The sequence below is a fragment of the Panthera uncia genome, chromosome D2 (assembly GCF_023721935.1).
Source record: "Panthera uncia isolate 11264 chromosome D2, Puncia_PCG_1.0, whole genome shotgun sequence".
NCBI classification, from domain to species: Eukaryota; Metazoa; Chordata; class Mammalia; order Carnivora; family Felidae; genus Panthera; species Panthera uncia.
In genome coordinates, this window is record NC_064818.1 from 67,103,097 (window position 1) to 67,164,044 (window position 60,948).

At 45.2% G+C, this 60,948-nt stretch overlaps 1 protein-coding gene across 1 annotated transcript; it reads left to right on the top strand.

Annotated features, from left to right (window-relative positions):
- Window positions 1–43,120: 43,120 nt before the first annotated feature.
- On the top strand, window positions 43,121–60,503 carry TECTB (tectorin beta). Its single transcript, XM_049645756.1, has 10 exons — window positions 43,121–43,422; window positions 44,128–44,318; window positions 45,741–45,883; window positions 45,989–46,061; window positions 51,874–51,977; window positions 52,098–52,181; window positions 56,338–56,500; window positions 58,010–58,082; window positions 59,274–59,306; window positions 60,454–60,503. The coding sequence occupies exons 1-10, from the start codon at window positions 43,347–43,349 to the stop codon at window positions 60,501–60,503; spliced, it is 990 nt and encodes a 329-aa protein (XP_049501713.1). The 5' UTR covers window positions 43,121–43,346.
- The last annotated feature ends 445 nt before the right edge of the window (window positions 60,504–60,948 follow it).

The window sequence follows — 60,948 nt, forward strand, 5'->3', positions numbered from 1 at the left end:
TTTATTTGAGAGAGAGAGAGAGAGAAAGCACAAGTTGGGGAAGAGGGGCAGAGGGAGGAAGAGGGAGAGAATCTCAAGCAGGCTCCATGCTTAGTAGCATGGAGCCCGACATAGGTCTTGATCCCACAACCCAGGATCATGACCTGAGCCAAAACCAAGAGTCAGACACTCAGCCAACTGAGCCATGCAGGCACCCTAAGAGAGTTCTTAGATTCATTGCCTTTTTGTCTCTCACAAGCGGCCACTTATTCCCATTCTCCCTCAATGATTTTTCCAGCATTCCCAAAATCATATGTGTGTGTTGCATATAACATGTGCATCTAGATCTATATTCATACATATCTGGGAGAATACAGATCTATGCACATATTCATGCATGTGTTTCCTTGCTTTTAGCTACATGTGTTCTGTTGCCTTGAGAGAAGGGCACAAGTAGATTTAGTTTTAATTTCCTCAAGGCTATGTAAAAGTCTGTCCTTACATAGGTGGTTGATGGCTGTCTTCCTATTTATGTCGGCCCTTGAGTAGAGAAACTGGCTCCTGTGACCAGGAAGCTTTTCCTACTTCAGGCATCTTCTGAGTACCTAGTTCCGGGATGGGTGTTTCATCTCTGAGAAGATCTGTACAAACTTCCATTAATAAGCTACCCATTGATGCCTACCATTGATGTCTGTGTCGTAGCCAAACAAAAACCCTGTTTGATTCGGGCTTGATCTAGCTGCACCGCACAAGGGCAGAGCACACACACACACACACACACACACACACACTTGCCAATGGAGTTGGGGAGACTGTCCAGTATATATCACAAAAGCGTCTTAGCACCAGGCAGGTAACGTAAACAAGAAGAAATAGGTTAGCTGTAATTAATAGGGAGTAGTGGGGGCTGAGGTCAAATGCAGGGTACACATGCCATCTAAGGACATCTACCACCTTCAGCCAAATATTACATGGGGAAATGTAGGCCATGCTGTCAGATTTCTTTATTTTCAAGAGAGGCTGGAAATAGAGATTTTAATGTGGAATCTCCAAAATTTAAAAAAATTCGGCAACTGTTCAGGCCAAAAAATCCCCACAGATCTTCAAGATAAAGTCAGTCTATGCACGGGTAGTTTTTTGCTCCATAATGTAGACAAAATACCCATTCACATACATGTACGTACTAACTCTCTTTCACAGTGGCCAAAGCTTCTAAATAGACTGTAAGAGCTGATCCTCCAAGGGGCTTGTGGGTTTCTCTCTCTTGCTTCCCTACTCAAGAGTCAAGAGTCAGTAATGTGTGGTCACAGAGGACCCCTTTATCAGAAGGCTCCAGGTACTTAAGAAGCAGACAGATCTCTAGGCACCACCCAGGGAACCCGAGGGATGGAAACCAAGAAGCGCCCATTGTTTGCGTCTTGCTGTGAACAACAGCAGGTTTCTAGTCATTAGGAGTCCCACACAAACCCACACGCCTTTCTGTAGATTTGTTTTTGTTTTTTTTAATGACTCATCGGTGTCTACAAGGCCCCTCAATATCAAAAGCTGGTTTATGGCTAGGGACCCACATAATCACAGTGCCTGGCACAGAGCCTAGTCCTTGCTCGGTACTCAATGAATGCTGAATGGGTGGAGGCAACACGTGGGTGTGGGCAAGGCTGTGTTGACACAGAATGCCCAGCATACACGCCTATCCTAATGCCTAATGAGAATATCCCAAGCTTCCCCCCCAAGGATGCCTCTTTGAACCACCACTACACTTGGTTCCTCACGATCTCAGACTGCTCCGTCACTCTCCTTTCACTACCGGCTTCGTCGTTATTTAATGCACATTCCTTGTCCGGGTGTGCGGATTGGTCTTCCCGGCTAGATCCTGAGGTCCCTGGTGATGGCAAAGATGTTCCTCGGATTCCTGTAGCTTCCAGGCCTGCCATAGAACCTGGCAAGGGTGTGCAGGCAAACAATGCATGCCGTGGCACTGTAGAGGTGTACTGAGCAGCTTCCCCTCCTGGAGAACCTACTGCAGGAGCCTACTTGATGAACATCATCCAGATACTGCCTCTTTGCATCCATGACATATTTCAGCCAAGACCGCATTTCCCCAGGCTGCTGCTGGTCAATGGCTGGGCACGATAGCGGGCCAGAGCCAATCCTTTTCTGCCCATGCAACATCACTCCATCAGCCCAGCAGTGACGTTTTCAGAGCTGCACCGCTGTCCTCTGTGGCTCCTCCTTCCTTCTTTCTCTCCCTTCCCAGCTCAGACCTGCATCACGGTCCAAGGCCCACCTACTTCTGCTTCCTCCCTCTCCATCCTCCGAAAGCATTTCCCCCAATAAAGCTCTTGCACACCTACTCATTTCGGCACCTGCTTCTTGGAGAACCCAAACTGTTGAACAATCAAAGTGCCTAAACCCCACCCATAGCCATGTCCCTTTCTTGCACATGAAAAAATAATAATCCATTGACCTCATTTGAACACATGGTGTGAAATTCTTACCTTAGAACCAACTGAATAAATTCTGCTCTGAACTACGATGTTCTCTTCTATGCAGAAGCCATGAGTTGCAGTGGAATGAATCAGGGCCCCTGGAGATCTATATAACTGTAGATGGCTTTGTGACCTTAAGCACGGGCCTTTCTTTTGGGGTGCCTCATTTGCTTAAGAAGGCTAATAAGATCTTCCTTAAGTTGAAGTACATTTCTAGGCCCCAGATGGAGATGTTCCTGCCCAGGACGCCACATCAACATGTCAAATCTTTGATAACTTTCATCTCCCTGTAATTGCTCTGCTCCGCCGAAAAAACAGTATATCCGATTGGCTAATCCTCAGGTGTAAAGTTAACTCTGGGCTCTACACTTCCTTTCTCTTTCCTTCTTCATTTTATATTTGTCTCTTCCCTATACCTTATTCTTTACCGTAGAAAAGCTTCCTGACTTCCATCCACTGTGCAGTTCTCTGGACCCTTGGTCCAGAGACTGCCTGCTTCATGAGGTATTAAATAAATTTCACCTGTAATCAACACAATTATCTCTCTCAGTCATTACTAACTCTTACCTTCCAGGATGTATATATTTGAAAAACATGTCATAAGTGCCATAAAACAAAATTAGCAAACTTGTTCTGTAAAGAACTAAATAGTAAATATTTAGGCTTTGTGGGTCTTACGATGCCTGTCACAGCTACTCAACTGCCATGTCGACAAAAGCTGCCACAGAGAATATGTAAAAGCAGTGTGACTGTGTTTCAACAAAACCTTATTTTTTTAATGGTTTTATTTATTTTTGTGAGAGAGAGAGAGACAGAGCGTGAGCCAGAGAGACGCAGAGAGAGAGGGAGTCACAGAATCTGAAGCAGGCTCTGGACTCCGCTGAGCAGTCAGCACAGAGCCTGTTGTGGGGCTTGACCCCACAAACCGCAGGATCATGACTTGAGCCAAAGTCAGACGGCCCAATTGACTGAGCCACCCAGGTGCCCCTCAACAAAACTTTATTTAAATAAAAACGTGTAGTAGACTGCAGTGGGTCCAAGGGCTGTAACCTTGCCGACCCTTGCCCTCATCACAGAATCTTATGGCTGGAAAAGGCAATAAACATTGTGAGGTTCAGGGCACCAACAACCTTCCTCCTACATTCATGGCAGAGCTGACCAATCAGGAAGCATCTTCTTGCAAAGCTTGCAAGTGACCTCAGAACCCTTAACACAGGGCTGTAGATGAACCTCAATTGGCAGGTACAGTGATGTCCTTCATTTTCCCCTGATCTTGTTTAGTCCCCACAAGTCCTAAATGAGAAAACTGAGGCCAGTGATTCAAAAACAATAAACATAAAAGTATTTTAGGGGAGCCTGGGTGGCTCAGCTAGTTAAGCATCTGACTCTTGATTTCGGCTCAGGTCATGATCTAATGGTTTGTGAGCTGGAGCTTTGTGTCAGGCTCTGGGCTGACGGTGCAGAGCATGCTTGGGATCCTCTCTCCCTCTGCCTCTCTCTCTCTCTCAAATAAATAGATTTATAAAAAAGTATTTTAAAATGTGTGACGCACTTCTTCAACGCAAAATGCACTGATATGGGGCTAAAAATTAGCCATTTAAAACGAAGTGCAAATAATAATAAATTAAATCATTGCATACAAAATGGTCATGATCTTCTGCAGCAGGAACAATTGGGTTGGAAATTTCTATTGCCCAATTCCTACCTCATGGAAAGTAGGGATTCACCATTTTAGTTTGTACAGATAAATGTTTGCTGTTTTCTCCCACTGGCAGAAAACGTGCTGGGCTCCCCGGCCCTGGGCTGCAGCCAGGAGACAGGTCTGCGTCTTGCCCCAGCAACACCACACAGGTGCTGGAACACAGTTGCAAGCTGTCTTAGATTCCCTCCAAGAAAGTGTCTGTTCAAAGCAGCGTCCACATGGGCACCTCCAGGTGCTCCTCTGGCTGGTGTCTCCTTGAAGCGGTTTTGTCATGGTGTTCTGGGAGGGCAACCTTGACATTTCTTCTCTCTGCTCGACTCGTTGATCAGAAAGATCAAAGCCTTTCGTAAAATACGCAACTGTTCAGGATTCGTGATATTGTGAGTTTCTTTTTAATAAGAAATGTATGTTTTGGTCTTCGTTCCCATTCCTGGCACAGAGTTCCTAAAACCCTTGAAATTTCTGAAGGGGAAAGGCGGTGAAGGATAAAGATGCCTTTTAGTTTTCCTAGCAAGCCCCTTTCAACCACACTGCAGTTCATGTTAAAATGAGGTGGTTTTTGGAAAGTCCCCAAGGATGGGGGGCTGGTGGCCAAGGGGAACCTCCATTAGTTGGTTGGAACTTTAGCTCCACCTCCCGACCTCACAGGGAGAGAGGAAGGGCTGGAGATTTGAGTTCAATCACCAATGGCCCATTGGCCATTAATCACTCACGCTTATGCAATGAAGCTTGCATGGAAACCCAGAAGGACTGGGTTGGGAGTGCTTCCAGACTGGTGAGCTCACCGAGGGTTCTGGTACAGTGGTACACTCAGAGAGGGCGTGGAAGCTCCTTGCCCGTTCCCACACACCTTGCCCTCCCCACCTCTTCCACCTGGCTGTTCTCGAGTTGTATCTTTTATAACAAGTCAATAAGTAGACTGTTTTCCTGAGTTCTGTGAGCCACCCTAGAAAACTAGTTGAACGAGAGGAGTGGGTCGTGAGAACCTCTCATTTATAGAAATACAGATGTAACTTGGATTTAAGATTGGCATCTCAAGTAGAAGGAAGGTAGTCTTGTGGGACAGAGCCCATAAACTACAGGATCTGACACCAATTCCAGATAATGTCAGAATCGAGTTTAACTGTAGGACACCAGGCTGGTATCACTGAATTTCTTACTGTGTGGGTCTGGTGTTGTAGTGAGTGCTGAGAGTAGAGACACACAGAAGAGTGACTTTGCCTTTACAGGACTGTCAGTTTACCTCCCCACGCCTAAGAAGCCAAGTTCCCTCATACACATTACATAGGTGAACTCCACCATTGAGAGCAACTGCCCTTTTAGAGTCTGATGATAGACCCGGACCTTCTCCACAGGAAAGGCACATGCCCCATGGTCACCCCAAGTTTCCCAGTCTTCAGAATCACCTCCTTATTTATATCCAAACGATAGTCCCAGACTATCGATAGCATAATCATTGCACAGAATACAAATGGTCCTCTGTATCATTAAGCAGAACGCGTAACATCTCAGTTTGGAGCACAGTCCTTAGGACGACTTTGCCTGATTAGGGCCTCTCTGGGGATCCCGTGTGGATGCCAACCTCACAGCTGCCGGACAGAGAAATGCCCCAGGGATCCCTCCCAGAACAGGTGGATCTGTTCCCTCCTTGAACAGATCTCAGCTTTCAATCTAGAACACAGAATGCTCTACAATCTCCACAGGGCAGCACTTTCCAGGTTCCTGATATGCACAGGCACAAATCTGTCTACAACTTTATAATCTCAGAGGAGAGCCCAGCGTTGGATAAGCTATAGTAACCCACCTGGGGGACACTGGCTTCTGGAGGGCAAGTCGGGGCCTGAGGTTCAAAGCTTCAGGACACTCAGCCACTTGACCCAGTGTCACTGCCATACCTTTCCACACCATAATTTCACCCTCCCAGCTCTGCCACCAGCCAGCCTAATTTCACTACCAGGACGTCTATGTGGGGAAGTGAAGGAAAAAGAACGTTCTAGGGAGCAATGGCTTGAGGGTGGGAGGATTCTGGGTAGGATGCCCGGGCACTGTGATCTCTCATAGAACAGGACACGCTTCTCTTTTCCTAAATGAAGCCTTCTCTGACCTCTACGTAAATAATGGCCACTCCCTCCCCACCGAGAAGAATGTCTGGCCCAAGGAATACTCTGCTCAATACGTTTAATATATAATGAAAGAAATCACAAGTGGTCATGTTTTTGGAGGCTGGCTGAGGCTCCACCCCTCCTGGAAACCTCCGCTGAGCACTCTGAGGATCGCACCATTTTTCATGTGGACACTCGTTCATTTGTTTTCAACAGATTCGTATTGAGCACCTACAATGTACCAGATCATATAGCAGGCCCTGGATTTGCAGGAGAGACTAAGGAAAGCCCCTGCCTTCAAACAGGTCACAATATAGTTTAGTACATACAAAGCATCCAGTTTGGGTTTCCAGTTGCTTCTGATAGCTTTTTCTCCCCAAAGAGCAAGAGGATGCTGGAGAAGGGGGAGGGCTGACACTGCCTGAGCACTGGCACATTCCCAGTCTTGTGATATGTGCTTTTCTGCAACCAGGTGGTCTGGCCCTGGAAGAGGGACCTCAATAAGGAGATGATGGGAGAGGAACAGAGAAAAGATGTGCAGAGCACAGGAGTCAGAGTCCAGAGGTTGAAGGGCTGTGGACAGATGTTCCCCATTGGAAATATAAAAGGAGGCTCAGAAAGGATGGAGGGAAAGATCACCAGGCCTGGTGAAAAGAAGCCAGCTTGCATCCGGAACCCATGTGACCTTGGGCACACCACCTTCTTGTCTTGGCATTTCCACATCAGTAAAGGCAAATGGTGGCCCAAACAATCTCCAAATCTCTTTATGTGCAAACATCTATGATCCTTGCTAACCTACACGTTTTCCTCCTTTACTTCCTGTGGACCTTCTTCTAATACCTCCTTATAAGAAATGACTTAGGGGCGCCTGGGTGGCTCAGTCCGTTGAGCGTCCGACTTTGGCTCAGGTCATGATCTCATGGTTTGTGAGTTCGAACCCCACGTCGGGCTCTGTGCTGACAGCTCAGAGCCTGGAGCCTGCTTTGGATTCTGTGTCTCCCTCTCTTTCTGCTCCTCCCCCGCTCATGTTCTCTCTCTCTCTCTCTCTCTCTCTCTCTCTCTCTCTCTTTCAAAAAAATAAAAACATTAAAAAAAATGAAAAAAAAAAAGAAATGACTTAATGGTGCTTCCATAAATGTGATCTTTGTATAAGGGAGGGCCCATTGAACCTGAACTTTTAATTCTTTTTTTTTAAGTTTATTATTTACTTAGAGAGCGAAAGTTCATGCACACAAGTCGGGGAGGGGTGGAGAGAGAGGGAGAGAATACCAAGTAGGCTCCACACGGTCAGCACAGAGCCCCATGAGGGGCTCGAACTCGTAAATCATGAGATCATAACCTGAGCTGAAGTCGGACGCTTAACCAACTGAGCCACCCAAGTGCCCCAGAACTTTTAATTCTTGAGGAAAATTAGTTTGGGGAATGAAGGAGAACAAAAGAGCTCAGTGGTTTCTCCATTCTCCTCTTTCCAAGCGCTCTCCTTCATGTTTCACCTCCTCCTCTGGCACCACTCAATCCTGGAGCTCAGCCACTGGCTGTGCGGGTTCTTCTCTTGCGCAGGTGACTCACCTGACTGGCTGTGCGGCCAGAGCCCAATGGGCTCCTGCAGTCACCAAGAGGCCTTGGCCTCTGGCCCTCCGGCCTCCCACTGGGAAGAGACCAACAAGACTGTCCTCCCAAGTGACATTTTCCTCATTGTGCTGGCCCCCCGGGCTCAAGAAGATGGGTTGAGACAGGTAAATGAAGGTAAAGGAAGATGCGAGCCGAAGACCCTCATTAAGGTTCTCATCCTGCTGTTGCAAATGCAGAAGCAGAGATCAAGGTTCCTGTCCCCACCCTAGCCACTGACCAATCACATACTGAGAACTGCATGATGAGTACCTGGTGCCTTTTGGAACCACAAACAGTCTGGGTCAATTTGTTTCAAAAGCTCATTTGGCAACCATACTGCTCTCTTCTGTCTGCCTGGTCATGAGGCTCCTGCTGACCCACCACCCGTTGAGACAGGCAAGAAAACCTGCCCCTCAATTACAAGGGTCTGGGTACACTGAGCATAGTGCAACTAATTAACCACATTCCGTTTGCAATCATGAGATGATATGAGCAGAACCATAGCCTCCTCACTAATCATTTTCAGGTCTTTTGAAATACAACCTCTTTTTCAAAAGGATCATCTTTTTTTTTTTTTAATTTTTTTTTCAACGTTTTTATTTATTTTTGGGACAGAGAGAGACAGAGCATGAACGGGGGAGGGGCAGAGAGAGAGGGAGACACAGAATCGGAAACAGCCTCCAGGCTCCGAGCCATCAGCCCAGAGCCTGACGCGGGGCTCGAACTCACAGACTGCGAGATCGTGACCTGGCTGAAGTCGGACGCTTAACCGACTGCGCCACCCAGGCGCCCCTCAAAAGGATAATCTTATCACTGGGCTAAGTTGCTGATAATAATTATTAAATGATGGAAGATGGGCAGCTGAAAATATTCCATAAACAATAGTATGACAGTATCATCTTGATTATTCTGCTTAAAGTCTTAAAAAACAAACATCATTTTGTGTTTCTGGGTCCCGTAAAGATGTCTAAATCAATAGTCTCAGAAATCCTTACATATTCTGTAATCAAGAAACCAGAGAGTTAAAATCGGACAATCAAACCACTAATATTTGTTGAGTATCTACCACTCACAAAACACTGTGACACACAGAAACATAAAGCTCAGCCTTTGACTTGGGGATGCAAGGCGGTCACTGAAGAGGGTTTAGGAATGGAAAAATTAGAAAGCTACATAAAAATAATTGAGTAGCCAGGCATTAGGAACTCACACTGAAACGACCATCTGAAATAAGTACTTGGCTGGATTATTATCAATACGGCCTGACCAAGTTCTGATGTGAGAGTTGGTAATTTTACATGGAGCATAAAAAGATAAACGACAGACAGGAATAATGCTGGGTTTTATATGAGTCTCCAATCAGTTGGAAGGGCATTCAGCTACAAGTGACAGGAAACTCACAAATGGTGATTTAAACCAGCCTGGGGCATGTTTTTCCTCAATAAGAATTCCAAAGGTAGACAGCTCAGAGCTGGAGAAGTTGTCATGAAAATCATCAATAGATTCTACTATTTCCTGCCATACTGTCTTTTGTGGACTGTGCCCTCATGTACTCAAAATGGCTGCTGCACCCCAGGTATCATATTCACATTCCATGAAGAAAAAAAGAGGGAAATATAAATGGCAAAAGTCTTCTCTTTTTAAATTTATTTGGGAAGAGAAGCCTTCCTCAGGTATCTTCCTTCATCTCATTGACCAGAACAAATCATAGGGCCATCCCTAGCTGCAAGGGAACCCGGGCATTTTTTACTTTCCAGGCTCTACAGTAGAGAAAGGCAAGGGAGAAGGCGATTTAAATAGATTTCATTGAGCCTACAGTATGAACTGTACTTGATTAAAAAATTTTTTTAATGTTTATTTATTTTTGAGACAGAGACAGAGACAGAATGCAAGCAGGGGAGGAGCAGAGAGAGGGAGACCCAGAATCCGAAGCAGTCTCAAGGCTCTGAGCTGTCAGCACGGAGCCCGATGCGGGGCTCAAACTCATAAAGGAACCGTGAGATCATGACCTGAGCTGAAGCCGGATGCTTAACCAACTGAACCACCCAGGCAGTCCTGTACTTGATTTTAAATAGCCATATTATAAGAGACTATTTCCCTGGACTCACTGACTATACAACATGCCCTATTTTTACCTTTTTAAGAATAGGTTTTTAAATTTAATTGTGTTTTTAAGAATAAGTTTTCAAAGAATAATTAGATACATATTTTATAGTGATTACCTCCGAGAATGATGAAATTCAATTTTTTAACAATTTATTTCCTGTGCTATTTTTTAAATTTAATTTTATTTGTTAGTTTTCTCTAACAAAAGCATATTATCTTGTAATCAAGAAATTTTTTTTTCTTAAAGAACATTCATGATTGCTTATGATATATTGTCAAGTGAAAAAGCAGTGTATGACATGTTCCCGCTTTTCATAAATACATACAAGAGAAACCAATATATATGAGAGAAACAAACAGCTGGAGAGTTGCCTCTGAGTGCTGGAACTATAGATTGTTTTCATTTTTTTCCTTTTTCCTTTTGGTATTTTCTGAATGGGTCCCAGTAAGGAATATTCAGAAAACACAGCAACACTCCAGTCTTGAGTGTACCCTGAACAATAGGCTTTGAGGATGAAAATTTGAGCAAAAAAAAAAAAAAAAAAAAAAGAAAGAAAGAAAGAAAAAGAGAGAGAGAGAGAACAAAACATTCTCCTGAGGAACAGGCCTTATTTGTTAAGACCAAAAAGGATACAGGAAAATGCCTCCCTGGGTCCCTATTTCCTTTCTCCTAAAGCACTTTCTGCTAAGAAACATTAAACCCCCTTAACATTCTTCAGGGGATTCTCAAGTCCAAGTCTCAGAGACCCACAGAGGGCTATTTGTTCCTTCCTGGTGAGTCAGCTGGGAAATGTGGCTCATTGTTTTCTAGCCAATATGGCCACGGGAAGGGCCCTTTCATGGCCTCTTTTCTTCCCAGGAGGCTGGAAAAGCTGAGGAGCAGAAAGATGGCCGATGGCTCCTTTGACTCTCAGGTGGCCCAGTCTCTGTACAACCCAGTAGCCATTTTCTTTCCCTTGTGTTTTTTTTTTTTTTTCTTTCTACTAAACACTCAGCTTTCTCCCAGAAAGCAAAAGCATCTGTAAGTCTCCTGAGTTTGCAGAGCAAGAGGCCATACTCCCAAAGAACTGGGAAATTAATAATCTGGTGAAAGGTTTCTCCTACCAGACCAACCTCAAAGACAGACAGTCCATTCCTTAGGCATTCATTCATTCATTCACTCACTCACTCACTCAGTCACGCATCCATCTATCCATCCATTCAGCAAGAGTGCCTGGCTTGAGGATATAGTGAGAACCAGACAGATTAAATATGGCCTTTAGGGGTATGTTTATTATACTGGGGGCACATGGGGTGGGGTAGACAAAAAATAAGAAAAAAGGAAACACACAATAAATACTTTCAGAAAGTGAGCACAGGTTCTAAAGAATATGAAGCAGAGGAAGGTTCTAGAGAGTCACAGAGGAGCAGGGTGGGTAGTGAGGAAAGGGTCTTTTGGGAGATGACGTTTGAATTGAACGTAGGAGGAGACTTGAGTGACAGGAAGGAGGGAGCCATGAGCAGCTCCAGCACGGTAGAGGCAGGCACCTGCAAAGGAGGGAAGCTGTAGAAGCATGGGCTCTCAGGGGCTATAGAGAGGGGGACAAGTGGCCATCATCAGGGTGTGACCCGCCAGAGTGAAGGGTTGCAAACAGCCATCCAGCCATCCGCAACTATGTTCCAGTCCTGCTGGATGAGAACATAGACGATTTGATGAAAAGCTTCTTCTTTTCTAGGAGCTTCCAGTCTAGGCCTAGAACCAGAAACAACAACTAACACCATTGCGGAAGAAATCAGGGCTAAGTTGCGTGGTGCTGATTCTACACAAAGGCATTTGGAGAAGGCAAGATCACTGTGAGCAGAAGCAGTCAGAGGCTTTCCCTGGGGAGGAGCGAGCCAGACCTAGGTGGGGGGAAGGATGGCACCAGCACGGCTAAGCTTTCACGGCACACGCTCACTCCTCCCGCTGCAAACACCTCGAACCACTTTCTGTCCCACAAACCTTGGTCTCAAAAACCTTCTCAAACTAGCATTCCAGGCAGATGCCTCCAGAGAATCAGACTTAGCAAGGAAGAGAAATCTCAGCCCGAGCCAGAGAGTGTGGGTCAGGGAAATCGACAGGAGAAAATGCCTCCCAAAAAAGAGAGGCCCAAAGATCAAGTAGGAGTTACCTAAGAGAAGCTGGACCAAGATGGTGGGTCGAGCCACAAGAACAGCAGGTGCAAAGGGCTGGAGGTGGACAGTATGGGGCAAGTGGCTCCATGTGGCCAGAGTTATAAAGGGCAAACAAGATTATCACAGAGGGCAGTGGGAGCCACGGGGGGAGCTCGGGTTTAGGGGAAGCCGCGCAGAGGTTTTGAGAGGCTTCAACCAAGGAGGAGTGTGATACTTGTCCAGCTCTAAGCATCACGCTAGCTGCTCTGCAAACCAGGGGAGACAAGGCTAGGGAGGCTGTTACAGGAACCCGGGGGACGGCACTAGGGTGGTACCCAGGGGAATGCAGACAGGTGGGTGGCTCGGAGACAATTTAGGACATGAAATTGCTCGAAACTGGTGATCCGCTGGGGGGCAGGGAAGGGAGCCAAGGATAGAGTGCAGCTTCCTCATGGGAGTTCCCAGACCCCCCCCCACTCCCCTCCCCTCCACCGACCAGGGAGAGATGAGAATTGACAAGGTCAACTGAGCTGTGCATCCTGACCTAAAGCACCCACAGGAAGCGATCGGCGCCCAAAGCTTTGTCAAAAGACGTCTACATCTTCCCTGAGAACTCGATACCCCCAGACACGCAGCTGTTCGTCACTTCTGCATTAGGTCTCAGACAAGTGGTACACAAAGGCTTTTCCATCCAGGGCCTCTCATCTGTAATGGCACTGAGCAGTAGCCCAACCTTTGAAAACCACTTCCTACTCTAATTTGCTGGTGTCACTTCTTTGCAGAAGACAATCCAAAGGCTCAGAGAGGTTGGGAATGTGATTCAAGGCCACACAGCAGGTTGGCGATGAATAGAGTTAGAACCAGACTGTCCCAATGTGTTAGACCCCTCGCTGCTCAGGCTCTGAACAAATCCTAAGTTAGGTAGGTCACTGCCCACCTTAGCATAGGGAAGCACCCTCTGAACACTGTGTCAGCACCTCTGGTCAAGCCCCTTCCCCCTTATAGGCAAACCTCAGGGTGAGGCCTAGAGGCGGCACCTCTGAATCTCAGTTCTCACCTGAGCACCTACTGTGTGTAGATGCCACCATCGGCACTGTGCACGGGTTCCCTATGTGCACTTCTGTTGAGGCCTCTGATAAGCACTTTTTGCAGAACAGGAAAAAAAAGATTTTTAAAGTTTGCCTTCCCTTGAGCTCTCTTGAATCCCTCTTGGCTGGCCTCTTCGTGCAGGACATGCAAATTCAAATTCAAAGGAGCTGAACTGCTGTGCAAAAGTTAGAGACATCTGGAGATCTGGGGGTGGGAGGAGGGAGGGGCAGGGGATGTAGGAGTCTCAGAGACTGGAAGCACCCAAGATTGGAAACCCCGAGGAGTTGGGGCGGGAAGGCAGTGAATAAGGTGAGCTGGACAATACAGGCCCTCCTCATCCCTCACATCTTCATTCATTCATTCACTCATTCATTCATCCAACAGTTACTTATGAAACACCTTCTAAAGTGTTCTGGGTGCTGGATGTTATGCTAGGTGAAAAATGTCGGGCACAGAAAGACAAATACCATATGATTTTACTCATAGGTGGAATTTAAGAAACAAAACAAGTGAACAAAGGAAAAAAAAAGAAACAAACAAAGAGGCTCTTAAATCCAGAGACCACACGGATGGTTACCAGAGGGGAGGGGAGTGGAGGGATGTGTGAAATAAAGGGGATTAAGGGCACATTTATCACAATGAGCACTGAGAAATGTAAAGAATTGTTGTATCATGTTGTACACGTGAAACTAATATAACACTGTATATTAATGACACTTGAATAAGAAATGTAACTAATTTTTAAAAATAAAGTGCCCTGGGGGCTGGGACTATAATAGCAAAGTCAACAGACAAAGTCTGTCCACATGCAGTCAGCACAGGGGTAGGGGAGACGGTTGGTGAGAAAGGACATCAGATGTCAGGGTGAGATATGCACTAGGGAGAACGCCCAAGCCTGGGAAGGAGACACACGGACTGGGTGGTAGGTGAGAGAGGCTCAGCGGTGGTACTGGGGAGGCCAGGGAAGGCTGCAGGGAGGAGGTGAGTTTTCATCAAAGACTAAGGGAAATGAGGGAGCTAGGGCAAGAGCAGTGATCCGGGCAGTCCCCACGTCTGAGACCCCACACCACCTCCAGGGCGGCCTTCCCACCACAGGGTTCCACCCAGGTCTCTCCTGAAACAAAACCCAAACCAACCAACCAGCCCGCAAAACAAGTCTCCCCATTCCTCCTCAATTCAGTAAGAGTTTTTGTGCTGGATCTGTCCACCCGAGTGGTTCTAAACTCCATTTAAAGATACATTGATGGACTCCCGCCACGTGAGTAGTTTTCTCTTTCCAGAGTCTGTAGACTGACAAATAGCTATTGTAACTTCAGTAACACTTTTTTTTTTTTTTCAACATTTTTTATTTATTTTTGGGACAGAGAGAGACAGAGCATGAACGGGGGAGGGGCAGAGAGAGAGGGAGACACAGAATCGGAAACAGGCTCCAGGCTCTGAGCCGTCAGCCCAGAGCCTGACGCGGGGCTCGAACTCACGGACCGCGAGATCGTGACCTGGCTGAAGTCGGACGCTTAACCGACTGCGCCACCCAGGCGCCCCAACACTTTTTTTTTTTTAATTTTTAGTGCTTATTTATTTTTGAGAGAGAGCGCGCATGAGATGGGAGGGGCAGAGGGAGAGAGAGAGAGGGAGACACGGAATCCAAAGCAGGCTCCAGGCTCTGAGCTGTCAGCCCAGAGCCCGACGCGGGGCTCGAACCCATGAGATCATCACCTGAGTGGGAGCTGGGCGCTAACCGACTGAGACCCCCAGGCATCCCTAGTTTGGTAACACTTTCAAATGAATGGCATGTCTTCTTCATCAGTTCCCCGTGTGCTTCAAAAATACCACCTACTGGGAGCTGCCACGTGATTTTCTACACGTAGATTCATTGACTTGCAGGGACTTCACAGGCCCCAGGGCTGGTCGCCCACAGAAACCACCGATGAAGGTCAAAATGAAAACTTCATTGAGCAGCAAACTGAAGCCAAAGGAAGACTAGAAGGATTTCCCAAAGCCACACCATGAGAGGTGAGGCAGAGACCTGAGCCCTCAGCTTCTAATGACCCGTGTATCACTCTTTACCGAAGAATACTCAAGACTCTCCTATCGGCGGCACCTGCGTGGCTCAGGCGGTCGAGCGTCTGACTCTTGGTTTCAGCTCAGGTCACAATCCCAGGGTTGTGGGACCGAGCCTCGTGTTGCGCTTCGCGCTGAGCCTGGAGACTACTTAAGATTCTCTCTCTCATGGTGCTTGGGGGGCTTGACCGGTGAAGCGGTCCACTCGTGATTTCAGTTCAGGTCACGATTTCACAGTTCATGAGTTAGAGCCCCATGTCGGGTTCTGCGCTGACAGTGCTGAGCCTGCTTGAGATTCTCCCTCCCTCCCTCTCTTATCTGCCTCTCCATCGCTCTTGTTCTCTCTCTCTCAAAATAAATAAATAAAAACTTCAAAAAAAAAAAAAAGATTCTCTCCCCCGCTGCCTCTGCCCTCCTCCCCCAAGTTAAATTAAAACAAAACAAAACAAAACAAAACCAAACCTAGGGGCTCCTGGGTGGCTCGGTCGGTAAAGCATCTGACTTCACCTCGGGTCATGATCTCACGGTTTGTGAGTTCAAGCCCCGCATTGGGCTCTCTGCTGACAGCTCAGAGCCTGGAGCCTGCTTTGGATTCTGTGTCTGCCTCTCTCTCTGCTCCTCCCCTGCTCGTTCTCTGTCTGTCTCTGTGTCTCGATAATAAATAAATGTTAAAAAAATAAATTAAAAAAAAAACCTCATAAAAAAAGCAAGATTTAAAAAAAAAGGCTCTCCTATCAGGCCACGCCCACCTCTGCGTATTTGTGGGGTATCACCTCCCCATAAGCACCAACATGCCTGATAAAATCGATCACTCACACCATAATTCCCCTGGGAGAGAGACTAATGGCCTCCAAAGCTGTCTGTGTCTTAATCTCCAGAACTTGTGAGTATGGTACTTTACATGGCAAAGGGAACTGCAGATATGATGAAGTTAATCATATGGTTAGGGAATTATTCAGGTCGGCCCGATGTAATCCTATAACGTTGGTAAAAGGGTGATAGGCGATAGGAGAGTCAGACGGGGAGATGCGAGGATGGGAGCAGAGGTCAGAGTGAGGCAGGGCTGGGAGCAGGGATGCAGGCAGCCTCCAGAATCTGCAAAAGAGCAGAGGCAAGAGCCTCCAGAATGAACGCGGCCCTGCTGACGCCCCCTTGAGGCCGGATTTTGGAGTCCTGATCCAGGTTCTTGGCCACTAAGGTAGTGGTAACCGTCACAGAAGCAGGGCGCAGGTAATATACCCTTGCACATCTGTGATAGTTTGAGCCAAATTTTACACTGCGTATGTGCGCATTTACAGGTGAAGGGAAAAGAAAACACACCAAAATATTAATAGTGATTAGCTCTGAGCGTGGGATTATTGGTGCTTATATTTTTATCCTTCTGTGTTTACAACATTTCTACGATAAACATATGCTGCTTTTATGATCAGAACAATAAAAAGACTTCAAAAGCCTTACCCATTCTTGAAAACCCATCTCCAGATTAGCAAAGACTTTCACTCTCCCAGAGCAGAGTGAGAGTGATTTCCCCTAGTGATTTGCTCCTCCCTGGTGCTTATCTTACGCTGCCTTTTATTGGCAGTTATTTATTTACTTTTCTTATCATTCCATCTTTGCGGAGAGTGCTTCAGAAGTGAGCTGTATTTATCTCGAGTGTTGCGAGCACACACAACGCACACTTGTGACATACAATTGCGTTGGCTATGTTGTGCTAATACCTTCCAAACACACCAAGGGTGAGACCGCCTCTCCCACCTCAGCCGTAACTGTTCGGGTCCAACCCTACGACCCAGCAATACTCTGGCCACTGGTACCGCTTTGCTTCCAGGGGACCAAATGAAGTCAAGCCAGCACCCAAAAAGGCTCGGAAGGATTTTTCTCAATAGCTCCTGGTTAAGGAAATTCTATCCAACCTGCTGACTCTCACCTTCTGGACTGATTTTTCCAACCGTCTTTGGGGCTCAGAGAAATTAAGAAACTGGCCTGAGGAAACCCAGGCAGTAACTGTGGAGCCAGGGTTCCCAGCCAGGCCCCCCTCCCACCCCCGCCACCCCGCTCCCAGAAACACTGGATGTGGGCCCTTGGGGTGAGATTGAACAGCCAGCATTGTCCGAGTACTCACCCTGCCTGGACTCCTGCTCTCAGTCTCCCTCACAGGAACCAAGGGCAGGAATTCGGCCCCAGCTTCCCCTCCTCTTACCTGAGCACCACCTGAACCCACCAGGTTCCCTGCCTGATGCGAATGCCCATGATCATCAGCTGTCCCACTCACTGGACCTTGAAATTGCTCTATTCTGGTATTACTGTCTGTACTTCCTAGTGGACAAAAGACACCTTGAAGGCAGAGCCTGTGTGGAATATGTCTTTGTGTCCCCCGTGGCATCTGGCATAAAGCCTTTGTGGGTTTTTTTTTAAGTTTATTTGTTTATTTTTAGAAAGAGAGACAGAGAGAAGACAAATGGGGGAGGGGCCGAGAGCTAGAGGTTCCCAAGCACGCTCCGAGCCGATAGCGTGGGGCTTAAGCCCGTGAACCGTGAGATCATGACCTGAGCCAAAATCAAGAGTCGGATACCAGGGGCACCTGGGTGGCTCAGTCAGTTAAGGGCCTGACTTCGGCTCAGGTCATGATCTCACAGTTCGTGGGTTCGAGCCCTGCGTTGGGCTCTGTATTGACAGCTCAGAGCCTGGGGCCTGCTTTGGATTCTGTGTCTCCCTTTCTCTCTACTCCTGCCCCGCTCATGCTCTGTCTCTCTCTCAAAAAATAAACACTGAAAAAAAAAAAAACAGTTGGACACTTAACTGACTGAGCCACCCAGGTGCCCCTGGTATAAAACCTTTCTTATTAAAGCTTGAGGAGAAATGAATTTCCTGTAGGTGCCATGAAAATGGTAAAGAGAAGCAAACTTTACTTCATTACCAGAAAATGCTTGTCGATCCTTCAATGATTGGGCTGTGAAGTTCAAGGTTAAGTACTAAGCAACTAGGTTACGAGTGACTTGGGAACAGAAACTGATTCAAGGTTGAACCCTTAGATCAAAAGCTCTTCACTTGAAGCCCATGACCTCAATGGACAGACTTGAGTAGGTCCAATAACACCCCAAAAATGTATGTAAATATTTGTCTGCCACAAGGATCCATACCTTTCATCAAATTCCCAGAGCGGGTGAAGACCTATTTCCTAAGTCTCACTCACACATCCAAGGAGTGTGGAACGAGCACTTCCTCAACAACCATTTGCTATACGGATTAACAAATTAAGGAAAAGAAATAAACAGGAAGCAGACTTTTAAGCGTGGGTCTATTTATTTCGCTGGTCTTAGTGAAAGCCTTTGGAGTCCTCCCACGTGGTCAAATTCTTCTTCTCAGTTAGAGGATCCCTTAAGTCAACACTCACAGGCCAAATCTTAAAAAGTGGCAATGTGACACAAGTTTTGGACTGGAAACTGGGAGACCTGCATTCTGATTCAAGTGGTTACTAATCAGTCAGAGTGGCCTTGCGCAAGTCCCTGAAGGCAAGGTGGTTTGTGACTGTTCTTAAACGTATTCTGCCACAGCCAAATGACAGATGATTGTCCCATAGGGAAACAAGGAGTACTTTTTAAAAATTTTTTTAATGTTTATTTATTTTTGAGGGAGAGGGACAGAGCACGAGTGGGGGAAGGGCAGAGAGAGAGAGGGAGCCACAGAATCTGAAACAGGCTCCAGGCTCTGAGCTGTCAGCACAGAACCCACCATGGGGCTCAAACTGGCCAACGGCGAGTTTGACCTAGGCCGAAGTCGGACACTTAACCAACCGAGCCACCCAGGTGCCCCAAAGTACTTGTTAATGTATTCAAAAGTAAAATGAGACAATAATTCATAAACACTATGCATATATTAACAGCATATTCCAGAACATTCTTTATAACACCACACACCCCCATCTTTCCATGCCCCTGTACTCCTCACCCACTTATAGCCTCCCTTTCATTTCCACCCAAGAAAGCATATAAGCAGGCGAACCACAGCAATTCCTCCTAATTTAATCTAAAAGTTCATTGTTTCCAGACACGAGCGCTTTGACGAGTGTATGTTACAAACTCCTCTGACATGTCTCCGGGCAGATCATAAGCATATTGAGCTCAAGGACTACAGCGGAGGTGGAGAGACCCCCTGCTTTACCATCACATCAATTGGAAAGTAGATCTTAACTCTGCTAACGGGCTGTGTGACTTTGGGAAGTTTAATGACTTCTCTGAGCCTCTACTGCTCCAACTGAAAAAATAGAGATGATACCCCTTATTCACAGGGTTGTGGGGATTAACAAGGTGGAAAGGGCTTTGTAGCCCTGTCCTCAGTTTATGATAATTTTAATGCCTGTCTCATCCTGATTCCCCTCCTGGACCCCAGGTTCATAGTCATCAGGAGGAGAGGATCAGATTAGACCTATGTTGGTTCCCCTCACCTCCTACCTTCAGCTCAGCTACCAGGTACCTTGGGAGGAAATTCTTATTAAGAAGAAGAAAAAACACAGAAACCTTGTTAGTAAAATAATGCCTCAAAGATTTGCAACGTAAGTATCAGCTAATATTATCAAGAGAAACCTGTTTGCTGTTGCTTCTCTGAAGGACAGGAAATATCAGCCTTCATTCGTCCCTCTAGCAGCCGCAAAGGGAAAACTGTAGGGAGTGGCGAGTCCAGGCCTTCCATACTCTGCAGAATTAGGTGGAATTGGGTGCTTCTCAGATTCAGGGACTGGCGGGGCGCCTGGGTGGCTCAGCTGGTTGGGCATCTGACTTCAGCTCACGTCATGATCTCATGGTTTGTGAGTTCGAGCCCCGGGTCGGACTCTGGTCACAGCCCAGAGCCTGGACCATGCTTTGGATTCTGTGTCTCCCTCTCTCTGCCCCTTCCCCGCGCACGCGTGTGCTCTCTCTCTCAAAAATAAATAAACATTAAAAAACATTCAAGGGGCGCCTGGGTGGCTCAGTCAGGTAAGCGTCCAACTTCAGCTCAGGTCATGATCTCACAGTTTGTGGGTTCTAGTCCCGCGTCGGGCTCTGTACTGACAGCTCAGAGCCTGGAGCCTGTTTCAGATTCTGTGTCTCCCTCTCTCTCTGCCCCTCCCCCGTTCATGCTCTGTCTCTGTCTCAAGAATAAATAAACATTAAAAAAAATTTTTTTTTAAAAACATTCAAATTCAGAGACTGGTACCCTTGTGGGAATGAAGCAGGGGCTAAAGACACAGACACAGAGTGAGCCAGCCCATCTTCCTAAGACACCAGGCTTCTTCCAATTTTTTTTTTAAGTTAATTTTTATTTTTCATGCTAAGTTTTTCAAGCGGCAATATAAAGCCTCATTTTTGCTTTCATTAAAACAAACAGAAATATTATGGTGTCACAAGGCTTCTATGAATTCTGAAGATGGGAGGAGGGGGTACAATCTAGTCCCATCCTTTACCATGAGGGAGAAGTTTCAGAAACTTGGAACAGGATGATCTCCCTAAAATCTCATGTGGCTGTATATTTGCATCAGCTCCAGACCTGCCTCAGACTGTCACAGCTTAGCAAAAACAAACAAATAAATTAAAATGTAAAGAGAAAATTCAAGTTCACCTCGAAAAGAATTACCTTCCAAGGCAAGCAAGCCAGGGATAGCCCATGAACTAACAGCTCCCTGCTGTCAGCCTGCAGGGCTGCATGATCCTGGGAGAATGTTCCCAACTTACACCAAGACCAAGAACGGAAGGCACTCCCGGACATGCCCTGGGCTGGGGCAAGTGCTCCTGTGATAGATGTTAAAGGCAGGGAGGGAATGGACCAGACATTCTTCCTGTGTGTGAAAGGAAATCCGGAAACTGTAAACGTTCCCATAAAAGAAAGCTCACAAGTCAACCGAGCATCAAGAAGGACAAAATTCTTGTCATTTCTGAGCACTGTTTGCATTTTGAAAGCAATTCATTTTATCATATAAAATTGAGGAAGTGCTGGCAAGTGCCATCCAGAAGTAAAAGTTACATATAATCCCTGTCTTCGTCAGGTGGGGCTGCTCTAACGGAATATCAGATCCTGGGTTGGTTGTAAATGACAGAAATTTATTTCTAACGGTTCCAGACGTTGGGAAGCCCAATGTCAAGGTGTCAGCAGATTTGATGTCAGGTGATGGGCCACCTCCTGGTTCACGGGGGTCACCTTTTTGCTGCATCATCAACGATGGAAGGGGAGAGAGCTCTCTGGGCATCAACCCCATTCACGAGGGCTCTGTCCTCATGACGCAATCTTCTCCCAAAGGCCCCACCAGTGGGGGGGGGGGTAGGATTTCAACATATGAATTTTGAGGGAACACAAACATTCGTTTCATAAAATCTGCCTTCCCCGAGATAGTAAGTGAATAACTGTTAGCACTTTTGTATAGCTTTTCATAGATGCATGTTCTTTGCATTTGCAATTGTCCTATAAGCAATGTTTTGTAGCCTTTTCTATCACTAAACATTAAATTATCAGCATTTCCCCCATGTGATTATTCTGCAAAATTATGGTTTCTATAAGTTTCATTATATTTCATTGAATATAATATACATATTCAATACACATACAGACCTTCCTCCACTTACGTTAGGGTCACATCTTGATAAACCCATTGCGACTTGAAAATAGAAGTCGAAGTGTATTTAACGTGCCTGACCTACTGAGCCTCACAGCTCAGCCCAACCCATTCTAAATGTGCTCAGAATGCTTACATTAGCCTACAGTTGGGCAAAATGATCTAACGCAAAGTCTATTTTTTTGGAAAGTGTTAAATGTCTCGTGTCGCTTATTGAAGAGCGTGCTGAAAGTGAAGGACAGAATGGCTGTAAGTGTGTGGGTTGTTTGCCTTGTTTGCCCTCACGGTCGCGTGGCTGACGGGACTGTAGCTGCCACCATTTGCCAGCATCACAAGAATCATACTGCATATCACTCGTGCAGGAAAAGATCACAATTCAAAATCTGAAGTACCATTTGTAATAAATACATGTTACTTTTACACCACTGTAAAGTCAAAAAATCGTTAAGTCAAATCGCCATAGTTGGGGAACGATCTGTGTAGTCAGACAATATATTTGTATATATATGTGTATATATATATTTTTTCAATTGCACAGTTATGTATACATTTAAATATACGTATCTATGTATATATGATTAACTAAACAGTGTTATTAATTTATTTCTAATTTTTCACTATTATAAACAATAGGAGCAAAATAGCTCATTTTTATTGTGTTAAATGCTTTATATTGACTGTTAAGTTTCACAACAATGCCATGAGGTGGGTATTATCAGTCCCATTTTATAGATGAGGAAATAGAGGCAGAGAGAAAGAAGTAGATTGTCCCAAGTCACAGGGCTAGTAAGAGACACAGCCAGAATTTAGACCCAGGCAGCCTCTTAACCACTCTGAAATCTGACTGGGTCTCAGTTTCCTTCTCAGTAAAAGGAGACTGTTGTGGCCACTGGTCTATAAGGTCCCTTCCAACTACACATTGGATTTAATCCATTCCATCCCCTAGGAGAGATATAACAGTGGGGAAAGCAGAGGTTTTGAAGCCAGGTTAGTCTGAGTGCATAATCCGAGCTCTACTGTCCACCAGCCTAAACTCCTCAGCCTTAGGGCCCTCATCTGAGAGGGTGATGGGAGTCCTACTTCATTGGATTGCCCTGAAAAATTAATCAGATGATACCTGCTAAGTGCTTCAATGTTTCACAATGAAAAGTTTAGTTCCACTACTAAAAGACAAGCAGTTTTACAGTTACCACCATTGAGGTCTTGACAAAGGATGGCGACTTCTATTATTCTAGAAGGTAGAAATGAATTCAGGCAACATTCCAGGAATGGAATTATATTCACATCACACCAGGAACCTCACCTGAACTTTACCACGTACCAGCTGGGACTTGGCAAAGGATGTCTCTGGGAAACTTCAGGCCGGATTTGATAGTCAGCCCCTCCCCTGCAGACCAGACATGGACGGAAGTGAGTTCTCTGCCCTCCCGGAGCCCAGGCTGGCCAGTCATGGACCCACACAGGGAAACCTGGCCCCTGTGGCTAAGATCCAGGATGAAGTCCTTGCAGAGGGTCCCAGAGAGGCAAGGAGCCCCTGGCCGGGGATATGAGGTTAGGGACAAGGAGGCATCAATCACAACCTATGGCTTCCCAAAGGTCTCCAGAACAACCCAGCCATAGTCTCTATTTCCAGAAAAAGGAGCTTTTATTTGGTTTTACTTCTAACTGGTAAGAGAAATAAAGAGATTTACCATCCCAGGGAGGGCACCAGCCAGGGGTTTATCCAGAAAGTGTCTTAGGATGGTATCATCCATAAGAAATGATGAGGCAAAGGGGCGCCTGGGTAGCTCAGTCTGTTAAGAGTCAGAATCTTAATTTCGGCTCAGGTTCTGCCCTTGCTGTTTGTGAGTTCGAGCCCCACGTCTAGCTCCTCGCTGACAGTGTGGAGCCTCCCTGGGATTCTCTCTGTGCCCTTCCTCTGCTCACTTCTGTGATCTCTCTCTCTCTCTCAAAATAAATAAGTAGAGGGGCGCCTGGGTGGCGCAGTCGGTTAAGCGTCCGACTTCAGCCAGGTCACGATCTCACGGTCCGTGAGTTCGAGCCCCGCGTCAGGCTCTGGGCTGATGGCTCAGAGCCTGGAGCCTGTTTCCGATTCTGTGTCTCCCTCTCTCTCTGTCCCTCCCCCGTTCATGCTCTGTCTCTCTCTGTCCCAAAAATAAATAAACGTTGAAAAAAAAAAAATAAAAAAATAAATAAGTAGACTTAAAAAAAAAAAGAAATGATAAGACATCACTCTCAACATACACGAAACAACACACCCGTTGCTGAACCAACTTACCAACACCTTGTTTTTCTCAATCACTCCGAACCTTCCTGAAAAGGTAGGAGCAGCAGTATTATAGGAGGTTGTAAAACCACTCTGGTTCATGGCCCCAACTTCTCCACCTCGCCCACCTCTCTACTGCTTTCACAAATCTGATAAAAATCCCTTTTTCTTGCTTCCAGTTTCTCATGTTTTCTTCCAACAGAAAAGGCCGTTTCAGAGGTTGGAAAATGGCCAGTTTTACCAAGAACCTCCCCTGCCCTCCCACCCACCTCTGAAAAGAGCTTTTCTGTTTGAAGCCAATGAAGACCCTTCTCCATTTTGGCCCCGAGAAAGAGGGGAGAGGGGTCGGCTGAGGAGAGCCGAGAGAACAAACCACACCTGTCAACGTCTCCCTGGGGACCCTTCCTCTCTACCGCAGCCTTTGGAGAGGAAAACAAAACTTTTTGGAAGGCAGTAGAAAGCAACAAAAAGCTCCTTGGAACAGCGCTTTGTTACAAGATTCCTCTAATAATATTAGGACGGGAACCAGATAATAGCAGAATGGAATGTTCCATATGTTCTCACACATCCTCCCCATTGGCAGGAGAGGAAACAAAATGCCCAAAGTATTATTGTTACCACACTTCCTGCCCTCAGTCTACCAAACCTGAACAGGATGGATAGGTTAGGCTTCTAGAGAACCTGATTGTTTTTCATGCAAAACACTTCTGTTGTTTTGTGTGTTTTCTATTTGTTTGTTTCAGCTTACTGTTTGTTAGAGCACAGACTCCTGGATAGATAAACTTTTAAAAACAAACCACAGTACCCACCCTATTTGTAATCAACTGTTGACTCTGTGAAGTATCTTTTCAGAACCTTCCTGCCAAACCCCTTGTTCTTCAAACAACATACCTGCATCTGGGGGAGACATGACTTGCTCGGGGTCAGACAAGGCCACGATGACCAGGAAAGGGAGATGGCTCCTCAGCAACTGTTGACCAGACCAGGGCTGTGACAATGACCTCGGCCAAGCACAAGCATCCCCCACTCCCTCCGCCACCTTCAGAGAGAGTGTTTTTAAAGAATTTGTTATTTTAGATTTCCAAAAGAGCATTAAAAATTCAGAACTACATTGGATTCTTGATTTTTTTTTTTTTTGCCATACACTGTTTATATTTTGAATTGCAAGTAGGAGAGGGGGGACACATGAGTATTTGGGGCTTAGGGACTCTGCACTCCCCACTGTAGCTTTGCTCTGTGTCACCTCCCCAAGCCCCCCTGCTCGTATCTCAAACATCTACCTCCCTTTCCCCAAAAGTCACATTCGCAACCCACTCGGGCAGCATGATGACTTCCTGTGACATTTTTCCCTTTCAAGAGGCTGCATGTGATTCTCTCATTGACCTTTAGCTGTTGGAAGTTGGAGGACAGCAAGAGAAGAGGAAGGTACATGGATTTCCCCTAGTTGCCCCGAGTGGGAGGGGATTAGAATTAATTCCACACAGAGAAATGAAAGCTAGACCAGGCTCACTGGCTTCCCTTCTCCCATTGCACAGATGAGGGAACTAAAACCCAAGGGAAGGACTCAAATGCCCTGGCGGCAGTCCAGACCCAATCCAGGACTCTGCAGTCCTGCATCAGTGCTGTGCCCACCTCAAACCCCAGGCAGCTGAATAGAACACCTGCTCCATGGACTCTAACGTCTTTTGAAGGGTAAGTAAGCTTTGAAAATAAATAACTGGAGTTAGGGTTAAGCAATAGCTCTCAGGTAGAAATTTTAGACTCCAACAAAGACAGACAGAGAGAGAGAGAGAGAGAGAGAGGGAAATTTAGAGGCAAGGCTAGTGGAGCCCTGTCAATCATATTGTGAGCATGTTGGGTAGAGGCCAGAGGGGCTCTTCTGAAGTAAGCATCTTTGCCCATATTCCTTACCCCATCCCCTCTGAACCTACCTAACTTGGAAGAGAAAGTTCCTTGACACGGTATTGATACATAAAACCCTCTCCTCCAATGGTGCTGGTAAGAATAACAAGCCCAGCCCCTTAACCTCCTCCAGTTCCCCCTCCATGCCCCCTCCCCTGGTGCTGTGTGAGGATTTCCTGTAAACAACACCATCCGTGAGGGGATGACCCAGGAGAATGGCTAACAAAATGTGTCCTGCGGCCTTTTGAAGGTTGTCACACCCATTAGCTGGTTATCTTCTGCCAGGTTCCCAATTCCCGTGCCGGCCCCACCCCCAGCTCCAGGATTGGTCTTCCCCTTTCAACACACAGGCCCAGAAGGATCCAAAAAGGATTCTCTTTAGTTCCTTTCAGCACAGCTAAAACCAAGTAACATTGTCGCTTACAAAGAAAACAATAAAAACCTTTGGAATACCATGGAGAAGCAACAAAGAAAGAACTCCCCAAAATACAGAGTAACTATCACCACGTTGTATACCAAAATGTCATGGTCTCCATGGAGGTCATGAAATGCTTTGCTGACAACCGAATACATTCACTCAAGGATGCAAACGTGCATCAGGTATTTTGTTACTTCCAATTCGATGTTCATAGCAGACATCACTAAGTCAAGCACAGCATTTTATCCAAATGTCGATGTGCTGATCTGAGAATCTATTTCAGCACAGCATTCTAGACAGCCACAACCAATCAGTCTGAGTTGGCACAGGAGATAAAGCCCATATGCCATGCCTGCTCTTGCCAAAATAGATGGGAGAACGAGAGAGAGCCTTGTCCAGTTTCTTCCCTCCTAATTCCATTTTTCTTTGGACCAAGAGGTTTTTGTCTTGATTTCTTTTTCCCCAGGAGATGGTCTCACAGTCACTTTCAACTAATTCCCAGTGCATCCCTCATTGAAGCAAACTTAGCCATGTTGCAACAGACCATGGAATGTAGGAATCTCCACTAGTTCTGTCTCCAGGCTGAGCAAATCTTGTCTTCCCTGATTGGCTTAAATGCAGTGCTGGTCCCACTGAGTGAGTCAGGCTAGCCCCTTTGTCATCTTTATTGTTACATGAATTTTGAGATGGACTCATACTGACATCTCCCTTCTCCCCCAACTTCTCTCAGTGTCTGACTTCCACAGTTAGAACAGCATTCCTTGTGTTCCAGAGGCCTGCGAGCCTTTAGAGGAAGCCCCACTATGGAGTGGTTGAGTGCAGTCTTGGGAGCCACTCAGGCTGACACTTGAGCCATGAGACATTGGGTGAATCACTTCACCTCTCTTGAGATCAATTTGTACATGTGTTAAATGGATGAGCTGGAGATCTGTTTGTCTTCCCAACCTCATTTCCAGCCTGTTCTCTGCCCCAGGTGTGTGACCTCTATGAACCACTTCAATGAGCTCCTTTGTCCTCTGCCTTCCCCTTGGGTTCGTCATTGGAGAGACAAGCACGAGATCGGAGGGAGGAGAATAAGTTTGGGGTATGTAATCCTCCCTGCATCCCTCCCCAGTGCCATGTCAGCTGGGTGTTTCTCTTCCCTGCCAGGGTAACCCATCCTCATAGCCCTCTTTGTCCCCAAGTTCCCTTGTCTGCCCTTTCTTTCACTTCTGCAGTCCTAGCAGTTACCAATCTCAGGGTCCCGCACTATTCCCTGAAGTTTTCCTATATCCTGCCCACCCCTGGGAAAAAACTCCCTTTATTAATCCTTCTCTAAACTATTCATATTGCTTCGGGGCTCCTGACTGACACAATTGGGCATAAAAGACTTAGGGCTTTGGTGAAGAATAAAATAATGTAACCGAATTCCAATTTCACACATCCTATTCATGTTCAACATTTGCAGTCAGATGCTGTGTTAGTTTCCTGGGGGCTGCCTTAACAAAGGATCACAAACTAGGTGGCATAAAACAACAGAATTTTATTTTCTTATAGTTCTGAAGGTAGAAGGGGTCAACAAGGTCATATTCCCTCTGAAACCTGTAGAGAAGAATCCTTTCCTGCCTCTTTGAACCTCTGATGGTCCCTGGCAATCCTTAGGGCTCCTTGGCTTGTAGATGCAGCATTTCAATCTCTGCCTCTGTCATCATCACACAGCCATCTTCTCCCTGGTGTGTGTTGTCTTCTGTTGAAAGGATCCCAGGCATACTGGTTTAAGTGTACTTGCGGCTCTAGTAGGACCTTGTCTTAACTAATTACATCTTATTTCCAAATAAGGTCACATTCTGAGGTACTGGTAGTTAGCACATCAATCTACCTTTTGGGGGGACACAATTCAACTCATTAAAGATGTCTAACAAGGTCATCAAATCTAACAGGCTCAAAATCAAGCTCTGAATTTCCCCCCACAGTCTATTTTTCTCATGGTCTTGCCTACATCAGTCGATGGAAACTCCATTCTTCTAATTGCAGAGTAAAAGCCTGGGCAATTAGGACCCCTGAGTCCTCCCTCTCTTCCACATCTCCCATCTCACCCCTCACTGCCTGTCCCTGTAAGTGCTGCAGAGACCATCCAGGATGGGGAAATTTAGGCTTTCCCCGCAAGATCACAACCCAGATATCCTCTCCCACTCTGCAGTGTGATGTTCTAGGCGGTGCCTTCATTTGTCTTAGTAGTGCTTTGGAAGACTCCATGTATGTGTTTTCATGATTTATTATTGTAAAATTATTGTTGTTTTACTTAAGGCAGGAGTTAAAAACACAAATGCCTGCAGAGTCCAGATGGAATATGAATTTGAGAAGCAGAAGCAGGTGGAAACATGCATACAAACTGTCTGTGAATGGTAGGGACCATGACAACAGGGGGGCATGTGACCTGTCAACCGCATGTGAGAGTCAGTCTGTAAGCACAACTACCACTGTGCCGAAATGTGGGCACAGTATGGTCAGAGCGTGTTATTCTTCAGATTGAGTTGAGATAAAGGTGGTTGTTAAAGGTTATGTGAAATCTCCCAATTTTAAATGTTGGCTCAAATTCATAAAGTTCTCTGAGGGCCAAACAAGTCATGTAGTCTGCTGGTTGAATCAATCTATAGCCTGCCTATTCCTTTTTTTTTAAATTAATTTTTTTGGGGGGAGGAGCAGAGAAAGAGAGACAGGGAGACAGAATCTGAAGCAGGCTCCATGCTGTCAGCTCAAAGTCCGACGTGTGGCTCGAACCCACAAACCATGAGATCATGACCTGAGCCAAAATCAAGAGTCGGATGCTCAACCGACTGAGCCACCCAGGTGCCCCATGGCCTGCCTATTCCTAACCTCTGACCTAAGGAAAGGCACTTTTGTAAATAGTTATGTGTTAGGTGAGTATGGGAAGTAACCTGAAGAGAAAATAAGGAAGGAGGTGAGGAGCCATTGCCAGCAGAGGAGGGGTTAATCAGTGGAACACAATGAAGAGACCACACTGAATCTACTAAATGGGATGGAGAAAAAGGAATAAAACCTAGAAGGGCAAGTTAAGGGAGATCATTGAGGGGTCCCTCCAAGTATTGATACCCAGGGATTTGATTTTATCCTGGAAATCATAAGGAGCCATTAAACACATCTGAGCAAAAGAGTGACTGACACTTGGTTGCAGAAAGATTTTACAAAATCCGGGCATCCCTAGGATGTCTTCTGAAGTGTGGCACTATCTCCCTCCCTTTGATGAAACTAGCAGGCTGCCATCAAAGGAGGAGTAGCAGAGGGCTGAAACCTGTGCCCAAATCAGCTTCACAACTCACTGGTTTGGCTTTGTTCTTTTCTCCTAAAGCCACTTTCTTGTCCTTCTCTCACTTGCAATGTGTAAGCCACCTCTAACGGGCCACCTCAAAGTTACTCAATATGGGTTCCAAAAGGCCTGGGACAATGAGGCTGGCTCCAGGGGGGATGGCACTATCAGCTCCCTTGAAATCACAAGTGTAGAAAAACAAGGATTGCCTGCTAGGATAATGGCTTTAGTGTGTTCACAAAAGGAGGCCCTGGCATGAAGTCATAGGCTTGAGTTATGCAGAGGAGAGAATTCTGATTCTACTCAGGATAAGCTCAAGTGCAGCGGGGAGAGGTCGACATTTGCATCTTTCTAGTGGCCATTTGATAGGAAACCTCTACTGGGCCCCATGAGAGATTCTGGGAGGGGGCAGCTTACGGTCACATTGCTTTATCCCCACCTCAATCCCTTTCACCAGCTGGAAAATAGAAGACTTTTGCTGTGGGTCTGCCCTCCCTGGATGGCAATGAGGCTAAGTGAGGTGATTCTCCAAGGTTGCAAGTCTCCAAATTCCATCTGGGAGAAGGTCAAGAAAGATGGATGAGAAACAGAATCTTGACTTGCCCTTCTTCAGCGGTGCAGGGATCAGGACACCCTTGGTAGCCACAGTTGAATATTCGAGGTTTAAACTATTCACAAGTGACCCTGAAAGTCCAAGACATGGAGTCATTTGTTCTTTCTGGTCAAGTGGATTTGAGTTTCGAGCAGTCAAAGGTTGGGTTCTGGGATCCAGTTCCATAGTCAGTAATGGAGCCCAGTCAACAGGCTACAGTAGAATGCAGTTAGTGTCACAGATGCACGAGTTCATGGTAAGTAGTGGAAACTTATCCTGAACAGAGAGTCAACTGCTGGTGAAATGGGTGAGAGAAATTTTATTGAGGAAATTATACTCTATACCAGTGTTAGCAAATATGGGGATTCAAGAGGGTCCCAAGATCTATCCCTAGGGATCATAAAGGTTCTACTACGCTGCAATCAGAAATGGAGGTGGGCAGGATACCAAAATGTCATAAATCATAGGCTCTCAATGATGTCTGAAAAATGTACAGCTAAAACAACAGGAACAACAACAATAAAAGAAAGGGAACAATTCACAGTCTCCACAGGGGTTGCCTCAAGGAGATGGGATTATGCATTTTTCTCTGTGTCTTTAATATTTTCTAAACTTCCTAGACCATCTGCAATGAGCAAATATAACTTCTTTAGTAAAAAAAACCTAAAAATAAAAAGGGGAGTGAGGGCAGGAAAAGTGAAAGGAAAAGGTTGGTAAGCTCCCGAGGAAGTGTCTCAGCCTCACCGCCCACAGCTGTGCAAAAGCCACAGCTCAGAGCCACCACTCAAGACCCGTTCTCCACCTGCACAGCAAAGCAGTCTAATCGGCAGCCTTTTCTCCAGCTAAAAACACCATCAGCCACCAGACCAGCTTCACTATTATAAACGGTGGTCTCTACAAAAAGCCTATGATTTCACTCATATGTGGAATTTAAGAAACAAAATAGAGGAGCATATGGGAAGAGAGAGGAAAAGAGAAGAGAGGGAAGCAAACCATGAAAGACTCTTAAAGATAGAGAACGGAGGGTTGATGGAGGGAGATGGGTGGGAGATGGGCTAGACGGGAGATGGGTGTTAAGGAGGACCCTTGTGATGAGCATTGGGTGTTGTATACAAGTGATGAATCACTGGATTCTACTCTGGAAACCAATACTGCATTGTATATTAACTAAAATTTAACTTAAAAAGTAATAAAAATTAAAATAATAATAATAAATTTTAAAAAAAGAAGAAATAGTGGTCTCTAGTAGGACCGTGCATGTATGTGTGATCTTAGAGTATTGACAATGCACTCATGGGGCACCTGGGTGGCGCATTAAGTTAAGCGTCCCACTTCAACTCAGGTCATGATCTCGTGGTCAGTGAGTTCGAGCCCCGCATCGGTCTCTGTGCTGACAGCCCAGAGCCTGAAACCTGCTTCATATCCTGTGTCTTCCTCTGTCTCTGTCCCTCGCCCGCTGGCGCTCTGTCTCTCTCTGTTGCTCAAAAATGGATAAACATTTAAAAAATATTAAAAAAAAAGAAAAAGAAAAAAAGAAAATGCACTCACAACCTCCACCTACCTGTCTGCAGACTTTGCTTAGTAGCAAGAAATTGTATCATTGCAATTACATACTTTGATATACAACGTCTAGTTTCTAAAACATTTTTTGATGCCTCTCCTCTGATCTTCATCATAACCTCGTAAGGAGCTTGATGCAAATGAATGGCCAGAGAAGTGGAGCCATTTGACCAAAAGCAGGACCAGAATGGGGGGTGCGGTGGGGGTGGGATCGAAGTGCCCTCCAAACCCAAGCCCTCTGTTCTCCAAGGGAAGACTGTGTTGGGCTGTGCCTATCTCGGAGTGTGCATAGAGCCACAAATGGACTTTGTATCAGATTGAGCCATCTTTCACGTCCCTCTGGGAAGGATTGATTTCCATAGCTTTTTAATCCATCTGTAAGAGAGCAGAGTTAGTTTCCAACCAGAAACTAAAGCAGTGTAAATGGTCTGAAGTAATCAGTAAGGGTCACAGGGCACAAAGGGCAGGGCACAAAGCCACAGAACTATCCGGCAATTGCAATACTTGAAAAAAAAAAATTGCAGGCCGGACTATGCAGCTGTCCAAGTTGCTCAGATTCAACATATTGGGCTACTCTGTGTTGTTTTGTTTTGCTTTGTTTTAAAAAAGTAAAGGAAAAAAAAATCACCGCACTAGATTCTCTCATAAAGGATCTTACAGCTGCATGTACATTCTGGCTGGTCCCAGAATGTCGCTACAGGTTCCCTCCACTATCTGAATGTAGAGTGTTCTTACGAAACCTTTAATAAGCTGAAAGAGTAAAAGCAAAGAAGCAATGACTATTAATTTACATGGGAAATTTTTTGAGCATCGCCAGGCCCAACAAATAACCTCTCTTAGGCTTTTTTGATACCTTAGGATACATCTTGCTAACGGATGCACAAAATAAATGGGGATAAAACACAGGTGCTCACAGACACAGTTCACAGCTCTGGAAGCTTCATGTGGAGATGCTGAGAGTCATTCTGGGGAAGGAGGTTGGTGGACCGCTCTTGCTGCCCGAGGTACATGCTGCCTCTCTGTAACAGCTCGCTGGGAAACAAACGCTGACTGCTATTTTTGCTTTTTTCCTTTTTTTGTACAAGCAAAAATCCTCCTTGGATTTCTTTCAGTTAGTGAAGACAGGTACTAATGTAGATCTCTCGTAAAAGTGAAGTGGCAGAATGCAAAACTTTTGAAAAGTGGAGGATACCCGTATCATTGTTCGGGCCAACCTGTTGGCTCACTGGGTCACTGTCAAATAACACCGTCTGATTGTGAATTGTTAAATATAACAAATATTCAGTGACCACAAAATCACTAAATCAATGGACTCTGTAAAGACAGACGATGAAGATAAAAGCAGATGGGAACAAAACCAAAAAGACACCTCACCTGTGTCCCAATCCTGCAGGTGGAAGATGGTAGGGGGTTGACCTAAATTTCTCCTACAAGCTCTAGCCCTGCATGTTTTTGTGCTGTGACCTGATTTCTCAGCACAGGGGCAGATACAGGTAGATAAATGGTTCCATAGGATATGATTTAAAAGAAGAGTTAGTGTCAGAAAGGCAGCGCTGGGGGCCAGAAGCACCTTGACCTTGAAGCTCCCAGACCCTTGAAGGCCACTTGCTGGCAATTGAAAAGGTGGGACCCCCCCAGCTCCTGAAACATGTGAGTTCTTGAGTCTATCCGGGAGCCCTAAGGGCTCAGATGAAAGATGTCTTTTACATGAAGGGAACTGAACCCCATAGAAGGACCCAGAAAAAACTGCCCTCCAGGGACTTTGAGAAATGGTGTTCAGGTGATAGAAATAGCTACTAGTTACGAGCACTTACTGGGTGCCAAGTACTTTATCTGTCTTAGCTCAGTCTCCACAGCAACCCTTGGAGGCAGGTATTGGCATTACCACCTTTTTCCAAATGAGAAAGTGGGAGAAAGAGAGGTTAAGTAATTTACTCATCATACACATAGCTCCTCAATGTAAGTGGACATCACACTTTAAGGGCCACCCACTTACAACTGCCCTCTGAAAGAAAGAGAATCCAAATTTTTCTTACACCTGATTGCTGTACTTCAACCAGCATGAGCTTGACTTGGATCTCAGCTGATTAGACCAGGAGTTGGTCCTTCTATAGGCTGGTCAGTAATCATCGAGATAGCTGGCCTGGCAAAAAAGCTCTGCAATAAGGTACCAGCTGACCAATAAGATCCTCTCTTGGGGCTGAGCACTAATCTACAGAGGGGTTCAACATGCAGTGGACTGTCTGCCCCGGGCCTGGGAAGGGGGTGCAGCAGCATTGCGCCAGGATTTATTGTTCTGGCCAGATAACCACCAAAAGCCCTGCCAGTTCTGAGAGCCACCGACATATCCAGTTCTGGACCCTAATTTCTTCTGTCCCTCCAGCCCCCACCAAGGAGGGAGTCCACCACCCTGTGCTCTGAGACCTGAGGCTTGTCTGCGTTGGGTCACAAGGCCTGGCTACTCTGAAATGTGTAAAGTCTTTGTACTGAACCCTGTTCCCATTATCACTGCAGGGTCTGCTCTTCAGATTTCAGCAGTGGAGGACACAAAAGAGAGAACGAGCCCCTTTCTGTTTGTTTGTTTGTTTGTTTGTTTGTTTGATGTTTTTTTTCCCCACATAGTCAGCTGCCGTCAAAGTAACCATCACACTGTCTGCAATTCTGCTGGGCCGGGGCCCAGGAGATGACCGATAGTGGGCACTTCTAATGGAGCTGGGGTTGACAGGCACAGCCTTGCCATGTTGCCAAAGGAAGCAGAAGGGGAAGCACCGGGCGATGAAGAAGGGACAGAGAATCTCAACAGTGCGAAAAGCATCACTTGGACAGTAGTGCAGTTGTAACAGTAAAGAGGGTTTGGGAACCTCCGTTTTCCTATAATCCATATCAACCATTTCAATCCTCACTATGAGCAATTGGGGTTTTTCAGTCTTATGTAAGTTACCCTTAATCACTGAGGCATCCCATCTTTTCAACTGGAATGTTACTTTAAATCCCTTCCTTATAGAAAATCTGCTACTGCCGTTGTGCCAAAATAAACAAGTTTTTCCAGATGAATCACTGGATTAATTAAACAGAGCCCCTGCACAGTCTCAGGAGCATTCCGTGACTCTTGCCGTGCCCACAGTCAGTGTAGAGGCTGATATTCACTGAGCATGTGCATGGGTGTGGATTTAAGAGCTGTGTGCCATATCCAATGGCAGTTTCTTCTCTCTCTGTGCCAAAAACAGGGGTCTATGTGGTTAAACCTAAAGATTTTCAGGGAGTAAGATACCGAACCCTTCCTAGAATGAGATCAGGAAAGAAGTCGTTCTTTACCAACCCAGAATTAATGCTTCTGAAACAGGCTTACCCACAGAATGTTAGGACATTCTGTGACCCAGGGTATGCTCTCAGATTTTTTCCAGATAATTCTCTAATCTGGGGCCTTGAGCCCTGGTCAGGGCCTTTGCTTTTCATTCACTAGGGAATTAACATATGTTTACTGAGCATTTATTAAAGATTTTCAGGCTGTGAATCGATAAGGTTGGAGCTGTCCTTTAAGAAGATTGATCTGGCAATAATTTGCCTGGTCGACTGACATTAAGGAACACAGCCTAAGGCTATCATAGCAGTTAAGTTAGGATGTTTGAGGACTGAATAGAAACAGTGACAGGGGAAATAGAAGATGATGGAATAGTGCAAGAAATCAGGTTAATAAGCAAATACAGTGTGGTAGCTTTAGAGCCAGATAATCATGGATTACATTCAAGCACCAGTCCTTACTCCAGCAAGTGACTTGATCTTCCCATTTCAGTTTTCTTATCTGTAAAATGGGAGTAATAAAACGAATTCTTGGGGCGCCCGGGTGGCTCAGTCAGTTGAGTGTCCGACTTCGGCTCAGGTCATGATCTCACAGTTCATGAGTTTGAGCCCCGCATCAGGTTCTGTGCTGACAGCTCAGAGCCTGGAGCCTGCTTCCGATTCTGTGTCTCCCTCTCTCTCTGCTCCTCCCCTGTTCACACGCTGTCTCTCTCTCTCAAAAATAAAGATTTAAAAGAAATTTTAAAAATAAATAAAACTAATTCTTGATAGACAATAGATAGATAGCCACATAATCTTCCCAAAGTTAGCTATCTATATTTGACTACTATCTACTCACCAAAACTCATTTTTAATCTCTGGGCATGCCACGGAAGCTAAATGTTGCCACATGATTCAGTTTTAGCCAATGGATTATGAGTAGAAATGATGTGTGCCTCTTCCAGGCTTGGCTTTTTCCCATTCCCCATTGGAGGCCCTCCATACTTTTCTCTATTTGTTGCTCAATACAGAGATCTCTGAGGATTTGGAGGAGAGCAGAGCAAGCAGTGAGAATCGAGAAGCTCATTTCCACAGGTAACCACAGGAAGACTGTCTTTCAACTGAGCAAACCCATTTGAAACTTCACACGAGTGAGAAATGATCTTCTATTTTTATTTTATTCTTGTACAGGACTTGACAATATCATCCTTCAGTAAACAATCATTATGACATCTCGGTATTATAGGCAATACAGAGACCTACAAGTTCTCAATTTACGAAGACAAAACATACACGTAGCAGCACATACTAGATGCCATATACACGAGGCAGACAACAGAAGTTCAAAAAGTTCAAAGTCCTCAGAGGTAGGGGGATCTGAGATATCTTCACATAACAGGTTGCTTTGAGCTTGTCTTTGAAGAATGAATACTGGATTGTCTGTATCATGGAGATTCCACTCATTCACTTACATTTAAAAACATCAACAAAAAATCCCCCATCATCCAGTATCCGTTCCCATGGCCCTTCAGGTTGTACCAATATTTCTTTACTGCTCATGTCTTCTGTCAATGATGTCCAATGTGGTCTGGTCCTAGTTTCCACCCTGACCTTCACCCATCTGCAACCTTCTGAAATCACCTAACACCTACTTTCCATCCCCCAAAAGCCCGGCTCAAGAAAGGAAGGACCTCCAGCTTCAGAATTGCTGGTACCCTTTCCCATGGATCCATCACAGCCCTGGGCTTATGGCTCTAAAAGAATGGTTGGTAAATGAGAGGTAATTATGCACACATACTGCTCCAGCATTTTGCTTTGCTCCTTGCAGCTACTGATCAATTAATCCATTTTAATGACGATTTCCCTCTGGCCATACAGGCAAAAAAGTCTTCATTACAGAAACAAACAAACAAACAAACAAACAAACAAAACAAACCCTGATGGATCCAATGAAAGGACTTTGTACTTTAACCATTACCTTGTAAAGAAAGTATGCAACAAAAAATTACTCCTCTAAATTCCTTCAATCAAACAACGAATTACAGATGCTATGATGACAGTTCTGCCATGCTTTACAATTTGCTTTAATCAAAACTATCGCCCTTTAGCCTTTAAAATCAGTTCCACCTTCCGAAATTTTCAACTTTTCCAAAATGTTTAACACAGGCATTGTAATTCTCCAGGTTCAGAAAAGCACAATGTTTGCGTTAAGATGCAAAGCAGACTTAAAAGTGTCACAGGTCATTCTGCCAGTTTATTAAACAAACGAGACCCCCATGTGCAGGGTCAGAAAAGCAGAAGAATAGAACTACTCAGAATTTGGCACAGGAGATGATTCAGCACTCTGTGGAACATACATTTTGCAGGGAGAATGCTAACAGAGCTGCAAGATTTGGAAAACACTCCTTCCCCAACCCCAGGATGCAATTTGGTTCTCAGAGCAAAGGGGAACCCCTGGCAGGTATGTGCCCTGCAGTTACACAGAAACCCTTTTGGTGCAATATGGAAATGGGCTTCTCCTCAGAAACACACTTACACAAGGGTGCCTGCCTGAAGGGGCTGCAGTAATGAGAACGAGTGAGAGAATTCGTCACGGCACATCAGAGATGAACATCTGTAGGGCTTCAGAAGGAGTCTAACTACGGCTCTTTTGGCTAACTGGCCAAAATGTCACCAACTGACTTCACAAGGAAATACAGAATAATACTCTCCTGTGTTTGAGGGCAGTTTGAAAGTTCTTTGACTTCTTCCAAAGAACAACTTCGGCAAATATTTTCTAAATCAGAGCCTCCTTAAATGCCATACCCTTTGCCTAGAATACTCTTCCTCTACATACATACTCCCACATACATGTGTGTATACACATGAACAAATCCCCAGCTCATTCTCATCCTTCAGGCTCCATCTTAAATCTCTTCAAAGAGATTTCCTTGACCAGGTTGTCTAAATTAGATGCTTCTTCTCTTTCCTGTTATTCTTTATCTTTATAACCCATATGTGTCCTTCCTCAATATCCTTATATTTACCCCAAGTAGAGGATCCACAGATCTTCCTCAACTTAGGATGGGGCTGCCCAGCTTTACGAGGAGTGTTGTACCATGTATTGCTAGCCCAGGAAAAGATCCAAATTCAAATTTGAAGTATGGTGTCTCCTGAACACATCACTTTCACACCATTGTAAAGTCAAAAAATCTTAAGTTGAATCATCATTAAGTCGAGGACCATCTGTCTACATATTCATATACGTTATTTGATTACTACCTGGTACATAAGAGACACTCATTATGTGTCTGGTGAATGAATGAATGAATGAATGAGAGAATAAAAGGATGATACCTTAGGAAGTTTTAACAAATTATTCACCTTGAATGTTTTAGACCAGCAATAAGATCCCTAATCTTGAACGGAAAAGGAGCTATTTTTCATTCTCTAGTCTTACAATTAGAGGTGAGGAGGGTGGTGGGGAGACAGGCAAAGGAGGGGCTGATGGGTTCTACTCTCCTGAGAAAATGGTAAGGTTTTATCCCCTGCTTAGAGATTAGCCAGTTAAGACTGGAGGTTCTCCTGGAAAGACCAGTTTATCTGCCTGGGTCAGTCTGGTTCCCAGAAAATGGTGGCTGCTGGATCTGGGGAGGGATGGGGGAGGTAGAGCTTCTTGTTCTGAATTTCTGATGCCCTATCAGCACAGGCTCTTTTCTCACTTCTCAGTTCTCCTTTATGAAGTGTATTTTCTCTGAGGGGAACACCACTTTCTCTGGAGAACTATTAATTCACAAGGAGTAAGCCATTGAAGCCTGTATGGGAACGCCCACTCATTTGCAAATTGGCAAAAGAGTCTCCCACAAAGTAGAAGAAGGCTTGATTCAGGGCTTAAAGGAAACAATGGAGTCCATTTAACAAAGCCAACACTTAACGAACTCAAAACAGTGTGCTTTAAAAAATAAGTTAATAAAGAAGCCTTTTAAACTTTAATGCATGTTTATTAGCTTTATTTCTAAAGTACCATCTGTTACTGTAAGTGCTTCCTGGTTTGTTTTTCATCATGATTCATCACCTATATGATTTCTGAGCTGTGAATGAAAATGTTGATTGGACCTTTGCAAATGGCAACCCTTTGGTGTCTGGGTCAGCTTTCACAGATCATGCAAGACCTTCAAATAGAACAGACAACTCCTACTGCCTGGCAATTCGCAAAAGAAAAGCACAGGAAAGATGAGCTCACCTTTCAGATGAGTCTGCCATAAAATCCCCTTTACTGGATTCTTTCAGGATCCTGGGATTGTTCAAATCTTCCCATCAGTTTCATTTCTGTGTTTTATGGAGAAATAGCAATTTAAGTCTCAGTGGGAGACATTGCCCCGGGGTCCATCCCCCAGTGGCCTCCCTCTGACTCCATCATCATCTCTGGAAGGGAGAAGGGTGTTGGAAAGCAGAGAAGGGATGGGGTGGAGGAGTGAAACAGTGGGTAATTACCAGGAAAAAATAGGAGCCTCCTACCTTTTATCAGAGCAAGCATCAAATACTGTTCAGCCCAAGTACATTTTGTCCTGTTCTGTTTCTTATGCAAATTCAACATCTAGTGAGCTGCCTGCCACAAAAGTTGACTCCGCTTCCCCAACTTCATTCAACTTGCCCTTGAAAGGAGTATCATATACCTGATTGTTAGCTGGGCCCCCACCTCTAAGAAATTGTAGGCAAGATCTTATCATTATCAGGCTTTTCTAGAAATCAAAAGCACCTGCTCTTTGATAAGGTGGGCTTCTAAAGAGAGAAATATTCCCATTAGAAAATGCCCAGAGTTCATACGGGAACACTAGTGATAGGTCTTCCTAGCCTGAGGATACCAATCTCAGATGAACAAATTCAATGTCAGTAAACCTTTACTGACCATTTACTGCGTGCCAAGACTTGTGCTAAGCAATTTACATGTATCATTTCATTAGGTCCTTGCAACGGCCGTAGGAGACAGGAAGCCTGATTTTACAGATTTGGAAACTGAAGGCTTAGAAAGGTCAAGTTACTTGTGTAAAATCATACAACTGGAAATGTGCCCGAATCAGAATCTCTCAATCACAACCTGTGCTTAGTTACATATGACACCATTCAGCATTGATGACCATAATGTATACCCATAATGTATACCAGTGATGACCCACTCCTAATGGGCTTCCCTCTTTGGATTTCCCAAGCAGAACAAAGCATAAAACAAGTTCTCCCTGATGCCCTGCCCCTTATAGAGGAAAATAAACCAGGTCTCTGTAAAATGATTTATATCTCATTTAATACTCTAAAACTATGTCATAGATATTATTCATATCCTTTTAGGACAGGAGGAGATTAAGGTTCGTGGAAGCTAAGTAACTTCCCCAAGAACCCACAGCTAGTAAATGGTATTGATGGACTTCTGATCTCAGGCCAACAGCAGAGTCTGTCTGCCCAACCTATCCTATTCTGCCTCACAGCATCTTATAGGCATTTATCAGACATTCCCACTGGGAGACAAGAAAGGTTTTGATTTCCACTACAACACTTTCCTTGAGTGAACGCTGCCCTTCCAGGTCAGAGACAAGATGATCCTGTTGACCTACCTGGGCCATAGTTGGCTGAAAGGAAGGATGTATTTGAAGATGTGTGAGAAGAACCTTTTTGAAATAGAAACGAATATCCCAGCATACCTGGAAGAGCAATACTGAGTTATCAGTGATGAGCAATCATTATGTTGAATCAGAGGGGCCATGCTCCATGGGCTAGGCTGCTTTGGGCCTCTGTGACTCGGCTTACTTGGTAATTCCTCTGCCAAGCATCTTGATTTTCCCCTTTTCCCTCCTCTCCATCCTACATCTCATATCCCATCACTCTGCGCATCCCTCACCTCCCACCCAGTTGACTTGCCTGTGTCTTCCCAGGGCATGGTATACTGTTGGGGCTCAAATGTCTAAGGAAAAGGACGGAGGAAGAAGCACAGAGTTAGTGCTAAACCCTACAAAAGAGAAACTCAGAGAATTCACACATATTTGTCAAAGTCACGTGCCCTTTTTTGTGCTCAGGAAGTAATGCCTGTAATGAACTGTGGAGATCGCTATAAACATGCTGGTCTCTCCGGGCCACATGAAACTTGATCCAAGTGTATAGATTAAAAATTATGTTCCATCCCCCCTTCCCTCTTCAGCCCACTCAGTCTTTATCCATAAAATACATGCATGTCTGCTATACAATGTAGATATGTCTCCTGTTAAATGAATCTAGGATACAACACATCGTGGTACTTTTCCTTTGAGGAGAAAACAAAACAACTCCGGGACATAGACATTCGCACGAAATTGTTCGTTGTCTTTTCATGGAATCTACCATTTATCCACCACTTTACAGTTTAAAAAAACCTTCGTTTCATTGCTCTTCCTCCCTGTGATGTAAGCCCAGGCCTATGGCTTCCATTTAGAGAGAGGGAAACTGAGTCACAGACATTTTTAATGACTTGCCACATGGCTACCTCCGTGGTTCTTAGACATCGTTGTTGTAAGACATAACACAACTTAACAACAGGTTTTTAAGAAGTGAGGAAACTTTACCATGTTATGTATACACATTGCTTGTAAAACACATCCCAGTGTTGCTGCAACATTCAATTACATACACTTGGAGGAAGGGATGTGTATCTTAAAACTAAGGAAATGTGGTAAGTAGCAAATAACGAGTTAGCCCAGCATTCTGATTCCGAGTCAGTGTGTTTTGGTGACTTAGATTCTCAGCTACATTATAAAGCCCTGCCAGGCAGGGCATTTTTCTGCACTTTTTACATCTGTCTCTTGAAGGGCTTTATGTAGGGGTTTCCACACAATATACCCTCACTTGATCAATAAAAAGAGTCTGTTTCCTCTAAAAACATAGATTAAAACAAACACTGATTTTTCATTCTTAAATTTCTGGGTGCCCAAAAATCTCAGGTAACATATTCAGCAACTTCCCAGGAGTAGCATTTTATCTGTTGTTTTCAGTGGGATCTTGCTTGGTGATAAAGGATTGAGCCGTAAGATTGCCTTTCTAATATTGCTCTGGGAGACTAACAGAACTTTAAAAGCCTGCAGATGTAAAATAAAAAGCTATATTTCAGGATGAAGTTCTAGAGAAATGCCAGAATGATATTCTGGTTCAGCGTTTATTAAAAAATATTAGAGGGGAGGGACGCCTGGGTGTCTCAGTTGAGCGTCCGACTCGATTTCAGCTCAGGTCATGATCTCACAGTTCATGAGATTGAGCCCCGCCTCGGGCTCTGCACTGACAGCATGGAGCCTGATTGGGATTTTCTCTCTCCTCTCTCTTCCACTCTCTCAAAATAAATAAGTAAATATTAAAAAAATATTAGAGGGGGAAAAAAACCATTAACATGTTTGTGGTAACACAAACAACGTATTTTTGTTTGAGTAGCGGGTCTAACACAGCTGAACTTGGGTCCTCTTTAATGTTGAGACAGCCTACATATAAAAACAAGAATGTAAGAAAGCAAGATGTAAAGAAAGAAAATTGTCACCTCGAACTGTACAGAAATCAGTTTGCCTCCAACCACAGTTATTTTTTGTATGAGGGGGAAAAATTCAACTTTTTATTCCAATCCTGGTTGAAGCAGTTTAAAAAAAAAAAAAGTTTTCACAACTCTGTGAAGTAAAGTAAATTAGATTCAAGCAGCTGTAACTGAGCTTCCTATCGGATTATTGTGCAAGGTTCCCTTTTATTTCCCTCCACAGTGGATAATGCGTGTTCATTGTGATTTATCTGGAGCCGGTTTCTTTTACACCCTCAGCTGATATAAAGTCGAGCTAGGACTGAAGCCGGAGATTTGGGGAGCATCTGGGAGACAGCCTCTACAGTCCAGAGAGAATGAAACAGTCAGAAACATAAGCAACCGCATGTGTCATTGACGTCCCCGGTGGTATGAGCCCCACTTTCTGCCTCTCAGCACAGACAAGGAACCATTAAGAAAGAGGGACGGAATTATTGATCTCTCTTGGAAATTTCCCCCAACGGTGCGTGCTGCTTTATTTTCACCTTTGATTTTAACTTCTCGCTCATGTTTCTGACCTAGAGTGATCGAGTCTCGGGCTCTGGCAGGACTGTGAACATCTGGCCAGCTTGGTTTGGCCGCCTGGCAGAGAGTGTGTTCTGAGAAGCAATGGTGATGAGGGCCTTTGTCCTGTTGGCTGTCTTTGCAGAAGCCTCTGCAAGATCTTGCACTCCGAATAAAGCAGGTATGCCCTGGTGCTCGTCCGTCTTTCTGGAAAGTTTCCTGAAGTTTTTCTTTGCAAAGTTCAGAGCTCTGTGTTTATCTTGTTATCAAAATTCAATATCATGGTCAAGTAGAAGCTGTTAAGCACTCCAGTGCCAACGAGATTTTTCCCATAGGAAGTGAAAATGTATTGGATAAACATAGACTTTTTTAAAATTAGAGAATCCTAGATGGATGGATAGATGGATGAATGGATAGATGGATGGATGAGTAGATAGGTAGGTAGATAGATAGATAGATAGATGGATAGATATAAAATCACCACTGTTTTTCTGCTTTCTATTTGACTATTGAACTTCTGTCCTGTGCTATAAAATAGTTGTTTCATGATGTTATGCATGAAATGGACATTTTAAAAAATTTTAAGTTACATGCTCACTTTCATGGCCATGGAAATTTGTATATATTTCTAAATTTATATATATTTCTAATCCATTCAGTCTGGTTTCACAGATATATTCTTTAAAATAGATCAAACCTTAAAAGGGGACTAATTTTGAGTCCCGAGGTTTTGGGAAAGCGTTCATCACAGCTCATGAAGGATAATGAGGAAAATGTTTCTAACCAACTCTTTTGCATGTTCAGGTGTGGCTAGAACCTGCTGTTCTTTATGTAGATTGATATGATCACCGTATCTGATTTCAAACCATGTGTATCCTCTTTCTAGATGTCATTCTCGTGTTTTGTTATCCCAAAACCATCATCACCAAAATCCCCGAGTGTCCTTATGGCTGGGAAGTGCATCAGCTGGCGCTTGGCGGGCTGTGTTACAATGGGGTCCATGAAGGAGGTTACTATCAATTTGTGATCCCAGATTTGTCGCCTAAAAACAAGTCCTATTGTGGGACCCAGTCCGAGGTAAGTCCAGGCCACACAATGAAGAGTTGCTAAGAAAACTAGGCCCCCAAAATAAGATAAAGTTTATTCTCCTAATTTGTTGCCTGAGCAACGTAGGCAACCTTCTGTGAGTAGAACAGTGTACATTTCCTACATCCACCCTGCTTTGAGTTCTGAGCATGTGCTCACAAGGCACCATCCTCCCCGGCCGGATGGTGAGGCATCCTCTGCCTGAGACTTTGAAGTGGTGATGAAAGAGAGTTAGAAGCGCATTTTATTTTTTTTTTCAACGTTTTTTATTTATTTTTGGGACAGAGAGAGACAGAGCATGAACGGGGGAGGGGCAGAGAGAGAGGGAGACACAGAATCGGAAGCAGGCTCCAGGCTCCGAGCCATCAGCCCAGAGCCTGACGCGGGGCTCGAACTCACGGACCGCGAGATCGTGACCTGGCTGAAGTCGGACGCTTAACCGACTGCGCCACCCAGGCGCCCCAGAAGCGCATTTTAAAGAAGTAACCAAAGTGTAACACAGTTCATAGTTGGGTCTCATGAAGCACCCGGAGCAGGTAATCAGAGTTAAAAGGAACCACAGACCCCCTCTTGCCAAATATCCTTAGATGATAGAGGAGACATTGGAAACCTCCCAATAAAGTCACTAGTTGAGGGCCACAGAACCAGTTGGGGTGTAGTCACGAAGGGAGACTGCGCCACTGCTGACCCCTAGCATTCCTACTGCCTTGACTGCACAAGATTGTACATAAATAAGGTCTCAGCAAATGAGAACGAAGAGCACCCAGGGCCACCTCCTCTTCCTAAAGGCCCCGCAAGGATTCAGTAATTCAGAGAGTCATGGGCATGATTAACAGAAACATCATGTCTTTGAGTATCCTGAAAGAATGAGCTAGAAATCATCTGTGTGGTCTTAGGCAGGTCACCTCTCACATGGATGTTCGAGATCTATCCCAGCTTCAATATTCTGTGATCTTGGAGTTCAACAAGTCAGAGGAAAAAGTCACAGAAATAGTACTTATTATTGGCAGAAGGAAAAAGCAATGAACGAGATAATAACGTTCTAGAAGTGGGAGATGAGTGAAGGCATTCATGCGAGATTACTTGGACGGGGGAAATGGATAAAAAGGTGATGCTGGGAAACAGATTCTTTGGCCAGTTCTTCTTGGTCAGAAGCCCAATGGCTATATGGGTTTCTTGTAAGTGTACAACATTCAACCCAGATTATTTTAAACAACTTTAGCTGAACATATTCAAGAACTCTTTACAAACATTATCAGTCAACCCACATCCAAAAGAGTAGGCATGGATGTCAATGACTGGCAGACACTGATGTCTTCCTATTGGTCTGACCATCTTCTATCACTTTTTCCAGAACCCTCATTCTCATCATGGGGTCCAGGGCCACCCTAACTGCCTTCTTCCTTTCTCCAGTACAAGCCCCCCATCTATCACTTCTACAGCCACATCGTTTCCAATGACAGCACAGTAATCGTAAAGAACCAGCCCGTGAACTACTCCTTCTCCTGCACCTACCACTCCACCTACTTGGTGAACCAGGCTGCCTTTGACCAGAGGTAAGTCACTCTGAGAGTGGAGGGCTGGCTGCCTTGTGTGTGTTCTGCAGTCCCTGTCAATCAGGCATGTTTCAGTCCTTATGCAAAATTCTCTCCCCTTTTCAGAGTGGCCACTGTTCACGTGAAGAACGGGAGCATGGGCACATTTGAAAGCCAATTGTCTCTCAACTTCTACACTGTAAGTGGTCTCCAGGTTCTCATTAGTGCCCCGTGGCCTTTCCAGGAGATGACAGGATAATTCCTCCAAGTTTGCTTTTCCTTAAGCTCTATGCAGAACCCCATTCTTGAATTGAAATGAAGAGACAAGCTTTGGTCTAGTTCTAAATCTCTTCAAAGGCTAGATGCCACAGAAAGGTAGATTCATAGCCTGGATAGAGGAGCTGAGAGAGGTGCCATAGAGCTATAAAGTTACCCTTCCCAGATTTTGAGAAAACTGAGGCAAGAGAAATCCCGTGAGTGGCCAAAGGTCAATAGGTAGTAAGTCAGCCAACATCTAACCCTCAGGCAAGATTAGTTTCCACCGCAATCCACTCCAGAGATTTATATTAGTATCCAGCTCTTGTTAAAGCATTTGGCACAGAGTAGTGACCTTCCTACACGGGACAGGGCTAAGGAGAGAGGATGGGGTTGCCCTCTGCTGCCTAGTTCTTTGGTATCCAAAGCCCTTCGGAAAGTGGGCTTCCTCTTGGTCTAATTTGGGCACACTGCCTATGTTGACATTGAAGTTCAAGGCATAATTTGGTCTCTCAAAATAAAACTAAATCTGCAGTGGCCATTAGCCCAGCTGCCCTCCTGTTTAGAAGGGGTGTTTTGTTTTTTAAACCTGTAGCTTCCAATGAGGAAGCATACTTAGAGTGACACTCCAGCTGGCTGGAGGAAGATGCAGGCAGAAATAGAAACTTTTACATACAACATTAGAACTGGGAGATATCTTTAGAAGCCATCACGCCCAATCCATTCATTTCACAAAGGAAATGACTCTATTACCTGGAACTCCACTGACCTTGAACTCTTTGAACTTGCTTTACCGCCTGCCTGGAAGCCACCAATCCAGCCAAACTCAGAAGGTGAGAGATCCTCTAGGAGGGATCCTAGAGTCACTTGGCCCATTTTACAGATAGAGATCTGAAGCCCAGAAGGAAGAAATAATGTGCCTACAATCCCGCAGGTACTTCAGAGCAGTGCCCAGTCTAGCATACGGATCTCTCTTAGCACTGCTTTCTGAGGCTTACTTCCTATGAAGGGGATGGAACTTAAGTTTCATGACCTCTCTCTTGCACTGGCTTCCTTTAAGGCCCCGGGCCTCGTTTCATATGCAAAATTTGGATTCCTTTTATTAGAAAGGACTCTCTAAATTATATAAGCTTTGAGGTCCCAAAGAACCTAGATCTGCCCCTGACCACAAACCACTAGTGGTTAAGTCCCAAAAAAAGAAATCCCATTAGCCCCTGGCCCTATCATCAGGAGAGTTAATGCAGTGTGGACTGGCAGGGGCATGAAAAGGTAGCAACAACATTGAGTAACTGATGAAGGTTGTCCAGAGAGAAAAACAGGCTTAGTCACCAACAACAGTCTCAGGGGGTATCATGGTGACAGGCTGTCTTTCCTACTGAGTCCCTGTCCTGATGTGCATGATTATTACTTTAACCAGATAAAATTATTGATATGATCCTATGAAGATTTTATGAAATTAGCAATAGAAAGGCACCAGGATTATCAAAAATCATCTCTCACCATCAACCATGTTAGGCTGTTTCAGACATAAAAATCCAATTTTAGAACTGGAAGGAACCTATACTTTTTTAAGAAAAAAAAAAATTAAATGTCATATCCTCATCATCACCCAGACCATACTCTGGGCTGGATAGACAGACATAACAGGACATTTCCTTGAGCTGTTCTAGAAGTGAAGCTAAGGCATCTCCTGGGGCCCATTAAGACCTTTATAGGACAAACGGACTTCAGCAAAGAGGGAGTCAGATGTTGCAACAGAAACTTTTGTACTGATTAGTATTCCTACCATAGTCTGGGTTTCGTATGCCTGACCCATGCGGCTGGTATTTTTCTTCTCCTCCCTTCTTCCGCTTTGAGAGCATTCTTGTGTGTTTCTGAAGCAACAGCTGCTCCCTGCATACATTTCCATCAAATTACCAGAGACTGAGCTGTGCCCTAGATTGCACAAAGGATCAATGCACCGCCAATTGCTTAGGATTCCAAGGGCTCTAAATGCTGGGCTCCAAAACCACCAGTTCTACTCAACATGCTTCCTCTCTTCTCTCTCTACCCCCTCCCACTCACTCCTGCCAACAGGCCATAGTTGAGTGAGTGAGAAGTTATTTTGGCCCCCAATTCAAAATAAAGGAAGGTAGTTAGCTTGCAGAAGTAGACTACCACTGTGCTTAAGAAAATAGTCTGCCATTGACCCACTGGTTTAAAGTCTAGTTCTACCATTTATTAGTTGTGTGACCTTGGGTAAGTTAGTGAACCTCTTTAGGCCTTCATCTATGCCTTTGCTAAATAAAACTAATAATAGCACTTACCCCGTATGTTTATTATGAGGATTAAATAAAATTATTCTTATGAAGCACTTACCATAGTACCTGACACAAGGTAGGTGCCTGTGAAAGTAGCCAATTGGGGCTACTTTCATGATTGGGGCCCGGGACCCCATTTAAAAGTGGAAACTCTGAGAGCTCCTAGCACCAGCAGTTGCCATTAGAGTGTTGTTGCCTTTATGCCGTCAATGTCAGTATGGGGCTAGGTTGACATATTCAATCAAAATAGTATTGACCTTTCTTCCTAGTTAGACAGAGACCAGTAAAAAGGCGTGGGATGGAACAAGTGCAAGCCATAGAGGCCAAATTCATAGACTTCCAAAGTCAGAACAATCTTAAGAGATGATCAACCTTGACTTTGCACCCAAAGTCCAAAGCCCTTCTGCAAGATTGCTAAGGGGTGGGCTCCCCACCTCTTTCAGGGACAAGGGCAAGTTGACCCTTCCCATTTTAGATATGACATCCTGAACTATAGTCCATTGCTTGTGGTTCTGTCTTCTGAAATAATTCTGAGTCATGATGTTGCTGACGGTCTCAACTATCTTAGGCTTGCCTACCCCAATATCTCTCCACCATTGGTGCTCTGCCATCCTCTTCCTCCTTCTTCTCTAAGAACGATCCACTTGGCCAGTGCCCTTATTAAAAAGTGGAGCCCGGAATTGAAATCTTATATTCTAGAACTTTTCCGACCTATGCAGGGCACAGCGGGTCAGAGGTGACCTTCTCAGTTCTGAAAGATTCTAGGAACATGTTCTGGGATATTAGCTTTGCACAGTTTTCTTTCATTTCTATCTCGCACTGAGCTTGTAAGCAACAGCAACTCTCAGCTCTTGCCCACGAGAACTGCCATTAAGCCAGATGTACCCATCCTAACCGTGTCAATAGCCAGTTGTGACTCAATCTTTCTGCCAAGTGAAAGGACTGGAGGGCATGATTTTTCAAGGTGTTCTTCCATCCTGTTCAGCGAATGGGTAATTTATGTGGTGTTTCTGTGCTTCCAGGAATGCCAGAACATACAGTCTGAGTATTATAGGATGAAGCTATCTGGAAATAGGTCCCTAACTCATGTTCTAAAGAAAGTAGGAGGAGATCACACTGATAATTGCCTCAGCTGTAGGGTGAGAAGTGGAGAAACTGACCATTAAAAGTGCTTTGTTTCAGAAATGGAATTAATGGTGCAGATTCTTTTCTCCACTTTGTAACAGAAACACACTAGCTCCTCTGCAAGTAGAGGCATATTCCAATGCCCTGATACCCTGTGGGATGATCGCTGGGAGATGGGGTGGGAGAAGCACCAGTGGCTACATTGGGGACTTCACTGTGGTCCCCAGGTTAGGTCCAACATTTGTAAACAGTCTCTTGAAACATGACAGACCCCAGAAACTAACAATAAACGGGAATGGCCATTGTCAATCTGCCACTTTACCTGCATATTATGCTGGTAAATCACTTATGATTAAGAATGTTATTGTTTAATTATTGCAACCATCTGAGTGGTGCAGGGGGTTGACTGAAAGAAAAGAACTGACTTCTAGGTGACTGAGTCAGGGAGCCCTAGCTGGACCTGAAGTCAGTTAAAAATGAAGGAGCCCTTGGAAGATGAATCTAAGACCTCTCAGCAAATGCCCTGAATTTGACCCTTAGGGGGTTAGAGTCCATTTTAACTATATCCTTGCTGCCACTATTTACCTCCAAGTCCATGAAAGTCAATCTTTTAACTAGTATCCTGGCTTAGGCTTTATACTTCTATTACATAAAATCACCATCATAAAAATATTTCTGCAAGGCTGATGAAGGCACAGGATATTCCCATTTTGCAGATGGGGAAACTGAGGCCCAAAAGCCTGATTTGCCTGTAAGTTAGTAGTGGGCACTAGAATTAGCCCAGGATCCTTGTGCATCTGTCAGAAGGCTTTTGTCTCTGGAGGCTAAACTCAGAGAGTAGTTAAAGGTTGCTACTCAAGTTGAATGAAACCAGGGCAATGAATGGAGAAGTCAGTCTCCTTTGGGTAAGTCAATTGGACACCCTACTATTTTTCTTAACTCACCCAGAACTGCCTGAGGAAGTGATAACCACACACACACACACACACACACACACACACACACCAGTGACCAAAGACTGCTGCTCCTGTGCTCAAATCATGGTCATGACTCCCTACTGCACTTAGAGTTGAAACCACAGTGTTCTGGATCCAGTCCCATAGCCTCTTTCACTTTACTGCCTGTCATCTGCACTTCCTACCTTCCCCTGACCCCTTGCTCACACATGCTCCAGCATATTGGCCTCCTTGCTGTCCTGTCAGATCCACTGTCACCCAGGGCTTTTGCCTTGGCTGGAACATTCTTTCCCAGATGCCTGCCTGCACTACATGCACTATAGAAGCATTTTTTTTGTATCACCACTTATCCTGGAAGCACAGGCTCTTTTGTTTCCCTCAAGTCTTGGCTCAAATGCCACAACTTCAATGACACCTCCCCAACTACTGTATTTAAAATTGTAACCTGCCCCTCCAATTTACCACACCCTGCTTGCATTTGTTATAGTTTACAGGATGGAAGAACACCTTGAAAAATCATGCCCTCCAGTCCTTTCACTTGGCAGAAAGATTGAGTCACAACTGGCTATTGACACGGTTAGGACGGGTACATCTGGTTTAATGGCAGTTCTCGTGGGCAAGAGCTGAGAGTTGCTGTTGCTTACAAGCTCAGTGTGAGATAGAAATGAAAGAAAACTGTGCAAAGCTAATATCCCAGAACATATAATACCTATATAAGGTATTATATTCTATTCTAGCATATTATGTAATTTACTTACCTGCTGTCTATTGTCTGCATCCCTTGTTAGAAAGTCAGGTGGTTAGAGACAGAGATCTTTGCTTTGTTCTCAGATACATCTCTATGAAAGACTATCCCAATATGGAGAGCAGCGCCTGACACTTAGTAGGTAATCAGTAGGTTGTTGTTATCGCCGCTATTGTTAATTGTACTGGAATCAGATCATATGCTTTCTGACCCACGCTAGAATCTGCTCGGGTAGATAGTCAAGGTGAGCGAGAGCAAAGTGGGGTTGCATGTGTTTCATCCCTATTCGCGTGGGTGATTAAGTAAAGCTCAGTGCTTCAGCATTCTTGGATTCTACCTTTTTTCCATCAGCCAAATCTTGCTCCTCATCGGCATAGATGAGACATACAGTATGTGTTGTTTCATTGTGACCAGCAAATCCAGAGATGTGATAGCCTCATCCTTTCTAAGATGGCACCAGCATCCTAGGAGGTACACCTTCTCTAGTCCTGGAAGGTCTCCCTGTGGTCTCATGTGCCTGTGCCTTTTGGGGAACTCCCACCCCCACTCCGCCCCAATTCATCTGTTCCTGTCATGCTCAGTTGCTCAGTCTGAGAGGTTGTAATGCCCCGTGTCAATTTCCTTCTAAAGAATGCCAAGTTCTCCACTAAGAAGGAAGCCCCTTTTGTCCTGGAGACATCTGAAATCGGTTCAGATCTGTTTGCGGGAGTAGAAGCCAAGGGGTTGAGCATTAGGTAAGTATATTTCCTCCATGTTTATATTTTTAAATACAAAGAAAAGAAAAAAGATCAGCCAAGATGTTGCTAGGCATACAACTCTCTGGTTCAGAGGGATGCCTTTTATTTCATTTCCAGGTTTAAAGTGGTTTTGAATAGCTGCTGGGCCACACCATCGGCTGATTTCATGTATCCTTTGCAATGGCAGCTGATCAATAAGGGGTGAGTACCACTCCCTTGAGCACAGTGCCGAGAAGGGCACCAGGTAGACCCAAGGCTACTTTGGCTTGGAATAGCTGGGGAGGAAGAGGGGGAGCTTCTTAGGGTCACATTAGTGACACCTTCTGTGTTTCCGCACTGAGTATTGATGCTAGCAAACTTTTATATAGTGCTTTCTAGGTACCAGGTACTGTTCTGAGAGCTTTATTATGTGTTAACTCATTTGCCTTGCAAGAGGTAGTGGTTATTACCTACCATTCCCATTGTTCTGGTGAGAAAACTGAGTCACAGGAGGTGTTAAGCAATATAAGTTATATAACATACTGTGTGTGTGTGTGTGTGTGTGTGTGTGTGTGTGTGTGTGTCTGTTTATGGGGAAGTGGGTTCAAATCCAATTAGTCTGACACCAGAACCCTGGTGAGGACTCAATTAGATAATCCATGTAAAAAAATATAGCATGTAATACCTAGTCAGTATCCAATCAATTTAAATAATATTGTCGATTTTTATTATTAATTCAGTAGATAATGAAGAGTTCTTAACATTTTTGAGTAGAGGACAAAAGTATGGGAATTGTACAATAGAAAGATGATTCTGGAAGTCATCCACAGGATGGTTTAGAAGCAGGACATGGGAGGTAGAAAGACCATATTAGAGGCCGTGGCCCAAACTGAGACATAACCAAGTGAATAGAAAGGTCATCCAAAGGAGGGAGAAGTGATCAAAATTTAGCAACCAATTGGATATGGGGTGGAGAGAAGGACGGGGCAAAAAGCCTGAGAATTATGGGACATCAAACCTCTGGGTTGTGAATGTGAGAAATGTTTTCTGTTGGTTGCTAGGGAAGAAGATTTCTGGCTAAAGGTGTTGGATTCTCCTTGACTTCAGGGATGTCATGTTGAGCTTGAGATGATAATTGTCTAGAAACACTTAAAATTGTAGCTTTGAAAAACAGAGGACAGATGGAGCTAGACTAGAGATGTGGGCAACAGCCACACAAAGAACAGTAAATACAGAAGAGACCGTTCCCCAAACCCAAGCAGGCAGGCACGTCCATGTTGTTGCTGGAACCCATCTGAGCTAAGTCAATATTGGGGCCCCGGACAAAAATAATTAGACAACAAAGGTGGAGCCACCTTACCTTGGGCCTTTATTTATTTTTACTTACCTAAAAATTATACAGCACTTACAACAGACCAAACATGTTCTAGATAGGTGCTCTATAAATATTAATTTAGTTAAATTTCATCAGTGGCGCCCGGGTGGCTCAGTCAGTGAAGCGACTCTTGATCTCAGCTCAGGTCATGGTATCACGGTTCTGAGATCCAGCCCTGTGTCGGGCTCTGCATTGGGCGTGGAGCCTGCTTGAAATTCTCTTTCTCCCTCTCTTTTTTCCCTCCCCCAACTCTCTCTCTTTCTCCCTCTCTCTAAAAGTATATAATTAATCTCATCAGCGCCCCCCCCCCATATAGTAGGGGGAGTATAATATAGTAGGTAGTATATAGTAGGTAGTATAATAAGCACTATATTACAGATGAGAAGTATCAGCGATAGAGACGGCTTCAGAAACTTGCCTAAGTCCAGAGTCACTAAGGGAACGGATGATCTGGGCTTCAAACTCACGCAGCATTATTTCCTGAGCAGTGTAGGTAGGACAGGCCAGCAGAATCGCATCTACGCAACCCAGAAATCTTCCTGCAGAGATGGGAGCTTAATTTGGATGTCACACCTGTCACTGAATGATTCATTTAGGTTCTGTGGACAATGGTGTAATCAAATGATTTCAGGGAGATTGTGAAATAAATTCTTGGCCTACAGGGACCTGAAATTATGATCAGGCACTGAAACCTCTCTCAGGCAATGGCCACACGGGGGTAAAGGTTTCTGGCGTACCATGGAAACATCTCCCTGCAGATCATTCTGGTACTGCTACTCCCAGCTAACGATGGGTAAAATAGCAGGAAAAAAGGAAGGCTTGTGCCCTTGTGGTAGTCTATACCGGCAGTGCTCAGACTGTGTGTGCACAGGAATTACACACCCTGGGTGCCTGTTACACATGCAGGCACATAGTTAACCTACCCCATCAGAGGGTTCCTGGGCAAACCCTGGGAACCTGCATGTAAGCAGAGTCCAACTGAAGAAGCCCTAATCTAGTTCCATATTCTGCTTGGCTGAAATGGCCCCTTGAGGTTGGAGATACTGGCACAAAAAAACAGTGCCAAGGGGAGGAATGAGAAAGTCCACTCCCATAATCTCCCAGATGCTTTAGGTTTCCACTGGGCCTTTTTCGAGGAAAACCCAGTTTTCAAGAGTGCCCGGAGATATTAGAAGAGATATATTATTGGGAATTTTGATCCTATGTGGGGAAGGGGGCTCCTGTGGTGATGTTGTCACAGCTTCCCTTGGGCATCCTGTCTTCCCAAGATGTCTGTCACAGAGGGGCAGGTGCCACAGCCAATGCCAAGAGGCGGCAGAGCCAAGACATCTAAGCCTGCCCAGGACTTGCCTCCTCCCCACCCCCAACAAAGCTCTGCTTACATTGTTTTCCACTGGCATGGTGTCACTCCAGCTGCAAAGAGCTATTTTAAGGACTCACATCTTGAGTTCGTACAAGGATCTCAGGTTTATTGAACAAATGATCCTTCAAGGTCTTGTTTCACAACTCGGAAAATGCCTCCAGCTCTGTCATGACTCAGAGGTCACCACAAACACGGCCCGGCTTCTGACCCCTGGTCCAGATACGAGGCACACTGTCACTTCTCATCTCAATCACTAACTCACAGAGTTGACATTCCTTCAGTCCTACCTCTAATTTGCCCCCTGATGTCTGGTTTGGATGGAATGGATGGAGGAGGGCATATCTCGAAGGCTCTGAGGTAGCTGGGTGGATCTCTGGTATATGTACACTGAGTTGGATTGACAATGGAGTCAGAGAGATGTTCTGGGAGAGGCATTAACTTTGGGGTCCACTGTGGTGTTTATCCACTGGTCTTAAGCTTTTGGGCCCATAGACCATTTTCCACAGAGGACAGACTCTGGTGTTCCTTGTCATCTAAAGACAACAATTCCCAAAGCTCATGCGGGCCTCACTGTACATTCCCAAGAATGACTGTGTCTGTTCCCAACACTTTGTTGAACGTCTGGCACTTAAATGGGGAAGCAGCATGTGTTCGGTAAGTGAAAAAGCATTTTGCTTAAACAAAGTACAGTCTCAATACCATTGACATTTTGGGCTGGACCATTCTTTGTTGGGCGGGGTGCTGTCCTGTGCATTATACAATGATGTGCAGTGTCCCTGGCCTCTATTTACTACATGTGTACCACCGTCTCCCTATCATGACAACCACAATGTTAAATGTCTTCAGAGCGCAAAATGGCCCCCAAGTGAGAGTCACTGACTTTTGGGCAATTTGAAAAATGCCCATCTGTGTCATTATTGCTTCTTCTATTGCAATGATTATCTTTGGGACTTTGGAATTTCCCAAATATTACATTTTCGTGCAGAGAATTTGGAAAATATATAAAGATATAAGAAGAAAGCAAAACCTGTCCATAATTCTACCACTCCATTATAGCCAGTGTTAATATTTAGATGGTATCCTTCCAGTCATTTTTTTCCTATGCCAATATTAGAAACATGACCAAATTCTTACAAAGGTAACTATATAATGCAGAATTTAAATAATATAACATAAATTCAAATTCCCAGTGGCAAACCCTCACAATGTACACAGAGAAGTATGTTGGGTATGACTTGGCTTAGGTGGCTACGGCAGTACTTCGGGAATACTCTTCTCAGCACCAGTGTCTTTATCTTGTACATATACTGGGAGTCTGTACATGTCCCAGTCCTTCAGTCGACTTCATCTCTCAAGGATTTCCCTTCTTGGGGACAGAGGTATGGTGACTTACCAGGTGTGCAGCTTCTCACTCCTCTCCACCCCTATAGAATGAGGACCAGCACACCCATCCCATAGCTCCTCAACTTGACCTCATATTATGAGGGTAAGGAAGGTGCTGCCAGTCAAAGAGCTTTGTGAGGATAACATACTGTATAGAAGCTCAAGGGAGTGTTGCTGTTGTCTGTGAATTTACCTCAGAAGACTTTGCTGGAGTTCATGAGCTAATTTTTTCTCTCCCCCTGTCCCATCTGCTCTAGCTGCCCCACAGATGAAACAGTCCTTGTACATGAGAATGGGAAAGATCACAGAGCCACCTTCCAATTCAACGCTTTCCGGTTCCAGAACATCCCCAAACTCTCCAAGGTTTGGTTACACTGTGAGACATTCATCTGTGACAGTGAGAAGCTCTCCTGCCCAGTGGTGAGCCACCTCTCTCCAGAAAGAGATGTGACCAGAGGTGGGGGTGGGGGCGGAATTTGAGAAGTTGTATTTTTAGCTGGGAATCGTAACCAGACCAATGTACGCGTGTGCTGAGGGCATTCTGGAAGAAAGGGCACCGGGTATGGGGGCAGACGTTCCGTCTCTGTCTGCCTTGCCACCAACAAGCTACATGGTCTAGCACATGTCAATCTCTGGAGCCTGGCTTTCTCATCTTTAAAAACAGTGGTGATAAGTCATGGTGGCCCTTCCCTCTTCAGAGAGCTGTGTTAGGGAAAATGAGCACAATGACAGACATGGAAATACCTTGAGACGGTTAAAAGCACAAGGAAAATTCAAAACCTAGGTGGTAGCAGTAGGCACTGGATGGAAGTCAGAAGGTGGGTATTTTTAGCTCTTGCCTGGCCAGCCTAAGGGTCCATCTCTGGGACTTGAACTAGAGAGATACCGCAGAAATTCCCGACACGCATCACAGCTGAACTGACCTTGGGAGAGGAAGGGCCTGGTGGTGGCGCCCCTGCTTCACAGCCACGTTCAGTGCAGCCCATGCCGGGGGTCAGCTTTCCCCTCTGCATCACCCACCAAGGAGCTGCTGCAGAATCCATCAACACGCATAGCAAGTTCAGCTGGGAGACACTCTACCGCTGCCGCCAGGTGTGAACCCGGTCCTTAGATCAGTTGGTCCACAGTGTGGTCCTCGGCAGCCTTGGCGTCACCTGGTAGCTTGTTAGGGAGGCAAATTCTCACGTCTCTCAGACCGCCTGATTCAGAAACACTGGGTGGGCCTAGAATCCTGTGCTTTAACAGACCATTCTGAGGCATGCTCAGGTTTGAGAACCACTGTCTTAGACCTAAAAGTGTTAAATCACAGAGTGTTGCCTGCTCTGGTCTATTTGGATAAGAGACCCCAGTCAGGAGGAACACAGAGTTTCTAAAGAGGACACTTGCTCATGTAGCCTGTAGTAACCAACCAAGATAAGATTATAATCTCTATTTCTACTGATTTGCTTGGCTGGAAAATGGTCAGGTAGGAATACAAAGAAAAGGGAGGGAGCAGAGAGATGCTTTACAGTTAAGGAAAGGGTAATTATTGCTACTATATTTTGAAAAGAGAAGAAAATGAATCAGAACACATTTGCAAGTGTCCAATGACAGTAACCGCGGGTAAAAGCCTTGCTTACCAAAAGAAACAGTGCCAATCCCTCCCACACCCAACAACCTCTCCCAGAGGGATTTCTTCCAGCCTGAAGAGTTAATAAAGAAAAGCTTTGCCCTCTTCTCAAGTTAGAGAAGGGACTCTATGGCTCTGGGTTGTAAGTAAATACATAAGCGGACAAATAAGGTAACTAACACCTGTTGGCTGGGGAATTTTGACTATCAGGTTTGTGACTTCTGTTTTTAATCTCTTGTCTTTCTCTCTGTTCTCTCCTGTGTTCATTTCTCGTGCCCCCTCCTCCACGCCCCTCCCCTCTGCTGCTCCTGGGTCTCCAGACTTGTGACAAACGGAAGCGACTCCTCCGGGACCAGACAGGGGGCGTCCTCGTAGTGGAGCTCTCCCTCCGTAGTAAGCTTCTCTGTTTTCCGAATGGTTGAGTTCACTCTGGGCTGCGTCCACAGGCACAGCCGGTTTGAGCATTTTCACTGAATTGCCAAACCAGTTGTGCCTGTAGACACTACCTGCACCTGCAACTCAAGGCTTCCCAGCTGGGGGGCCGGGAAGCTGTAGCTCATGCCAAACCGAGAAGTTGAGGTTTGTGAACTACCCAGAAACGCTCTATCTGCAGCCTAAATTCCAATGCCCGCAAGGAATCAGGAAATTCTGAGCTTCCGGGCAGAGCATGTGGTCGACAGTGATAATACACAATGAAATGTACCGGGGACATCTAGCTCAAGTCGACAAAACTTCATAGAGCAGTCAGTGCTGACCCTGGGCAGGGCTGGGCGCCGGGGTTTCAGAATTAAAGGAGACCCACATGGCCCTTGTCTTCAAGGACTTACATCTAGCAAGGAGAGAGTTGCTAAATGCCAAGGGAAAGGCGGATGACTGTTAATGGGGCTGGATGAGGCAGGGTGCCATGGGAGTTCACAGCAAGGGGATTCACTCCCGTCCAGGGCCGGGGGAAGACCTCCGTCAGTAATCCTTCAGGACAACCTGAAGAGTGGTATGACGTGAATGGTGAGCAGGGCCTGCGGGAAGGCTGGGGCCTCTAGTAGCTACATACCTTGGAGGACAGTTGCTAAACTACAGCCGGGGACCCAATCCAGGCTGCTGCCTGATGTTTTAGGGCCTACGAGCCATGGCCTTCTTATAGGGTTGGAAACAAATCAAAAGAATGACGTTTCGTGTCACGTATACGTGACAAAAAATCAAATTTCAGTTTTCTATCAAGTTTTATGGGAACACATTCACGTGGGTTCATATCGGTATTGTCTCCAGGTGCTTTCATGCTCTAACGGCAGCATCAGGTGGTTGCAATAGGGTCCATACGGCCCATAGCTGGAATATTTACTCTCTGGTCCCTTCCAGAAAGTTCATCAACTCCTGCCTGAGAAAGCCAAGGAGAAAATGATTTTCTTCTTCTTTCAAAGAAGCTTTTATGAAACCCACTATAAACTTTGTCCTAAAGGCAATGGGAGTCTGCTGGTTTAATCAGGGGGAGATGTGGTCAGGTTTGTACTTAAGAAGCATCGCTCTGAGGCTCCTTCCATGACCTTTCCTTAAACCTTCAGTATTCTCTCTCTTTACTCATTACAGGCAGGGGATTCCCCAGTCTCTATAGCTTCTCAGGTAAGGAAAAGAGGCACTTCTGGGAAACGTCATGGGGTAATGCCTTTACAACGTAGACGTGTGTTTTAAAAGAGGCTCACCTTTGGCCCCAACGAAACCTTCAGGACTTGAAACTTGCTGTTTAAAACACACCTGACTGGGACAGAGGGGGATGGAGGTAGATGTCTCTCCAGCCGGCCCCAGAGCTCTGCAGGCAGGGTGGGGCTGGGGCTAAATCGGACGAGGCAGAATTGGACCGCGCTTCTCAGCACAACATCACCAGGGGCTTTGCTTGGGTTCCTGCATTTAGAGAAGGTGGTTTTCAATGATCTGTTTTTTGCACAAATATTTCTGAGTCCCTGCTATGACTCTGCCCCTCATTAACTGAATGACCGTGGGCAAAGAAGTCACCCTTCCCCTCCCCAGTTTCCTCTTTGAATTTGGGCTAACGATTGCTCCTATCACACATAGCTGCTGTGTGGATTAAATGTTACAGCTACGGGCACCAAACAGTGCCCAGCATACGGCAAACATCCAGTAAAGATCAGCCGTGATTACTCCTCCAGGCAGTGGCGCTCCTGCAGAGAGAGATGGGCGAAGCCCCTGCTCTTCCCACTAGTGGGACGCGTCGGGGTGGGGGTAGAGGAGTGATTTAGATAGCAGCCAGGGAAGCGTCTCAGAAGAAGAAACGTTTCAGCTAAGACCCAAGATCTCACCCGAATGATGAGAAGGAGAACAACTATGTGAGGAGATGGGGTAAGACGGTTCTATTTATTAACAAACCCACAGATGTAGACTTTGCTCTCACGATTACAGGAAATCACGTAAACCAACTTTTTGAGACTCTAATTCCAGATCCTCATTTTTGAGGAAGTTCTACAGTGAAAGCCCTATGGTGAAATGTGCTGTCACTGTGTTATCCATGTTCAGAGTCCCATCTGTCAGAGGTCCGTTACCCAGGTCAATCGCCGGGCTCCTTGCACTGACAACCAAGCTCCGGAAACCCCAAAAGATAAACAAAACTGATTTTGTATAAAATGTGCAGCGGTCTATGTAAACCTACTTAATGCCCCCGAGTTGCCTCTTCTGTTGAGTTAACTCTTTGTTGCCACCGTCCTTGCTCCATGTAAATAAAATGTTTGTGTCTGCTTTCCTATCTGGTTCCCAGACGTCCTCTATCACCTCATCGTGATGCTGGGGATTTGTGCCGTGTTGTAGGGGATCGCCAGGCAGGCAGTGGCATCTCCTCCACCCAACATCATCTCCTGTGTCGATGACAAACTCCCATTTATTGTGCTGCCAACAAGAACAAACAGAAGAACATACCGTTGAGGAGCGGAGAATAGCGCTTTGCCAATTACGTGTTCCAATGATGTTTGCGCCTTTCAGTGATTGTCTTTGGTGGCCTACTTCCTCTTGTGACTTCCCGTGGCTCTGAGATCCTACAGTCTCTCTCCGGCAGCTGGCCGAGAAGTCTCCTTTCCCCAGGCTCAAGTCAGGGCTGCAGTGGACTCCTTTGAAAGCCATTCTAATTTTAAAACACTAGCACACCCAACCAAGTGCAGCTGAACATTTTGACGAGAATGTAGGGCATAACCACCAAGTCAGTGCTAAGTACAGAATGCACAGGAATAGCTAATTTTGCCAAGAGGGGGCCTTTGTC

What these genes read in the sequence shown, in the direction of transcription:
- TECTB (XM_049645756.1), top strand. Translation starts at nt 43,347, where the DNA reads ATGGTGATGAGGGCCTTTGTCCTGTTGGCTGTCTTTGCAGAAGCCTCT. An exon ending in ATTGTGGGACCCAGTCCGAG is followed by an intron (nt 44,319 to 45,740) that starts GTAAGTCCAGGC and finishes TCCTTTCTCCAG; the next exon opens with TACAAGCCCCCCATCTATCA. An exon ending in CAGTCTCTATAGCTTCTCAG is followed by an intron (nt 59,307 to 60,453) that starts GTAAGGAAAAGA and finishes TCTGGTTCCCAG; the next exon opens with ACGTCCTCTATCACCTCATC.